Genomic DNA, 72,089 nt, shown 5'->3' with positions numbered 1-72,089 from the left:
CCATGATACAACATTTACCTTCTGAGACTTGGTAAACACTAGTGGGTCATTACTAGTGGGTTACCACGATCTTCACTTTAAAATTAATTATACATCAGGCACTATTCTCATTAATTAAGAAAAAGTTAAATAGGTATTAGTAGTTCTAGGGGAGGTATGAAAAATAGTAGTTATTGATGAGCTAATAGTGAACTACCACATTTAACTGAGCTCTAATAGTTATCAATTTGTTAATCAGAGTTTCTTGTTAGTTAATAGTAGTTAGTGTTAATAATGTGTTACTAATTTGTTCCTGTGTGTTAACATTTAATTATTGTTATGGGCTAGCCAGGCTGGATTTAAACTATTTTGGCTGAAGACCCAAGTTTGGTTTGAAGACATACCAACCACAATGTTCTCTCTTCATTCCTGATTTTTTAAAACACACTCACAGTGTTCGGTGTGGTTGGCTGTCAGAGCAAAAACGAAAACTGCTGCTCTCTGTATGTTTTTTTTATTTTCTTCAGTCGTGTTCATATGTAAATTGCATGAGCTTATTTCCATTAGATGGAAAGATCTGAAAAAGCCCATTCATTTACCCGCCCATAGACGATCCCCTCGAAGAAATCAGAACAGAAGTGGTTGAAAGAGGACAAAAGAGACTGATTAAAATACCAAGTGTAAATGGATATGTCTCCCTCGTCTACTTGTGATCCGATCGACCAAAGCGCATCTTAATACCAGGAGTAAACAGGGCCTCTGGCAGGCAGTTGATTGTCCCCAGCTGTGCCTGCTTAGGAGTGGATGAGCATAAAAGCAGAGGAGAAACTCTAAAGGCGGGCATACACTGTGCGATTTTCGTCCAATTTTCGCTCCGAATTCTGACTTGTGCGACTCTTTTTCGGGTTGGGACGATTTTCAGCTTTGTCGTGCACCGTTTGACGTGCAGTGTTCGTTCAGTGTACAGAGAAATTCGAGAGGCGATAAACCTCTCACAACCGGCAATCGGATGGTCGGATGAATTTCTGGCATGTCAGAAATGGCCGCACCTCGTGACTATATTGCACAGTTTAAGCAGAGCTACGAACGATTGCCCTAAACTCAGTTTTTTTCTCTCACTGCGCCTGCGCGAAAACTGGTGAAAACTTAACAAGTTTATCTTTAATGCAGCAAGAAAGAAAACGAAAAGAGGGAGATCTTTAAGTTCTGTAGGTATCAAATAGCTGCAAATTACTGTTGCTTACCTCTTAGTTTGTTTTGCAAAATGGATAAATATTACCCACGTCTTTTAAGCCACCTGCAGTGTAGGAACACCGTGCCTCTTTTATTAATTTGTTAAACAATGTTCATGTTAAACCAGCTGTTTTTGAAATAAAACTGTTTTTTTTAATTTTTTATTGATGACTGATTATTGCAGTGTTCAGTATTAATATAGACTGTTAATAATTTTAATTATAGGCCTAAAATCGACCTAAATGTTTTTAGATCATTTTCAATTATCCTCACAGCGCGTCGGTTGTCCGGTGATGCGCTATGAAATTATTGCGTGGCCAATGTATTATAGCCTATTCAATAATAAAAGTAGGCATTCCCCAATAATAATAATAAAATAATAATAATAATAATTTAATACATACATTGGAAATGCTAAATCATCATGATATTGATAGCTGGTGCTTGCTTCGACAATTTCTCTGGATAGCCTGCCCTACATGATATCATGGTCTATTGGCACAACCCGGCATGGGGGTTTATCGCACATATTTGACACGTACAGTGTGAGCAGTGAAGTCGCAGCTCGATGTTCGGTCAGTATAGTGCGAGCACATAAATCCTGAACTTTGGCTTTACATCGCATGCGTTCTACTCGTACAGTGTGAGTAGGTTGCTGAAATCGTACAGACAGTTTATGCCCGCTTTAAGTGTCACGGTTCATGGATTCATTGACTCGCCCTCGCTATTTGTGCATGTGTGTATGTTGTGAGTGGGCGCGGCTCATCATCCTATATATTGTTTGTCACCTCATCCTGTCTTTGTCAGATGGTTGTTGAGGCTCCCTCAACTATTCTCTCCGTGTCTTTCCTGCATTCCAGTTCTGCTTCCACACAGCGGTTATCCTTATGTGGCGAAAGACGGGCGAGGGACGTGAGAGAACGGCGCGAGGCCGGTGGTGCGATTGCTAATGAGCAACACCTGTGAAGCACACCGGTCTTGCATCTCTCACGGAGGAGCGGAAGCATAAAGGAGGAGCGACGACGTTGATGATCGAGAGAGGAACAGGCCTGTATTTTAGTTGTGTTGTGTTTTTGTATTTGTATTTTACTTTAGCCAGCAGTCGTCCGAGCTCACCACTCACCTACAACAACTGAGACCTCCCCCTGCGCCACCCCCACCGCCCGTTTCCCGGGATTCCTCCAACATCAACCGTCCGGAGCCGCGCATCCCCACACCATAGAGGTATTCCGGTGAACCTAATCTCTGCAGAACCTTCCTGACAAAGTGTTCTATTTTTTCTCTCTCCAGCCGGTGACGTTCGCCTCTGAGCAGTCGAAGGTGGTACTGGTAATGACTTTGCTCTCCGGGTGTGCGGCTCTGTGGGGAACAGCGGTGTGGGAGAATCAACACACTTGCTGCTCCTCCTTCCACACACTCGGGGAGGAGATGAGGCGGGTGTTTGACTGCGCGGTCGCCAGCCGCGATGCGGCCCATCAACTCGCAGACCTTCGGCAGAACAACAAGACCATCTCTGATTACTCCATCAAATTCCGTATGTTAGCGGCCGAGTGCAGATGGAACGACGAGGCGCAGTGGAAAATGTTCCTGCATCGGTTGGCTGACCGTGTTCAAGGGGAGATTTACACCCTGGATTTACCCAAGAGTCTTGATGAACTGATTTAACTGGCCCTACGTGTGGATGCACTTTTACTGCAGAGGGAGAACCGGTCACACCAGACTCCAGCACTTGAGTTACCTGAGTATACCGGCTCCAGGAGTGTGGACATGGTCAGCCCTCTGAACGATCCTGAACCCATGCAGGTAGGTCGAGCTCGGCTCTCCCGGGAGGAGAGGGAACGCCGAAGAACGAGGGGTCTGTGTTTGTACTTCGGTGAGACCGGCCACTTCGTTGCTACCTGCCCTTTAAAAGACCGAGCCCGGCAGTAGGATGGAGGTTACTGTCGGGCGGGCTTTCTACGACCAGACCTTCATCCAACACTCTCCTCCCATTAAGACTGCAGTTGGGCAGACCAGTTCCACAGTTGCCAAGCACTGGTAGATTCGGGGGCCGAAGGCAACTTGATGGAGTTTGCTTTGGCTCGGACACTTCACATTCCCGTCACTGCGTTGGTACACACCATCTCCGTCAACCCACTCAACGGGCAGGAAATCCCGGGTATCACCCACCTACTGGTCCCATCACTCTCACCACCTCCAGTAACCACACCGAAAAGACTTCTTTCCTCCTCACTAACTCACCCCTGGTTCCCGTTGACTTAGGGCAACCATAGTTGGTGAAACATGGACCCAGGATAGATTGGGGTCAGAACTCTGTCTCCACCTGGAGTGTTCAATGTTATGCCTCGTGTCTCTCGTCTGCCTGTTCATCTGTCTCTTGTTCTGTGTTGCAGGAGGAACCAATGAATCTGTCAAACGTGCCACTGGAGTATCTCGACCTGAAAGAAGTGTTCAGTAAGTCCCGGGCTGCTTCTCTTCCTCCACATCGTCCCTATGACTGTGCCATAGATTTACTGCCAGGTACGTCTCCACCTAAGGGCAAGTTATATTCGCTTTCTGTTCCTGAAAGGGAGGTCATGGAGAAATATATTTCTGATTCTCTGGCAATCGGGATCATTTGCCCTACTTCATCTCCCGCAGGCGCAGGGTTCTTTTTCGTGGGGAAGAAGGATGGCTCCCTGCGACCTTGCATTGACTACCGGGGGCTGAACAACATTACGGTGAAGAATACCTATCCTTTGCCGTTAAAGTCTTCAGCCTTCGAGCGGTTCCAGGGAGCGTCGTTCTTTACGAAACTGGACCTGCGAAACGCTTATCATCTGGTCCGCATAAGAAGGGGGGATGAGTGGAAGACGGTGTTTAATACCCCCAGGGGACACTTTGAGTACTTGGTTATGCCGTTTGGCCTGTCCAACTCCCTGTCCGTTTACCAAACACTCGTGAATGATGCGTTGAGAGACATGGTCGAGCAGTTCATATATGTTTACCTGGATGACATATTGATATTTTCTTTGTCTCTCCAGGAACAAGTTCAACGTGTCAGACAAGTGCTTCAAATTTTCGTCGAGAATGGGCTTTTTGTCAAGGCGGAGAAGTCCGCGTTTCATGCACAGTCAGTTCCGTTTTAGGGGTATATCGACTCGTCCGAGGGAGTGCGCATGGATCCTGAAAAAGATTAAGGCTGTGGTTGATTGGCCTATCCCAGATTCCCGTAAGGCCCTGCAGAGGTTTCGGGGATTTGCCAATTTCTACAGACATTTTATTCATAATTTCAGCCAACTAGCCACTCCTCTGACTGCCTTGACCTCCCCCAGAACGGTGTTCAGTTGGTCTAATGCTGTGGAAGCTGCATTTACCAACCTCAAGAGCCGCTTCGTTTCAGCTCCCATTCTCATAGCCCCTCACGTCAGTTTGTGGTGGAGGACGACTGTGTCAGAGGTGGGGGTAGGCGCAGTTCTCTCCCAGCTGTCTCCTGCGGACGACAAGATGCACCCTTGCGCATATTTTTCTCATCGCTTATCATCTGCCGAACGCAACTACGATATTGGTAACAGAGAGTTGTTGGCGGTCAAGTTAGCATTGGAAGAATGGCGCCACTGGTTAGAGGGTACAGGGGAACCTTTTATCGTTTGGACCGATCATAAGAACCGAGTACATCAGGTCCGCCAAACGACTGAACTCCAGTCAGGCTCGTTGGGCACTTTTTTTTCGGTCGTTTTGATTTTTCGCTCTCGTATCGGCTTGGGTCTAAAAACATCAAGCCCGACGCATTGTCTTGTATTTTTGATCGCTCCGAAAGCCCGTCTACTCCCGAGTGCATTCTACCTGAGAGACTTATTGTCTCTTCACTCACATGGGAGGTCGAGTCGAAGGTCCGCACGGCTTTAGAAAGGGTAACGCCTCCGCCCGATAGCCCACCGGGTCGGTTATTTGTGCCGGAGGGAGTCCGGTCCGACGTTATCAGATGGGGTCATAGTTTTGGTCAAGCAACGATTCTTGTGGCCCGCTATGGCTCGTAACATTCAGGATTTTGTTTTGGCTTGTTCAGTTTGTGCCCATGGTAAGACATCTAATCGGCCCCGAGATGGGTTGCTTCAACCGTTGTCTGCCCCTTTGAGACCCTGGTCCCATGTCGCGCTAGATTTCGTCATGGGTCTCCCACCTTCGCGGGGCAACACAGTTATTCTAACTGTGGTGGACCGGTTCTTGAAGGCGGCACATTTTATTCCCTTACCAAAATTACCCTCAGCTAAGGAGACAGCGGTTACTGTTGTAGATCACGTCTTTTGCATTCATGGCCTCCCGATTGATGTGGTTTCCGACAGAGGGCTCCAAATTTTGGAGAGAGTTTTGTCGGTTACTGGGGGCGAGCGTTAGTTTGTCGTCTGGGTTTCACCCTCAGATCAACGGTCAAGTTGAGCGACCCAACCAAGATTTGGAAAGAGCTTTACGATGTTTGGCATCTCAGAATCCTTCCTCCTGGAATCACCTTATCTCTTGGTTTGAGCAGAGCCGGCTTCAGACTGCGCTCAGCAGGGGGGCATTTATTTTCAATGGATGGGCCCTAGCTATGGGGACTATTTTTTGGATATCAGATATCCTATATTTATTATTGCTACTGCCTTTTTTGTTAGCTATTACCATGAAGTGATGTAACCCATACAATAAACACATAAACCATTACACATTGTTGCAAGACGTGCAACTCTTAAGAAATTTGATATGTTTACTGATGGAAATGCCAATTATCGATACATTTTTGCAAATGTCGACACAGTCTTTTTTCCGTTTAACCGTAGCGCATAAACTCTAGCAGTCACGTGTTGAGTTTATTTTAGAAGTTTATATTACTGTTTTAGTGTTTTGCTGTCAGTATGTTTAGTTCAGTCTTTCTCTGTCCCCTGCTTGTTTGTATCCATGGATACTGGTTTTATTTAAGTTTCTGTTCAGGTGTGTCTCGTTAATTAGTCTCATTATGTTTGCTGTCTATTTAAGCCTTGTATTTCTTTCAGTTCTATGTCGTTTTTAGTTGGTTGTTCTGTTCTTGTTACTGGTATTCCTGTTCTTGAGTGTGGTTTTAACATTTGAGTGTGTTTCTGAATAAAGTCTGCTGCACCTAGATCCTGCTTCCTTTCGAAAAACCTTATTTGTTGGCTGTTGGAGTTTCCAAAGCTGACAAAAATAAAGGGAAAATACACAACATGTTACTTCTGTTTCTGAATAAATAAAATAAATGTCATAATATCACGATTTTATGGTCTGAAGTTGGCTATTTGACAAATGAAAATCACAAACATGATACTTGTTACTTATAAATACAATTTATTAATATGCAATATACATTTAATTCAAACAAATTAGGAATATGAAGTGAATTGAATCCAAAAATCTCTAAAAGGTTAAATATAGGCCTGCCTACACAAATAAAAGCTGCATCGGTCTCTGAAAAAAAAACTAAATTCAGGGACAAAGGGACATCTAACTAGCCGGCCACCCTCCGACTTGAGCACTGGGACTCAGCTCCCTCTTACAGTTTCTAAAAGAGAAGAAATAACATATGGTTTAAGTCTGTTAAAATGCACCACTATCTCCGCCCCCACTCTCCTAACACTACGCGATACAATACATCAGAGATGTGTTCCACAACTTCATAAGGGCCCCGGTGACGCCTTTGTAGTTTTGGGGAAATGCCTTTTTTCTTTGCCTTATTCCATACCCACGCCAATTCCCCCATAGAATAGAACTGCAAATTAGCCTGAAGATCAAATGACCCCTTCTGCTGCCCAGAGGCTTTAGTCTGATGTTTCTTTACTCCCTCTACCACTGTGGATAATGTGTCTGCCAACCCAGTCACATACTCACTGGCGGACACAATCTTCTCATGATGGCCTACGTTTAGCATCACGTCCAGAGGAAGAATGATTTCCTGTCCAAACAAGATCTTGTAAGGTGTAAACCCTGTACTGGCATGGACACTACTTCGATAAGCCGTCAACACGTATGGCAACAGACAGTCCCGGTGGGATTGATTCTAATCAACAAACAAACTCAACATCGACAGTAAAGTACGGTTAAATTGCTCCACCAAACCATTAGATTGTGGATGATATGGGGAGCGTACTCATATCCAACAGTCGGCACAATTCTCTAAACAGGGCAGACTCGAAATTTCGCCCCTGATCAGAATGAATACTGCGGGGAGTGCCAAAGCGACATATCCACTCCTCAACCAGAACACAAGCAGCTGACTGTGCCTCCTGGTTGAGAAGGGGAAATGCCTCATACCAACCGCTGGTCTTGCAACCGCAATTGGCCCCAAACAGAACTATACTTCTTCAGGGCAATATTCTGCTGTATTTCAGCAGCATTATCATCTGGGTCCTGCCTAAGATGAATTAGGAGGGCCAATTCTGGATCATCTCGCTGGGCCTGTGCCAAAATAATCAACCACCACAACAATCGTTTTCTTCTGCACCACCTTGGCTTTCACTTAAGTTGGTAGCCGTGACAAGGCATCTGCATTACCATGCTCTTTTCCAGGGCAATGTACCATTTTTTAGTGAAAACTTTTAAATTGCTCCACCCATCAAGCTTGCTGCTCCTCTGAGCCCTGGAAGTTATGCAACCATCTCAATGAGTTATGGTCTGTGCGCAACACAAACTCTTTACCTAGCAAAAAATGATTAAAGTACTTAGTGAAAGTCACCATCGCTAACAACTTTTTCTTTGTAGTTGCATACTTGCGTTCTTCTTTAGTAAGAGCCTGACTGGCATAAGCTATTACCCGTTCCAACCCAAAATCTTCTCCCCTTCTCAGTCAGCTGATGTAATGGACGTGCTATGTCTGCAAACCCCCTTACAAACCGTCTATAATAGGAGGCCAAACCTAAAAAGCTCCTCACTTCAGTCTGAGACGCAGGGATGGGCCATTCCCTCACTGCTTCCACCTTTACAGGGTCGGCTATAATTCTGTCCGCAGAAATTATATGCCCTAAATGCTTGACACGAGAGGAAAACAAATCACACTTAGAAGGTTTTACCTATAGTTTTGCAGCCTTCAACTTATCTTAAGCATCTACCTCAACCTGCCAGTAACCACTGGCAAGATCAAGGGTGGAAAATAGCTTTGCATTAGTCAAACTATCAAGAGCATCGTCTATTCAGGGAAGGGGATCGGCATCTTTAGCAGTAACATCATTCAGCTTCCGGTAGTCCATGCAAAAGCGCAAACTACCGTCCTTCTTTCTTAATCGGACAACTGGAGCCGCCCATGGACTACATGAGGCCTGTATAATCCCATTTTCTTGCGTTTGCTTAACATTATCATGTACCTCTTGTTGTAAATGCAACGGAACCCGACATGGGGGTATCTTAATTGGCTTTGCATCCCCTGTATTAATCTGATGCAAGGTCAGGTGGGTTCGCCCTCGATCATAATTCCCAGTGCTAAACACTGAGGCATACTGCCCCAACAACTCACGGATCGCCTGCGTTTCAACCAGAGACAACCTTTTGATCTAACCCTAGCTGCTTTAAGAGAGCCTCCACAGACCACTCTATGGGCACCTCCATCTCACTCTGTTGGCTGAAAGCCACTGCATCAGGACCAACTACTTCATCTGTAGACAAGGTCACAATCTTCGTCCCTGCCTAAGGGTGAGAGGATTATCCTTTACATTAATCACTCTAACAGGAATAATCCCTTGACCCACATTACAAACAACTCGAGCCACTAAAAGGTCACAGTGTTTTGATAAAGAGGAGGAGGGTTCCACCATCCCAGCTATCTGTCCTGACCCTTCTACTACCCCAGAAATAATAGCTCCACTACGTGGCTGTACTATGGAGTCTACTTGAACCGTGACAGCCTTTGGCTGACAAGCATCCACTAATAAAATTTTCGGGAATTTCCTACCCATGACTGAACAGCACTTTTCCCTCAAATCAATGATTGCCCCATACTTCAGCAGAAAATCCATTCCCAACATAATATCAGGGGTAGATATGTCCGCTACAAGAGACTCATTTATTAACGCTAGAAATCAAACTGAAAAATAGTTTGCCATCGGCCTAGAATGTACGTAGTAACCCCAATAGATGCAGAACTGTCTCCTGCAAAGTTTTTACAACCCCCTACCACTCCCAAAAATGTCTCCATTTGTTTATTATCTGTAATACTTTCTGACACCACCCGCACTTTAGTATCTGCAACAGGGCAGTTTCGCTCCAAACTTCAAATTAATTCTTATTCAGAAGCCAAATTGACAGCCTCTTCTAAGGTGGATGGTTTTGCACTGCAAAGTTGGACACGCAAATCCCCACTCCCCACATGTTCTATAAAATGGTCACGGGCAAATAGATCACGTTTATTATTATCAGCGGCTGGGTAAACTTTAGTTATCAAACGACGCAAAGCATCGACGCAGTCTCACAATCACACGGCTCCAAACACCTCCCTAACGATGCTTTTAATACTACAGGTCCTTCTCAAAAAATTAGCATATTGTGATAAAGACACAATACATTATTTTCCATAATGTAATGATAAAAATTAAACTTTCATATATTTTAGATTCATTGCACACCAACTGAAATATTTCAGGTCTTTTATTGTTTTAATACTGATGACCAGAAACAGCGGCAGAAGCGCCTGACCTGGGCGACAGAGAAGCAGCACTGGACTTTTGGCATTTCCTTCTCCCCAGTCTTCCTCCAGACTCTGGCACCTTGATTTCCGAATGACATGCAAAAGTTGCTTTCATCCGAAAAAAGTACTTTGGACCACTGAGCAACAGTCCAGTGCTGCTTCTCTGTAACCCAGGTCAGGCGCTTCTGCCGCTGTTTCTGGTTCAAAAGTGGCTTGACCTGGGGAATGCGGCACCTGTTGCCCATTTCCTGCACATGCCTGTGCACGGTGGCTCTGGATGTTTCTACTCCAGACTCAGTCCACTGCTTCCGCAGGTCCTCCGAGTTCTGGAATCGGTCCTTCTCCACAATCTTCCTCAGGGTCCGGTCACCTCTTCTCGTTGTGCAGCGTTTTTTGCCACACTTTTTCCTTCCCACAGACTTCCCACTGAGGTGCCTTGATACAGCACTCTGGGAACAGCCTATTTGTTCAGAAATTTATTTCTGTGTCTTACCCTCTTGCTTGAGGGTGTCAGTGATGGCCTTCTGGACAGCAGTCAGGTCGGCAGTCTTACCCATGATTGCGGTTTTGAGTAATGAAACAGGCTGGGAGTTTTTAAAAGCCTCAGGAATCTTTTGCAGGTGTTTAGAGTTAATTAGTTGATTCAGATTATTAGGTTAATAGCTCGTTTAGAGACCCTTTTCATGATATGCTAATTTTTTGAGATAGGAATTTGGGGTTTTCATGAGCTGTATGCCAAAATCATCAGTATTAAAACAATAAAAGACCTGAAATATTTCAGTTGGTGTGCAATGAATCTAAAATATATGAAAGTTTAATTTTTATCATTACATTATGGAAAATAATTAACTTTATCACAATATGCTAATTTTTTGAGAAGGACCTGTACATAACTGCTTCGAGACTCAGTGGATAATCCACAATAAATGTCTCGAGCCCTACCAGATAACAATAAGGAGAGGAACTTCAACTTCAAGCTGTCATCTCAGCCATTCACCTCAGCGGCCATTTCAAATTTCCCTATCCAATCTGACCCATCACGATTAACTCCTGCAAAAGTTTCAGGCATAAAAACTGGCCGTGTTGTCACCATCCTAGACACAGAACCTTGCCCTGTTAGCTATCTATCAAAAGAAGCTGATGGTGTGTTATCCCCCTCTGAGTCCAACATAATGGCCCCTAATATCCAACCGCTGCCACCAGTGTAATAACTCTTTTTCTGAATAGGCTGCTGCCACCACCTTTAATTATTTTAGTCAGTATGGTCTGGCACCAGAAGACAACACACCACCACAACTTCAATCAAAATATGCAGTTTTATTAGCAGAGGGGACTACAAGGACAGGCTAAACACAACCTGGGAAAGCCGTAGAACAACAGTGACAAACCCCAGAATCATTTACACTGGTACTTCAAACTTTGAAGAGATTCACACCATTCCGTAAATGGAAATGTGAGTGATGTTGTCGCGGTGTGTTGTCACTACAGCGCTCAGTGTTTCCATCCAAGACAATAAGTCCATTTCAAAAGGGCAAAGTCCAGCCGGGCTCTTGCAATTCAATAGCATCAGCATTCAGCACAGTAGCGACCGCACTCCTAACTTCCCATCTCTAAACTCTCTCCCCGCACCCGCTATCTATCTATCTTCATGGCCGGTGGCCCTAACCAACCACGAATGACACCCCGCTCACAAAAAAAGGTGAGTACCGCCGTCTTGTTGTCCACAGTGCAAACCGAACCGAGCCCCTTCCATCGTCTTTTGCGCACCATTTAAACCTTTTTCCACCCCCAGCCTCTCAATACACAACTCCTGCCCTGGTGTTTCTCATTTCTCAATCAGTCTCATTAATTAGTTGCCAATCCCAAGACAATATCCCAAAACATCACACAAATTACACTATGAACGATGTTACATGCATTTTTGTCAGATAAGCTGTCTCATTATGCCATAATTTTTGATTTCATATTTCCTAATTTTGAAATAGGCTAACTATTTGTGAAAATAGTAAGCGGTAAACTGGTGAATTCCAATTGTCTCATTACTCTCTACATTTTACAAATATTTGGAATGAAAGGCCAATTGGATGGAAACAGGCTGGAGACAGCTAATTTTGCAATCTTTTTTTAATGCTTATTCACTTTGTCGATAACCAAAAAAAAAAGAGCAGAAAGTGGATGGAAACTTGGCTTGTGCCCTGCCCTACTTATGGTGTTGATCTGTTTTATATGCTTATGGTTGAATTGGAGTATGTTTGCATTGAGGTAATGAAACTACTTTACTGTGATAGTGACTGCAATGCTTATCTTGTTATACCTTAAAAATACAGGCTTATGGGTTTATTAACAAGTGGTTAAAGCTTACAACTTAAGCCTGTTATTATCTTGATTATGTTTGTTTATTCCTTGTGGAAGCAGTAGGGAGGTGGATGCATTGTGGTGATGTGGCAGCCTCAGGTCACATGCTAGAATTCTTTAAATCCTTTAATATTGTTGCGTCTGCTTAAACCCAGAGTAGGGGTTTGTTGGAGTCGAGTAGGACCAGGGTTTGAAATTAACTTTTTCAGTCACCGGCAAATTTGGCTAGTAAATTAAGTTACAGGCCATTCAGAACTTCTACTAGCAAAAAAAAAAAAAAGAAAAAAAAAAAAAAAAAAAAAAGAAAGAAAGAAGGAATTTACCAGATTACCTATGTCCCAGCTTATTTATATTATATTTATATATATATAAATTTTGTATTTCATACATGAATTTCTTATTCAAACAAAATCCAGCCATCTCCTTCCTTCCTCTTTCATCCTCATCCCTTTCACCAAAAATGTGTTTTAGGTGGACAGATCAATACAGTAAAAAGAACATAAAAAAGGCAGTAAGAGACCTGGATAATGGATAGGGGGCACTGGCCCAACTAAGGTTGAGAAACACTGGTCTAAATAAGTTAAATCTTATCTTCAGAATTAAATAATTTGCATGTGTCAGTAATTTTGGCATAAACATTTCATAATTGTTAAATAATTCATTATTTATATTGAAGAGTTCAACAGAGTCAGATGCTTTGCTTGGTCAGATGATTTACTTTGTGTTATGAGGCCGGCAAAACAAAATGGTACAAACTTCCCACTCACGTTCTTTGTCACCCTGCAGACACTTCACACTTGTTGCCATGAACAATATTGGCATCCCAATAATTCAATTCCACAGGGTTCTTCTATGTGATCCTGTGATGGAAAAAGATGTAATGGCCTCAGTAGTTATCAAAAGGGTATTTGGAGAGCAAGTGCCCATTCACACAGAGCGTGATTTTCACATTTTAATGCAATACTTTTCCATTGTTTTTCCCACATCTCTGCACAGTTTGTATGTCTCCCTCATTTAACAAATCTGATTCAGATCATCAGCTCGTTAGGATAGTGTCACATTGTCATGTGTTTGTGTTTATTCTGGTCTGTTGTGAGCACATGACTGTCTTGTTATTTCTTGTGCCATGTGCACTCCTGTCTATTGTCTAACCCCGCCCATCTTGTTATCTCATTATTGGTTAATTTCCCCCACCTGCCCGCCTTTTTACCTCTTTCGTTTTGTTGGCCTATTTTTATCTCCCTGTGTCTGCAGTCCTGTGCTGATTCGTTGTACATGTTATGTGTTTCGTGTGTACCTTCCCGTTTGTTCTGAGCTTTAGAGTTTGTACCTTACCTGTCTGTCATCCAAATAAATCACTCTGCAACTGAATCCACGTCTCTCGTCTCTCACCCGTGACAGAAATAGCTCTATGAACTGAACTGGGTGTGTCAAATAAAGGAGACACATACAATGTGCAGAGCTGTGCACATCCAGGAGCTGTCCAGGACCAGGATTGAGAACCACTGCGCTAGACAGACATTTATGATCATTGCGCTCGCATCTCAAGTCTTTTGCAGCATCTTGCACACGAGGGCCGTGTTTTTAAGATGGCGTGTCAAGTTAAAAGAAGTGGAACAATCGTAGGACCCGGAGGTAGGGAAAGCACTGCAAGCTTTTGTTTACAGTAGCAGGTAAGCATGGCAACTGTTTTAATGGACGGCGTTGGAGGATTGGGTGAATCAAACATATCTCTGTCCTGAGGTATCAAGGTCAAATGCCATAGCCAGTGAGATTATTTTCTTTTTTCCATGTCAAAAATAGTAACTATCTATTCTGCTGTTTGGCTATTTCTGTTATTGCATCACGTCTCAAAAGCACGTATCGAGACAGGTAAGACAGCCTCACAGGTAAGACATGTCTTTTCCAGAGTTGCTAATTTCCCAACATGACAGTATAGGACACTGGTCTTGTCTGAGAGGAAGCAGTACCAGTTTTCCTCTCTGCGCAATAATCCCAGACCAGCACTGTCAACAACATCAAACTCTGTGTTTGGACTACATAGATCAGTAAGAACACAAGGCCTTTTGTGCCTGATAAAAAGCATTAGCTACACTAGGTTTCAGTAAGTCCAGGCGTGTTTGCAATGTAAGAACGGCATATTAGGGCTTTCTCTTTTTGTGCTGTGTGGGATATTTTGGTACTGTAGCAAGAAGGTATCCATTCTCTGTTGCAATGGTATTGGGGGATTTCAGAGAATGTTTAAATGGCTGCACAAAATGCACCACCAGAAAATTTGTGGGAGGGTGGAATGGGGCAGAGTGCACATTTTTCACACCATTAGCTTTTAAAAAAGAGCCGAACTCATCTGATGTAAATTGTGGACATTTGTTGCTTACCAGGGTTTCAGGTATGCTGTATTGAGTGAATAAGCGTCTCAGTACTTGAGACTCAGTACTAATGGTCTCAGACGATGCCGTGTAATCCATTACGTGGACCTCTGGCCATTTTGAGTGACCATTGACAACCACCAGGAACATCCGCCCCTTAAATGGACCAGCAAATTCGATGTGAATACGCTGCATGTAAAGGAAATAAATTTGAGAGACAGGGATTTTTGGTTTTGCTGGTATAACAAGCAGGTCTTTGATTTCTCTTCATTATGTGAGTAAATACTGGGCCAATTCTATACTGAATCATGTAATTGTGCACTGCAATTAAAAGAGCCCAACTCTGGAGTCTTGCAACTTTGCTAGGGCTGAGGATGGTAGGAAGTAGACAGTGGTTGGTCAATACGATAAAATGGCTTCCGTAAAGGTAAGTATGAACTTTCCTGACTCCAAAAATTATTTCAAACGCTTTACGTTCTAACTGTGCATAGTTTTGCTCAGACTTACTCAAAGTTTGAGACACAAACACTATTGGTCTCTACTGACCATCAGGCATCACATGGGAAAGCACAGCTCATGCCCCATAGGGATGAAGCATCACAAGCTAAACAAACTGGGAGTCTTTGACCACAGTGAGTGAGCACACTACAACAACTGAGCTTTAGCCTCCTGGAAAGCTGTCTCTGGAGACCAGTTCCATTTTATGATGGATGAAGAATTGTTGCCAGGTTCAGAACAAATTTTTCATAGTAATTTACTAGTCCCAAAAAAGATCAAAGCTGGCTAACATTAACAGGAACTGGCAACTGTGCAATAGCATGCAGCTTGTCTCGGGACTTGTGAAGCCCTGCTGCGTCAATCACATGGTGATTCTTGTGGTGAAACTCTTATAAAACTCACTTTTCTCTGGTCTCATATGAAGGCCAAACTTCTAGCCAACTCAGTACCTCCTCCAGGTTTGTCACGTGATGATATTTTTTTCCTGTGACCAGGATATCATTCAGGAAACAATGGATGTACTACCGTACCCTGAATTACTTGCTCCATCACTCTTTGGAATATGGATGATGCCAATATTATTCCAAAGGATAATCTATTATATGAAAACATGCCCTTATGAGTAGTTATTTTGAGGTATTTGAGAGAGTTCTTATTAACTTGAAGTTAAGCGTGTGAGAGATCTAGCTTGCTAAATTGCTGCCCTCTGGCCATCGAAGAAAAAAAAATGCTCAATCCGTGGTAAACGATAATATTCCACACACGATTCTGGATTTATTTTTATTTTGTAGTCTTCGCAAATTCTCACATTGCCACCTTTCTTGACTACTGGCACAGTTAGGGTTGCCCATTCACTGAACCGAACAGGTGAAATAATTCCTTGTTTCAACAGGCGGTCTAACTCCACTTCCACCTTAGGCCTGATTGCATATGGCACAACACATGCTTGGAAGAATTTTGGCTGTTGTCCTGGTTTCAGATTTTAAGGGGATAGTTCACCAAAAAATGAAAATTCTGTCATTAATTACTCAGCCTCGTGTTGTTCCAAACCCCTAAGACTTTTGTTTATTTTTGGGACACAAATGAAGATATTTTTGATGAAATCTGAGAGCTATCTGTCCCTCCCTAGACCGCTACACAACTACCACTTTGAAGCTTCAAAAAATTCATAGAGATCGTAAAACGAATCCATATGAATCTGGTGGTTTAGTCCAAAAATTTCTGAAGAGACACGATCACGTTATATAATAAACAGATTTAATATAGGGGCTGTTTACACCTGGCCACTTCATACATTTCCTGTGATCGGATAGCTATCCGATTGTGAAAAGACCATGTGTAAATGCCCTCCAAAACACATTTGAGATGGATTTAAATCCGATCGCTCAAACCACATCAGGCGGTGGTCTGGGCCGCATTCCAGACGAAACTGGACAAGTGTAAATGCATATGGTTGTTGAAACCAAATATGTAAATTTTACTCCTCCCAACAATGCTAAAAAATAAATGTGTGAGAGCGTGTTATAGGCTATATGTCATGTTATAGCCAGATATGACGGCGCTACTGTAGCACGCATCACCGCAGTTGAGCGATTTATTCATCAAGCCGAAGTGCAAATCAAAGTGAAAGTCAAGACTCAACACAAAATCATCTTCATTAAAATTAAAAAAAATTAAAAAATGAAAGAAACTTGACAGTGCTATTGCCGCTTTCTCCGATTGTGGTCTTTGATTTTGAAATTAGCTGATAATCAATAAATTGCAGTTCATATCTGTTGCAACGTGCACAAAAACGTTGGGTGCCACTGAAGTCCATTATTCGAAGAAAAACTTCCTCAAAAAACTTAATTTCTCTTCCACTGAGGAAAGAAAGACATGGATATCTTGGATGGCATTGGGGTGAGTAAATTATTAGGAAATTTTCATTTTGAGGTGAACTACTCCTTTAAGTCGCAGTCAATTTTTGCCGTGTCAACACAGTATAAGTATCTGAGGTTGTGTCATCGTCACTTCTTTCTGTATTAACATCCACCTTATGAATTCGTCTTTTCTTCATAGTCCTTATTTATCATGAATTTCCCCTTGACTGCTGGATTGAAAGTGAGCCACAGTGTCACAATTGTAGCAGGATAGGCCACATTTCACAGATGTTTAAAAGTAAGAAAACCGGTGACAAAGTATCCAAACCAATGTGGTAAGAAAACTTCCATGGGACATAGGTAAGTCTGCTGTGTATATACCTCCTGTCGTGCTAATTGAGTTGATTAACTGAACGTGCTCCTCCCATACTTTGTCAATAAAACATCAATACTTTTCAGCGTCTGAAAAACAACATTCAGCCTGGAGCGCCCTCCAGTGGCAATCAGGGAAGGTTGAATTATCCCATAAATATGACATATTCATAAATTAATAAGTTAAAGTAACAGTGATCTTTTAAAATATAACATATTGTTTTCATGATTCTAGCAAAGATTATCCTGATATCTATCTGATATATTGCGTTGCTGCTAAATGGGTACCTGTTCTTAATGCATTAAATTAGAGAAGGATATATATATAAACCGTCTAAATTCATCATTTCATATTGAAGGTGAAAAAATTGACTGTCTTACTGGCTCTGTGTTTAACGCTATTGATTTGAAAAGTGACGGGGAAGTTTGCACTTGACTGCTCTATATCAACACTGGATTTGACGTAAAGAGATCACTCTCTTTATAAGAAATGAAGCAGACTGCATATAATTAGTGTTAAGTGTTCAAGGCGTCACTTAAAAGTGTTTATCATAAACACTGAATCTTTCAAATAACCAAGGTCATTTCAATATTGAGCTCATTACTTTCTTTCACTATATTTAAGGGGTTTCCAGGACAAATGTATGGAAATGACTGTGGTACTACTTTGTTGATGGTGAGATGTACAGTATATTTCTTGTTAATTAAAATTGTTTTCCCCTAATACTGACTTGTTTTTCATTTATAGTCTGGGCAATACTTTATATTAATGTGTCTGTTATACATGTTACATGCACAATGTAAGAAATTGACTGTGAAATTCACAGTAATAAACTGGCAGCAAGTGACAAGTAACTTTCTGTACAAAAAAACAAACAAACACAGTAACTAACTGACAGCAAGTGACAAGTAACTTACTGTAAAATAAAAACAGTTATAAACTAGCAGCTATTGACAAGTAATTTAATGTAATATATTCACAGTATTTAACTGGCAACAATTGTCAAGTAACTCACTGTAGAAGTAATAACCATAATTTTGCTGTTTTCATATACAATAGCAACCATGTTACTGTAAAGTAAAACATTAATTTGCAAGTACTGCTTTTTTAACGTTAATAGTGTTTTCCCTGTAAAATAAAACATTAATTTCCAAAAAGTGTATTTTGTTTGTCACCATAGTAGTGATTTAACTTTAAAATAAAATAGTTGTTTCTGATTTTTACTGTAAACTAGAATGTTTACAGTATTTTTAAGTTACAGTGCCAGTAATTCAACGCCTCGGTTACAACTGTAACCTTGGTTCCCTAAAGAGGGAATGAGACGTGGTGATTGACGCTGTGGGAAAGCTTTGTGTGATTGCGTTTGTGAAGCACTTGTGAAATCAGTACAATGTTGTGACAAAATGTCAGAGGCGGGTGAGGTCACTAACCAGGAAACTAAAAAGCTGCCCAAACAATGTAACGCTAGCTTCTAATAGGCTGATACTTTCAAGGGAACTCGCACTGCGTCGATTGACACTGTAGGGACGTATATACCCTCGGCCTCTAAACAATAGATCTAGCCACATTAGAGGGGATCTTAGGAATGTACCCTGGTCTAGGGTGAAGCAACGCCTTTACCATGCCAGGTGCAAAATCCAAGCACGAAGGGGCAAACGACAGAGCTTGCAAATCTCCTGTCCTGTTAAGAGATGTAAATGCTAGGAGGAACAATGTCTTGAGAGTCAGAAACTTGACTGGAACCTCCTCAATAAGCTCAAAGGGAGCCAGGGATAGGCCTTGGAGCACCATGAGCAAATCCCATGCTGTACCCTAGTGCGTACTGCAATCCTCAGCCTCATATTGCCACGGTGGAAACATGTTACCAAGGGGTCTCTCCCTAAAAACATACCACCCAAAGGAATGTGGTAAGCAGTTATGGCCGCCACATAAACCTTTAAAGTGGACAGGGATAAGCCTGCAGCGAATGTGTCTTGCACTGTACCAACAGGGCAGTTAAATGGGTCCAGATGATGACCACTGCACCAAGAAGTGAACACTCTCCACTTCAGGGCATACAGGACATACAGTTTGTGGAGCGAGAAGCATTTCCCATGAACCCCAATCATTCCATGTGCGCGATGTGAACCAGCTCTGAGCTCTGCGCAGCTCTGCAACTGCGTCAGGGCCAATTCCCCTGTCCTCAATCAGGTCTCTGAACACATCCGCCTGGTAGGCCTGCAGCACGCTCATAGTATGCAAACATGCTGCAGCCTGACCAGACGTAGAATATGCTTTGCCCACCAAAGGCGAAGTGGTTTTGACCAGCTTGGTGGGCAGTGTCGGGGCCTTCAGGGACAATTCAAACTGTGGGGAGAGATAGCAGGCTAGCGTTTCTTCCACCTTCACCCCTTCCACAAGCATCACCCCATAATCATGTTCTTTACGGGCAACTATAGAGGAGTAGTGTGATGTCTGTGCACTATGTACTCTATAGGAGACCGGCTCCTTCCACAATCTCGACACCTTTGTGTGTAGATTGGGAAAAAAAACAGAAAGCACTGACGCGGAGGTTGTGCTTGTGAAGGCAGGAAGTGTTCATCTAATTTACTTTTGGGATGAACATCCTGCTTCTCAGCTGGTCAGTCAATGTTTATTCTGGCGACAGCGCGAGACACAACCTCCACCTGTTCCTCATACGCTGAAGAGTAAGGTGGTGAATCCTCAGCCTCTCCTGTGTTGATGCTTTCAACATCCAACTCCTCAGAGCTGGATATATGAAGCAGAGGTGCCTCACACAGTATGGGAACCACAGCACTTGCTTCCTGACACAGGGAAAAGGCACTGGATCTATCAGGTGAGGGCTGAGAAAAGGCTGGGCCCGTGTCGAACCCCTCTGAAAGCTCCATTTGTGATCCCCATGATTAGAACTGTGGGGAATGCAAGCCTTAACGCTTTCCTCAAAGAGCACCAGGCGAGAGTGGAGCATCCGTTGTGGAAGCTGTTCACAGTCTGCACAGCCAGCACCCTCTGGCTCTGACTCTGCACTCTCCACTCCCAAACAAAAAACACAAATATTGTGTGTGTCCCACCCGTGATGTAGCTTGGGAAGGGATGAATCTGAATTTCTGTTTACTCGCCAAAATATAATAATGATGGTAGACAGTACAACACTAAATAAGACACACAATTCACATATACCCCTTCTCCACCAAAGCATGTTGAGAGCCGGTTCGGAGCCAATGCCTGCGCGCGAACCAGTTCTTTGTGTTTCGACAGGCAAAGAACCGGTTCTCGGCCAGGAAAACTGGTTCCAAAGCGGCACCAACTTTTTGCTGGACTGGAACCATTCTTTAACCACGTCATGCTTACGTCGGGGGCTGGGGGCGGGTTTAGATGTGTTCTTAACATCTTTTCTGACCATACTATAGGATCGCAAAGCCAGGAGAAACATTTGCAGAAACACGATGTAGTACGCCGTTGTAATTGTTATGCTTGAAGTTGGCGCAAGCGTTTCTAGTTTTCTAGTACCTTCTTGGTACACGAGTTAGATAATCCCAAAGTAATGTTGTACTTGCAAGCGTTTCTAGCTAAGACGTATGGAGACGTTCACAGTGATGTAACGACGTCGTTCGCTGGTCGCTCTAGTCAGTGGAAAAACAAACAAGTTCTGAGAAGGTTTGCAAGTTGAACCAACTCCGAACCAACTTTGAACCAGCACCAGTTCCGAACCAGTTCTTTTTTGGTGGAAAAGGAGTAATAGAGCGCTTGCTGAAGACACAGAAGCTAGCGTTACACTGTTTGGGCAGGCTTTAAAGTTTCCTGGTTAGTGACGTCACCCGCCTCTGACGTCTTGTCACACCATTGGACTGATTTCACAAGTGCTTCACGACGCAATCACGCAGAGCTTTCCCACTGCGTCATTTGACGGAGCGTCTCTTTCCCTCTTTAGGGAACTTACATAAAACTACATATTTTCTAAAAGAGTTTTAGGGTTCAACAATAACTGCAGAAAGACAGCAAACAATACTATTTATTCTTAATGATGATAGGATATAAACTTTGTGACACGCCTCCAGTGCAAAGAGAGGTTTCAAGCTGCCTCAAAACAAGATCACTAGAGATGGTGGAATATGGTTAACCACAATCTTTAATTTAAACAAAAAACATGAGAAGGAAGTAAATCTTGAACCGAGGTTCTTCCCGGTCTTCCTTCCACATGCGTAAACCAAAACTATGCCACCTTCAAAAGTAAAGATTAGATAGGAAAAAGGCAAGACTTTTACAGAAGAGTTAACAGGGATTACATAGGCTTCACTCTCTTCAGCCAGTCACACTCTGGGCTATCCTCATTTTCAGCACCTCATCCTAGGCAATCTGCAGCCAGAACAAACCAAACTTGAGTGCAACAAGGTTCCTGGTTTTACTGTGATTTCCATAGACTGTCATTGACCACGTTTCGGAGGGTGAGCAGGTGAAAGTACTCCAGGTGGATGATTTATGTTTTCTCCCTGCCGAGACCTACTCCTATGCAGGCTATGGAAGTTTATTAATAAAATGTAACACTTTATGTTGCAGATGAGCATGGAAGAACCGTTACGGTTTCTTATTTAGCTGCTGTAGGGACATTGTTAAACACATGTAATGGTAACATACTAGTGGTTACATTTGTGATTTACTTATGTTTATTCAAACTAAAAACTGTCTAATATCATAGCACCTCAACCCAAAGTGTAATCTGTTAGCTTGGATTTGAAAATTCAGTGCAGCCAAAATCTCTGCCCCTCACTATTTGTGTAGTTATATATATTTCATAGCTACGGAGCCCCGCATATGACATACAGGCAAAAAATAGTAAGCTAAATCGTGTGCACCATTTACTAATTTCTTCCCTCGATTTAGAAATAGTGCACACAATTTACTATTTCGTTCCCTTGATTTGCTATATTGTGCGCACGATTCATAAATCAAGGGAATAAATTTGTAAATCGTCCACACGATTAAGCAAATCGAGTGAACGAAATAGTAAATTGTGCGCACAATTTAGTAAATCAACAGAATTTTTTTTTTCTTGCTTGTCATGTGTGGAGCTCTGTACATGTCAGCTAACAGGCCAAAGGTGCTTCTCAATTCTCATTTGTGCATCCTCGCCTCCTTTCCTCACGTCTCAGCTCTGCCCTCTGTAGGATGCGATGGAAGGCTGCAGGGAAAGGAAATGAGGACGGAGGAATTGAAGGAAAGCTTATTTGTATATTGGAATATTCTTTGCTCACTCGAGCCTCACTTCACTGCATCATCAGCTGTGCTCAAATAATGTGCCCTTCTGTTGTTAAAGTTTGGTTATTTAATAAATTGGTAAATAATAAAGATAAAGCAAGATGCCCTGTATATATGTGTGGTATATCATTTATTTAAACTGCATACATTAAAATTATTGTAACAGATGTGAAGGGGGAGGAGAATTTATCCGTACGTCAGGTTTCTCAACAAGAAAGACTTCTGCATAGGATACACCTATGCATCCTCGCTCATAACACCTCTGGAAGCTTCCTCACTCCTTGTTCCTCGCGGTGTAAATAAAGAATTGAGATGTCCTTCACGATGGCTGAGCTCAATCTGTTTCCGGGTCACAGGATGGATAACGGAGGAGCAAGGAAATGAGGAGGGATATTGAGAAGCACCCTAAGTATAAATATCAGAGCATTGGCTAACTGTAGCTTGTTCCTCTCACGCAGAGCTACTGGTAGCATTAGCAAGCCTCTCTACCACAGTATATAGTAAGCGAAAAACAGTAACAAAAGAAGTATATCCGAATTCACACTACTCATAAAAGAGTATGTACAAAGTACTCAGATGACCCACTTCTTCCGGTGAGATTCTGAAGTGTGCATATGATGGACACTTTACTATCCCATAAGGCCACGGGAGAGGATTTGTGAATGACAGTGAAGAGACGTAACTGACGCTGGTAGGTCACATGATAAGGGCAATATGATGAATGTAGTACGTCCAGATTACATTCATATTACACACACTCATACTTCATTGAACTTTTTTAACCAGTAGTGAAGTAATTGCTTATTCAAAATAAGGTCTACACAAGAGAGAATGTGATTTTGGACGCAGCTCTAGTTTCCTCTGTGCTTGTTTGTTCCCTCAGTTGCACTAACAGTCGTCTGTGGATGAGAGTCTGAAACAAGGACTGGTGGGACGTTGTCCTGCTCCACTCACAGACGCTGAGTGAAAGGAGAATTTTAGAATGACGCGACACTCATTTATATGACACTTTATTCAACAGGAAGAACAGCTCATTCCGTGCGTCACACGTCATTGCACATGCACAGTGCTTTCAGTTTTGGTTTTTCAATCAAAGTGTTTACAAGTGTTTACATGTTCTCTCGATCGGATTAGCAAAGGAATAAACCACCCCTTTCAATCAGATTGAAATTTCATTCGGAAATCGCATCGATTAAGGTGTTTACATGAAGGCTTTTCAGTCTGATTGAGCCATCAATCCGATTACTAACGGATTTTTTGTTTTTTTACATTGCTGATTACTGTGACTATCTAACGCATTCTCATCCTTTGGCGTCATATGGGTGAATATAACACACACTGTTATGGGTAGGTTTAGGTCTGGGGTAGGGTTACGGTTATGACGCCGTGGGATCTGCGTCTCCTATTCACTCTAAAGGATGCCATGTGCGTTGGATTTAGACGAGCGTCACCTGTATGACGCCTTGGGTTCTGCGTCTCATATTGATGCTAAAGGATGCCATGTGCGTAAGATTTCAACGAAAGGTACAAAACGTCACATGTATGACGCCAAAGGATGAGAACGGGCTGGACTATCACAATACGTCTTTCATTACTGCAATTTTTAAATACACAGTATTCTACTGTGAACTTTTATAAAGTAATTTCCTGTGCACAAACAGGTAGTTTCAGGTAGCACAACCAGCAGCATTTATTCGTTACGAGTGAAATAATTAAGAAAAAAGGAAGCAGCCATTTTACAAAGGAGAGAGCTTTTGATTTAAAGCCTAAATATTTTAAAAGAGAGTAATAGAGTGAAAATAGAGAGTTTTAAGTTATTTTCCAATCAAATCCGGGGGAAGAAACATCTTTTCATGCTTTTAATTCGAGGAGCTCCGGTGAGTGTTTTGTTGCTCTGTAAAATGATTGTCATAAAACCAATGTTGAATCAAAGTAATGTTAAAATCATCTGCGTAACATGCTAGTTAATGTGCATTGGTTCATGCAAACTGAGCAATTTTTTGATGGTTTGAAATTAATAATCAACTCTGAATCTTTTTTTAACAGCATATCATCCAGAGAATGTGATTATTTGATGACATGCATGTATGACATACAATTGTTTTATTTTCTGAGTCACACAATAATAATATATATATAAGGCGTTGCTCTGTTTAATGTTAATTAGGTGGGTATGTTCTCCCAGGATTTTCTTTGTAAAATAAGTTATGCAGTTGAAGAAAGAAAAGAGAAAGAGATCTGAAATTTCATGTGATTATATCTGTTGTCAAATCAGATAATGTGAATGAGTGATAAGTAACAAGATTTGTTTTTGTTTTTTTCTGGGGATGCATACTTCTTGAGTTGACCTTGGACTAGTGAACGGTGAGCCAACAGTGTCTAATTGATGTCGCAATGCGTCTTTCTCTGGAGCTAATTCAGTAGCCTTAATCTGTCTTCAATCCCTGGAAACAGATAAGAGAATACAACACCATACACTTCGGATGCCTTAAGTGAAACAGAGTTTAAGAGTAGTAAATCTTTCTTCTGTCATGTGACTAGTTCTACTTCTTCTATTTTGTTATATGTTTTTTTTTCGTAAGGATCAGACTTCATAAAAGGACAAAGAACACAAGGAAAAGACTTGAACTGTGTTTGGGGAAATATCTTTTATTTCTCATACTAACAGACCTGATTGGATATCCTCTTGGTTCTATTGACAGTATGTTTGCAAACTTTCAACTTATTTTCATTTCATGGTAGCAATACAATACTGTACATTTTCTTCTTTTCCAAGTTGTAGTGAAATTCCTTATGGACTTAGACGTTCAGTATAGTGTCATGCTACTGTGCCCATTCAACCTGATCTGTTCATTTAGAACCCCACACTAGAGTGTTAAAACAGATTACATTTTTTTGCAGTGTATTTACTAATAACAATAAATTAGACATAATTACATGCAACTAGCCCTAAACCAAACCCAGAACCATAGTAAGTACATGTAGTTAATCACTATTACTCAGTTCTTAAATGTATATTTACACTGTGGGGACACATCAAAATAAAGTGTTTTTTTAAAGTTACACTTTCAGAATGTAATTTACAGTATAAAGGGAATTCACCTTTATGTTTTGAGCAAATAATATGCTGTAATTTCATTCAAAGAACATTTTTTTTTGGATTAAGCAAACAAAAATGACAAAAATCGATGGATTTCTTTTTTTTTCTTTTATTGTATGGCTAATGAAGATAATCAAATTATACAGGGCTAAAACATTTAGACAGCAAACCTTTACGAAGACATAGTCATTTCCCAGTATACAGTGCAGAATAAATAATTCTTTCCTCTTGACAAAGCTGTCTGTGCCAATGACCATGTATGCACAAGTTCATCCTTTAAAGTTAGTAGTAACTTCAACTTTTGCCAAGCACCGAGAGTTTATTTTAATACAGCATGTGTTGGATTTCTCCAGTACATTGCAAATCAAAAAATAAAACTACGTTCATAATCTGATATGCATATGAAATGCTATAATCTTCCATAAAAAAAATACAAATTCTTAATTCATAACACATTAAAAATATATATTATTAGATGCAACAAAACAATCCAAATGTAGCTATTAATTGACGTGTAAATAATATAAATACACTAAATGAATTATTTTCAATCCATACCTTTTTATTGCAACATTACCATATCTTTGAATTTGTTTATTCCAAAACTGAACAACCCATTTTTAGATTTTCTGAATGACAAAAAGTCCTACAGCTAAATAGGGTGCACAGTTTATAACTGACTTTTTACAATATATATTGAAAACGACAGTGATGAGGGGTGGGAAGCTAATTAATATGGTTTAAAGCTATCCTTGCATAGCACAAAGCTGACTACATAAATATCAAATATGCCTATAATGTGCAAAATGCATAACAACAGGTTGGTACAAATAAAACACTGCATCTTTAGAAGCATCATCATGGATATCATTTTATATATAGTTTCAACATGATATTAAACATCAATTCAAGATAATGAGTTGAAAACTCAATTAACTAAATTAAATGTACCGCATTCACAAAAGTCTGGCTCCATAGGACTCCATGACTGTGCATGTGCATACTGTTTCCACACATATCCCAGAGTAAACTTTCGGTCTTTGCTTTATCTGGCACAAACTCAGCAAATTCCCAGGTACTATCCAAAAGGTTTTTAAATTGGGGTAACATGAAATTTATCTGCATCATCAAGTGCAGATAATGTGTCAGAAATATACTTATTCAGTGACATAGACCAAAAACATCCATTAAAAAATTTTTAAAAAGAAAAAAAGTATATTTTAAACAAAGAAAGTAACAAATTGAAAAAACAGAGGAGCATTGCCAACTAAGGCATACACTAACATACCAAACCAAGAATAGCAATTCAAATTGATTATAAAGGTGTGCCTTTACCACTTCAATCACAAAAAGCCCTTTCTAATCTATATTGCTACATCAAAGTAAAGTATGATTATGTCCAAGTTCCTCATTTAAAGGACTTTTCCCTCTCTCCCTCTCTTTCAATCCAAACATAGAGAGTATACTCCTTTATAAGTTTTTTTAATAGGTGCTTGAGCAACTGACATCCCAGAAACATAAAAACAAATTTGGCATTGTTATAGCATTACAAGACATATTTATATGTAGAACAGTGTATTAATTACATTAATAATATCTAGAAATGTTTTCTTAGTTTGCATTAACAAGCAGGGACAAACATGTATGTAATGGATTATGTTTATATGTTTACTATGACATGTGAAACAAAAGGCAGTGTGGCTGATACTTTCTTCAGTGACGTTTTTAAAAGGTTGCCCATAAAATTAAAACGAATAAGTAGAGCACCTTCTAAGAACGTACCCTTTCAACTTGCAAATATATACAAGGCACTACTCTTGAACCATTCTGACTTGATCACACTAAAGTGATGCTAGCGAGTAACAGCACACAAGTGATAACCCTAGTGCCATAATTGTGCACCGCCCACAATGTCCAAAAACTATCTACCAAAATAAACACTAAAGAGTATTTTAATGTTAATATAAAATTGCATTCTGACATCAACAGAAGTTTACATTTTTTTTTTCTAAGTATCTACTGTAGTCTCTCCTCTTAAACTCTTTATAAACAGTGCAACTGCACACATATACTTTCATTTATGTATTATTATCATGAAAAGGTAAATCCAAAAGTAGTGTCTAGTTGATCTAGGGGGAATACCCAAATTTTCTCAATGATCTGCACAAATCGAAACACAAAGCTCTCTTTCTGGCAAGCACTGAGTTTGTACCTTGTAGTTACATTTAGCAAAGCTCAAAATGAATATTGACAACTCTAACATTTTATATTTACATGAAAACTAATAAATAGTATGCTTTATGATATACACATTAATCTTTTTTAAGTTCTCTTAAATTTTTTATATCCATGAGTTTTTTTTTTCTCCACTGAGACATGTTTTATTGCTGTTAATGGAACCCTAGTAAAATATAAAGTCAAATAACAAAAGATTCAAACACAGGCTAAAGAAAACAGAGAAACACATAACTGTTTAAATAAAGCTGTTGATTGGGTATAGAAAAGCTTCACCCATGCAAACTTATTCCATGTACATTGCTAATGTAATGCAAAAACATAGTATTTAAATGTTGAAATAAACATCTAAAGAATAGTTCACCCTTTTTTTCTGGAACACAGAAGTAGAAGATTTTTTTAAAATGTATTTATTATTTTGCACGTACACCTACACAGTCACCACATAAAAACAACATGAAAGCACCATAAAAATATTCTATACAAAATCTATACTGTAAATCTTCTAAAGCCATATGGTAGTTTCACGTGAAGAATGGGACTTTAGAAGACTTGGAATGAAGTGTATGGTATATTTTTACTTTTATGGTGCTTGTTATTGGTGTTTTTGTCCTGTTCAGGTCTCGACAGACATAATCACTAAACTGCCATTGTAACAAAAATAACAAAGTGTCTCATTTTGTGTTCTACAAGATCATACATTGGAACAACATGAAGAAGAGTATATAATGACAGAAAATGTATTTATGGGTGAACTATTCCTTAAGGAAATTAGTTTTAAACTATTATTCTGTTACACTATTTCGATGGTCCATTTTAAACACTCTACTAACAATAAGTAACTTTGCAATCATATAGGAAGATACAGTATGTTACATATGTTGACACAAACTTGAAAGTGGGAACTTGACTAACATTGAAACAAATTTGAGACAAATTGTTTCTTTTCACTTTTTTTGTAATTGTTTAGAAACATAAGGAGAAAAAAAGACAGAGGAGATAGACTTAATGTGGTTGCACGGCACCCTGTAATTTGGGTTTTTTATTCAAGTAAGTTGCCCAATACACTAAGTTAAAGGTTCCAAAGAGCAACGGGAAGGCTATTCTGGCAATCCTATCGATCTTGCTCACACTGTTGAAGGTCTTTTTTGCCTCAGGAGCTTTGGGTTTTGGCTCTTCCTTGGGCTCAGTTGGGGGAGGGGGGGCACTTTTAGCAATAGTTGCCAAACCAGGGTCTCTGGCAATGTTCGGAGCAAAAGCTGTTGCTGTTGCAGCAGTGTAGGTGTTGTTCTTTTTCAGCAATGACTCCTTCTTCTTCTTTTGCTGTAAAGGAGGTCAACAGGAAGTATGTCATCAGCTGTTACTACCACTGGGTATTGCTGTAAACCTAACTATAAAGTATTTAAGATACTTCTTCATATACGTATTATTTGTCTACTACACCCAGTTTTTAAAGAAGTTAACCAAAAAAAAATGAAAATTCTGTCATCAAAAGAATTAACGGCTCAGCTCAAAAAGTAAAAACAACATCAAAACACCCTACAATCAATTATTGTGCAGTATATTCCGAGTTAGTGATTTTATGTGAAGAACAGACATCTTTCTCATAATTATGAGGAAGTTTCTCAGTATTATGAGGTACCAAGTTAGAAGTATTAGAAAGTTTCAGAAAGTTTCAGAAATAATCATATTTTTCTACTCAACTGTGGCAGAAATAGGCTTCACTCTCGGTTAGTCACTTCGATGTGGTGTAAATGTGATGACACTAGGGGTCACACTTGGGAGCCCCAAACACCTCTGATACTTCAGAAAAGGCCAAAGAGAATTGGCGAGTGAAATTTGCGTGTGCCACTCCCCTGGACATACGGGTATAAAGGAGGCAGTGCACATCCACTCTTTCACATTTGTTCTTCAAAGCTGAGTGGATGTCAGCAGACTAACTTTCCATTCACCCAAAATTTACGCGACATTGCAGCGGTCTCTCCATTCCACGCATGGATAAATGTAGCAAGTTTCCCCTGGGCGCTTCAGCAAAAGAGCCGTTTCAGAACTCTAAAAGAGCAAAAGCTCCAGATGAGGGTGATGTTTCGATAGCAGAATTTGAGTGTGGGCTTTCACCTTATGATGCTGAAGACTCGGCCATCATGGAAGCCATGCTTGCCCAGGCCAACCCGAGCATTGTACTAGAGTGGAATCCTTTGCCCTCTCCTGAGTGCTTGCGGATGGATGATTGGTATCTGGGCTCGGAACGCAACTCACAGTGCCTTTCTTCCTGGAGGGTGCATGATGAGCATAGGGATGTCCATCATGGTGGAACGCTATCTCTGGTTTAACCTTGCTGAGATGAGGGACACCAACAAAATTTGCTTTGAACTAGGGGGAAAATTAAAGTACCCATTTGGAGACTAAATAATTGGAAAATTGTCATTTTTTGGCCTGCGTTCTATTGCACCTCCTATGGGTACAATGGCAACCTATTTGGATGGGCCTTTGTCCACATACCTACTATATTGCCTTCCTCTATGCCCCTATCTGGCAGGGTGGCCTCTTCAGCGACACAGTCGAGGACTTTGCCCAGCAGTTCTCTGCAGTCAAGAAACAGACAACTCTAGCACCACATACAAAACAAGAGGGATGGCAACCCAGGGATGGCAGAGACTGTTATTTTCCAGGTAGCAGTGTGCAGCAGTTTCCTCCTTTCCTGGGTTACACAGTTCGCGGCATGAGCATGCCTGACGCGAGTACCCCACCTCCTCACGTTCAACCGTCTCAGGCCAATTGCAGTGGGATACACAAAGCAAGGTAGGTGCCTATATGCACCCACAGTCACAGATTTGGGACGCTATGAGAAAGACACTCCTGTCATGCCTGCAAAAATTGCAGTCCTCTTAGTGAAGGAAGCGGTGGGTTGAGACCAATCCTAGACCTGCGTGTTCTAAATCGGGCCCTACACAGGCTCCTGTTCAAGATGTAGATGCAGAAATGCATTTTGACATGTGCTTGCCGACAGAATTGGTTCACAGTGATAGACCTGAAGTTTCCTCTACTTCCAGATTGTTTCTTTGGTTTGCTTTTGAGGGTGAGGCATATCAGTGCAAGGTACTCCCTTTCAGGCTGTCGCTGTCACCTTGCATCTTTACGAAAGTTGCAGAGGCTGTCCTTGCCCCATCTCGATAATTGGCTAATCCTAATGCACTCTCGAGATTTATTGTGTGCACACAGGGACCCGGTGCTCAGACACCTCAGCCGTTTGGGGCTTCAGGTCAACCAGGAAAAGAGTAAGCTCATTTCAGTGCAGAACATCTCTTTTCTCAGAATGGAGTTGAACATGACAGCTCATCTTACGAACAGATGTGCCCAGTCAGTGCTAAACTGTCTGAAGACGTTCATGGGGAGAACAGTGGTTCCACTGAAGCAATTTCAGAGACTCCTGGGGCATATGGCATCGTCCGGGGCAGTAACGCCACTTGGGTTGATGCATATGAGATAATTTCAGACTCGAGTCCCGAGATGGTGCTGCGTCACACAATGCATGATCATTACACAAATCTGTCACCGTACATTCAGCCCTGGGAAAGACCTTGCATTTCTACATTCCTTTAGAATCCAGGCACGTTGATGTCACAACAGATGCCTCCAAGTCAGGCTGGGGTGCTGAATGAAATGGGTAAATGGATTGCCTTGAGTTGCTGGCAGTATTGCTGGCAGAGGTTTCGGCCTTTGATCCAAGGCAAGCATGTGTTGGTCTGGATGGACAGCACAGCGACTGTAGCATATTTAAACTGTCAGGGCAGTTTTTTCGCATGTCACTCATGTCGCGTGGTGCAACTCGTCTGCCATCTCCTCCGGAGTCAGTGGTGTCTGTTCGCTAACTGGTGTGCTTCACGAAGGGAAGACCCTCAAAGATGTGCAATCTGGTCAGTGTTTTCCTTATTGAAGGAGAGGCTGGAGGGTCGGGTGTCCCCTTCCACCTTGAAAGTTTATGTGGCCACTATAGCAGAGGATCATGATGCAGTAGATGGTAGGTCGTTAGGGAAACACGGCTTGATAATCAGGTTCCTTAGAGGAACCAGGAGGTTGAACCCTCCCAGGCAATGGCTTTTTCCCTCATAAGATCTCTTTGTAGTCTAGCTGGATTCCCTCTCACTGAAGACGCCACTCCTGAGCGCACTTACCTCCATCACGGGGGTTGGGAACCTGCAGGCATTCTCTGTCAGCGAAACGTGCCTTGAGTTCGGGGCGGCATACTCTCATATCGTGAGACTCTTCCTGGGCTTTGTGCCCAAATTTCCCACAACCCCTTTTAGAGACCAAGTGGTGAACTAGAAACTAGGGAGACCAGCCATATCGTTGCTGTGTCCAGTACACGCCCTGCACATTCATCTGGACCACACACAGAGCTTCATTAGCTCTGAGCAGCTCTTTGTTATGGGGGATAGCTGTCACCAAACAGAGGTTGGCCCACTGGATCTTGGATGCTATAGCCTTGGAATATCAAGCACAAGGTGTGCCATGCCCCTTTGCTGTACAAGCACACTCTACTAGGAGAGTTGCATCGTCCTGGGAATTAGCCAAAGGCACCTCTCTAACAGACATCTGCAGAGCCATGGGCATGGCGACACCTAATATCTTTGCAAGATTTTACAATCTCCAGGTTGAGCCAGTTTCTTCCTGCGTGTTGTCAGGTACGAGCAGGTAAAACTGCGGGCAACAGCCCGGGTGTACCACTTGCACTTTTATTGTCAATGTGAGTTTCCTATACCACCAAAGCCTTGATGTATTTTACCTTTCAGCCCGTGAGGCAGTCGAATTTAGCTGAGGAATTCTGAATATCTTTCTGAAGATTTTTCCTTGAAAACCAAACAAAACCAAACAAATAGAGAAAGGTCAAAAGGATATCCAGCTGAAGCAACCTATTCCCATTGTAACTACTCTCCTTTCGATCCCCAAGTGGTACAACGGACTAAATAACTTATGTGGGTGCTGGGTAGGGTACATTGTCGCAAGTGCACCTGTTACCGACACACAGTTGTTTGCCGACATCTGCATCACCAGGACCTCATTGTGAAGTTTTCCATATGGACCCCTAGTGTTATCGAAACCATTTCAAAGTGACTGACAGATAGGGAATGTCTCAGTTACTGTTGTAACATCCGTTCCCTGGGCAGGTATAAAATGCTTCTTTTATACCCGTATGTCTGGGGGAGTGGTGCATGAAAATTCCACTCGCCCTTACTCACTAGCCTTTTCTGAAATATCAGAGGTGTTTGGGGCTCCCAAGTGTGACATCACGTCTCATTCCCAGACGTTCTGAAGTTTGATCATGACCACTCAAGTTTTGTTCCCTTTCAGTCGGTCACGTTCTACTTGAGTCTCCGTTCCCTCCTTCGGGGAATGAGGGTTACATATGTAACCGAGACATTTTTCTTTTCAAGCTTGAATCTAAATGCCATCTGACTAATGATTGCAGGGCCTAAAAATTATCTCATGACAATGCTGATTAGCTGAGTGCACAACAAGAACATGAACATGTACAGTCCTAGACCATTCACTATCAATTATCTGAGCCTCGGAATAATTGATTCCATCACATTACACATTAGTGAATTCCCGTAAATAGATGGTTAGATGACATTTAGATTGATTCCATCCCATTAAACATTAGTGAATGCCCGTAAATGGAGAAAGACTTTTCGCAGCCAAAAGGTATAGTTATGAAATCTATTCGCAAACTGAACTAACTGGACCATGCAAAACAGCTAAACTGGACAATTCAAAACAGCAAAACTTTTAGCCTTTGGATGCAACACATGTAAAAGTGTTTTAATAAGCACAAGCAAAAATTAGATTTTTCTTTTCAAAGGGCCAGATTTACTAAACAGGCCAAATTAGCGTGAGACTAATCTCATAAAAGTGCGAATGCACGTGAAAAGTTCTGCGGGTGATCTACTGACAGTTAGAAAATTAAAAAACACAGACACAGCCAGCTCATTTCCATTATGAGCAAAACAATATATCAAGAGCAGCAAAAAATTAGTGTAGGGTCGCAAACAAGTGGAGCCGATGATGATCAGGTGTGTGTGATCTACTAACAACTCGGGCGCAGCAAATTAAAAATAATGTGGCTTGGCAAACAATATGTTCAGATAACGTCTTCCTCTGGCATTGCAAATAAATGAACACAAGTTGAGAAAATTTTCTCCCTTTTCCCACCTACTCTCTGTTTTCTGCGGTGCCTGCACTTGTTACAGCAGCAACTATTACAGCCATGCCAATATCAAAATGGGTTAAAAAAGACATGCTTTTTGGGGGGCATTAAATAATGCTACAAATACCAGTAAATTGACTACTGCAATCCTTTATAAATCATGTTGCATGACTTATTTAAATACTCTCCTCCAATTTTTGCGATTTTTTCACTGCATGTCTTTAGTAAATTCTGACAGAAGTTTGTTAACGCCAAAAGATGGTTTGTGCTGGCATTAGCTGTTAGTACATCTGGCCCATAGAATATAATTATAAATGAACAATAACAGTACATTTTTTAAAAAAAAATCACCAAACACTTTCAGTGTATGGAAAACAGCAGCTTTAAAATATCATATAAAACACAGTAATATGAGTGAGAAAATTATGACAGAATTTTCATTTTTCTTTCAATAAACTAATCCTTTAATGACATTTATCTCTATTACTGTAATTTTTTTTTTCCTTTTATTTGAACACTGAAAGGCTTTACCTTTTCTGGCACCACACTTTTCCCATCCCAAGCGTAACCCCTCTTTGTGAAGTAGTTGACCGTGGCAAACTCTATGAGAGCCGAGAAGACAAAGGCATAACAAACAGCAATGAACCAGTCCATGGCTGTGGCATAGGCCACCTTGGGGAGAGAGTTTCTCGCGCTGATACTTAGGGTAGTCATGGTAAGGACAGTGGTCACTCCTGCAAAGAAAAAGAACATATGGAAAGCGCCTGCATTAAGCAAGTATATGTCAGGTTTTTATCAGTCTGCCAGAAAACAAAATTGTGTTTAAATCCTATCAGATTGATTGCTGGATTTGTTTTCTAGGTTAGTAGCTTCTTTAGAGATTTAGAATTTAGTTTGAAGCACAAAGTAGTAACAAAGTCAATATCTACTTGGAGAATTCTCTTGAACCCTTATTTAACTAACAAAAGTTAAATAATATATATATATAATAATATATATAATATATATATATATAATAATTACAGAGGCAAAATAAAAGTGAAAATATTATTTAAACTTTTAAACGGTTTAGAAACAGTCCACAATTAGCAGGTGAATTGGTAATAGGTAAAGGTATCGTGAACAGAAAAGACCATCCACCAAAAGCACAGATTTTGCAAGCATAGATGAGTGATGGCTCATTCCTTTGTGCCAAATTTCATGCGAAAACTGTCAAACAATTAAAAAAATTAATGCAATCTCAATGCAAGATTGTAAAGTATTTAGGTCTTTCACCATCTAGATCTACCATACATAATATTGTGAAAAAAATGCATGGAATCCAGAGGAATCACAGGCTGCCTAAGGCAGGGCAGGGAACCTCTGTTGAATGTGCGTCACCTTTGAGCCCTCAGATGGCATTGCATAAGGAACCGTGCTACTGTGTTTAAAATAGCCACATGGGCTCGGGAGTACTTTGGAAAACCATTGTCACTTAACACAGTCTGCCACTGCAATAAGAAATGCAACTTGAATGTTTGTTACGAAAGGAGAAAGCTATACATCAATTCTATGTAGAGATGCTGCAGAGTTCTCTGGGCCTTTACTCATGTGTGCTGTGGTCAGATGAGTTCACATTTCAGCTTGTTTTTGGGGGAAAAAATGGACATTGAGTTCTAAGACCCAAAGATGAAAAGGACCATCCAGACTTTCATCAGCAACTGATGCAAAAACCTATGCCATGGTATGGGGGTGCATTAGTAGCACTGCGAGTTTTGAACTGGGCCCTTCACTGGCTCCCGTTCAAGATTCTTAGGCAGAAATGCATTTTTAAATGCATCTGTCCCTGAGATTGATTTGCAGCGATCAACGCTGCAAGGGCAAGATCCCAATTCCACTGTTCCCTCGTTACATACTTAACCGAGACATTTGAGCTGCTAGATTTTTTTTTAGGAAATGTCCGTTTCATGTAATTTGTCTTTGTGTGGTTTAAGAGAAGCTCAAGTTATTACAATGTGTGTATGGTGGGTGGGAGTTGTATTAATAGTTCTGACAGCTTGTAGCCATAATTAATAAGCAACATTATTAACACTACCCCAACCACCTAACTATAGTATATTGAACCTGCTGATCAATAAAGGTGTCCTCGAAAGACTAGAAAAGGAAGCCCTGCATGATTTGAGCGTCGCAACAATATGAGCATCGTAAAAATATGAGCGTCAGTGTCAACCTGTCCCATCAACGAGGGGACAGTGGAACATCACATCCTATTTCAACTATAGGCCAAGTGAATACAAGTTTAACACTTTATTCCAACTATTAAAAACATATTAAACAATTTTCCAGTTTTTGATATTTTAAGAATTTCTTAATTAAAATGAATGTGTCTCAGAACTGATATGTGATTCGCAAAAGGAAAAAGAAAAGGATTGGAATAGGGCCCATTCTTACTCTCCACATTAAAGTTCCAGTTACCAGCTTGGTTTCTTTTGTAATTCTGTCTGGCTCACCCAGACAATGGTGGGTGAAGTTAGTGTAAATAGTTTTTGTCAACAAAATTAAGCGTAGCGTCAGTTCTGGCAGGTCACGTTAGTCAACTCGCATCATCTGATTCTCAGCTGATCCACGTCTACCTATAGGAATACGATGCCTATCACTGTATAAATATATAAGCTCTTCAGTATTATCAGCAGCTGTAGCGTTTCTCAGGAGCCAATTCCCTCCTCCCTCCCCAGCTCCTCCTCTCGTCAGTCAGGATTTGGCATTCTGATTCCCCCTGACTAAAATTATCTAATTATGTTGTAGATTAAAATGAATTAATGATATCTGCAATACATTCCTGTTGGTTCTGTTCTGTTTACCCTAAGGGGGGGTTATTGCTGCTCTTATCCATGCTAGGCTGCATGGATGTGCAGGGAGTTCTTGCCCAGAACAGAACCATACCACCAATCCTAACTGTATGCTAAATGTCAATCGTATTTCACGATAGTGATTCTATACAGAAATAGGCTATTTTTTTTAATAGGTCTAAAAACTGAGTGTCACATCTTTGACCCATTAGTCATTTTTTTCAATCAAATGTGCATTTTTAGAATACAAGTTCATAAAATTGACAACACGAATATAGCTTTTCAAGGCTGCTGTAAAGCTACCCAGCAACAAGCAAGGCACAGACCGCTCTCAGATACAACTTTTTGTTTGTCTGAGATGTAAACGCTTGGGAATTTAGAGTGCCCAGTCAGGAAACTTCATGCAAGGGTAGCCCAACAAGCTGACAGAAGAGCAAAATCTTTCCTTTCTGATATGTGTTTTATAATACATTACACAGACACTCAGAATTCTCCTGGCACAGTTTAAAACTTTGAATCACTGCTAAATTAAGGATTTATGATTTTGCAGTTTTCAGGCTTCTCCTAAAATAACTAACAACCATTGCATGCAACCTTTTAATAAAATATTTACAACTATTGAGAACAAAACTTAAGAATTTGACTAAAACATGTTATTAAAAATAAAGTACTTTTCAAGACCAAATAAGAAATAGAAAGATGTTTGATTTTTTAATGCAAAATTATAGCAAGAACCCTAAACCCTAATCCATTCTAAAACCTGCCTATCTGGTGAGCTGCCAACCTAGACAGCATTTTAGGCCACCATAGTCATGTTGTCTACTCTAAGTCCGTTTCAAAAAGTATCTGGCACAATTATTGGGAACGTAATAATTTTCATATAATTCATATAATTAAATAATTTTGCGATTGCTACAGATACAGTTGCAAAGGTACTTCGCTGTACACCTCTGTATGTCTCATGAGAAACATGTTTCTGTGGTGTACGCAGCTGATGCCCAGGTAGAGATTATTCCAAATCAACAATATATGAGATTCCATTTCCTGCAGAATGCTGAGTTAGAAAGTAGCTACGTAGACAGTAAAACAGCTCACTAGATTTGAAGATTTTGGAAAAGAGCTTTTGAAGAGTTGGAGACTGCTGTAGATTCATGCTAACATTGAATGGTTAACTTAAATAACAATTTGGACACTCACCAAACACAGTTCTGGCAGGGACAGATTCCCTGTTTAGCCAGAAGGACACCTGGGACAGGATCACGGTCATGATACATGGCAAATATGTCTGGATGACAAAGTAACCAATCTTCCTTTTGAGATGAAAATGTGTTTTCATGACAACATACTCTCCTGAAAGTGCAGAGAAAGAGATTGAAGTGAGAAAGTTTTGAAAGAATGACTATAAACATTAATTAGTGGGTATATTAGAACACTCAATTTAACATGTTATTTTACCATGGGTTATTATAATGAAATGAACATGAAATTAATGCAATTAATCATGCCCCCTGATCCATACATAAATCGTTATAAGGGATTTCCGTATCCTCTGAAAAAATCAAGCTTGAAGAGCTACTTTCATGTTTGAGTCTTCAAGTTTAATCAAATTGCACCATTGGTTCTCAATCAGGGGGGCGTGGTTCACTAGGGGAGCTCAGCAAACTTCCAAGAAGACTTAAAACTATTTAAATTTGATTTTAAAATCATTTTAAAACTGACAAACTCTAAGATGGAAATCTGTGGACTATAGCCCAGTGATAGACTTATGTTTAACTATATAAAAAAGAATGAGGGAAAAACAGTCAATTTACCTCAAAAGTAATTCTATGACTATTCAATGATTTACTCATCTTCTATAACAATACATTTTAAATATCTTTTACGGAATTTTCTCTGCAATTATTGATATGCATGATTAACAGAAGCCGTATGTTTTTTTTTTTTATGTGTGTCTGAAATCCTCCATTGTGTTGTATGTCTGTGAAATCAGTCAGGATTGGTCAGTCAGGACTCGCACCAGTTCTGCTTGGTTCAACTGCAGCGTGGCAACTCCGGTAATGGGGATCGCAGGTTCAGTTGTCAGAGACAGAGTTTGAGACACTCTCCGCTGACTCGGAGAAGGACACTTTTCATCTCAAAGTTTGCTCTGCGAATTCTTCAGACCAAAACGTGGAACTCATGCTTTCTGCATCTGATCCTGAGGGACTGTATGTGGATAAACAGGCGAGTGCTTCAACAAAGCAGATTTCTCAGTTTGACACATTTGAAAAGCTGCTTGAGGTTGTTACTTGTGCAGTGGCCAAATTCAGTCTGGATTGGCCCAATGGGAGAAAATGGATGTAAACTGGATGACCACTTCCTCATATCAACGCGAGTACAGCCTCCTCACCGCCATATCACATTCTTTCCCGATCTTCACACTGAGGAGTCAAGATTGTGGAAGGATCCATCCTCCGCTCATGTTCATACACAAGTGTCATCAACCTCCTCGCCCCATCTTCACTCACAAGCGATTCATTCTTCTGGTCAGTCCGGCTGTTCCCTGCCAGTCCACTGCTTGAGGGCACCGTTACGTAACACCGAATTCTAGACCAATTCTATTGAAAAAAAAAGATGACTCTGTCAGACTTTGTGACAGTGTGGCGACTTCTGCCTGAGGTCTTGAGGATTAATTTGTGACTGTAGATTTAAAGGACGCATATTTTCACATCAAGATCATGCCAGAACACAGGACGTTTCTCAGGTTTGCTTTCGGAGGCAAAGCTTACCAATATCGAGAACTTCCTTTCGGCCTAGATCTGTCCCCACACATGTTCACCAAGGGAATGGATCCTGCTCTTGCTCCGCTGCGACTCCAGGGCATCCGTGTGCTCAATTATAGTGACAACTGCTAGATATTAGCACAGTCGGAAGAGCTAGCAACACGACCTCGAGATCTTGTGCTTGCTCATATGAAGCGTTTGGGGCTCAGGCTGAACCTCAAGAAGAGGGTTCAACCATGATGCAGGCACATCTGTCACCTGCACATGTAAATTCAATCCTAACTGTGAGTGACTATCAAACTAGGCCAATAGGTCTCTCACAGGCTAAGGTGCGGTTCTCGATGGCCGACCAGCCCTTGGCCTTTGAGAGGGCCCTGATACCTCGTGGCACATAAACTGCCTTGAGATGAGGTCGGTGTTTCTAGCTTAGAAACACTTCCTCCCACAGTTGAAGGGACACTGCATGTTAGTCTGCACCTACAACACCTCGTGTTCTCTTATATAAATCACCAGGCCAGGCTGTGTTCAGGCCCCATTTTCAGGCAGGTGCAGCAGATCCTGCTCTGGACAGAGAACAAGTTACTATCTTTGAGAGTAGTTTATATTCTGGGGGTTATATGCCCTGAAATGAAACTGCTTGTATCTTGGTCTAAGCAAAATTATATGGATCCACTTAACTGCCCTGTTGGTGCAGGACTGGAGTTCCTTCAAGAGGATCTCGCAGCAGGGATGGCTCCTGCTAACTTAAAGGTGTATGTAGCAGCCATTTCCGCTAGCCACACATCTCTGAACGGATCTTCTCTGGTGAGGCACCCCATAGTTTCTCAGTTCATGCATGGTGCCAGATGGATGCAGCCAATCTGTTGGTCACGAGTTTCATCCTGGTACCTAAAATTGGTCTTTGGAGCCTTAACAGAGGCCCCGTTTGAGGCCTTGGAATCAGTTCCAGACATTACTCCAGAGAGTAGGAGACCTGCAGGCCGTTTCAGTAGCCTCCTCCAGCTAAGACTTTGCTTCAGGTGATGTCAGAGCTAAACCCTAGACCGGACTATATCCCAAAAGTTCCTTCTATGGCTGGTTAGCCAGCTATCTTGCAGGCTGTCTTCCCTCCACTGCGTGAGACACAATAGTAAGAAAGTCTGCATCTGTTATGTCTAGTCTGTGCTTTAAGGATCTACAACGTACAGTATGTCCACCACTCAGGCTCATGGCATTGATCCTCTTTGCTTCTAGTTCCCTTTCAAGGGAACTCGAGCTGCGTTTGAGACGCGGTGGGAACGCTCTGCGTGATTACGTCATGAAGCACGTGTAAAATCAGTCCAATGGAAGCCCGCTACGACATAGGTGACGTCATAGACCAGGAAACTATAAAGCAACCCTGAAATCAGACCGCGATAGCTTCTGCACCTTCAGCAAGCGCTCTCTGTATATCTGTCCTTGTCTATTTATTGTTGTCTGTCAAGCCCCTTATATATATATATATATATATATATATATATATGTGACCCGTCACAGAAACCAGGGACACAAGTCGGCAGCACAACTTTCGAGCAAAATGAGAAAGAAGAGTTTTTTTTTTCAAAATTGGTGATTTTCAATTTTTTGGAGAATCTGTTAATTGAAATCACGAAGAAGCCTCTCCATGTTTGAGATAGCAGTATTGGTATATTTAAAAGCTTACATTTTGCGGTTGAAATCGGCTTGTTTTCGGAGATTCTAGCATGCAGTAGGGGCGTGGCGTGTCATTGTCTGTTTGTATTTCCATACTGAATAACCCGGCGCTTTTGCCCCCGCCCTCCAAGTCAACCACATGGCTACTTATTATGCTGTGCTCTGGCCAGCTCTCTCTGATATCAAAATTCAATGAAGATGGATGCCGCAAAGATTGTCGCAGACGAGATGAACCGTCTGGCAGTTACACCGAAAATGTTTTCGCCGCACTTCGTGGGCTCGGGAAACTGAACCGGAGGTATGGGCGCAGCGCGCTCGCCCTCAGTGCTTCAATACGGCGGCTCGGCTCGCTGACAGCGGTGGCTGGCTGTTTCATATGTGACGGAGAATCGAAATAGAGGATGCAGTTAAGACCTTTGCTGCTGCGATGAAGGCCTGCCGTGCGTGTTTCTGAAATGTAAGTTAAGCTTCATTTGCTCTTTAGTCGTTATTTAAGATGCTGAACCTGCTGATGATATAATGTGCTTGCGGACATTTCATTTGTGTGTGTATACGCACATAAGAAAGTGGTGTAAAGAGATTTGCAACAGTAATTTGAGGAGGTGAAATGTGATTATTTGGAAAATTGCAGAAATGACTGCTTAAAGAAAAATGCCAGCAGGCATTTGCCTCCTACATAAACTTTAATATTGTTGACATTTTGGGCACACGAGCGTTGCGTACTATTTGCGCTATAGATATGTAGGCCTATGGCTTATTGGTCTTTGTTTGTTGTTGTTGGTTTTGCGTTATATGTATATGGCATATTGGTCTTTGTGTGTTGTTGCTGGTTTTGCGTTATACTGTATGTATATGGCATATTGGCCTTTGTGTGTTGTTGCTGGTTTTGCGTTATATGCAGGCTATATGGCATATTGGTCTTTGTGTGTTGTTGCTGGTTTTGCGTTATATGTATATGGCATATTGGTCTTTATGTGTTGTTGCTGGTTTCGCGTTATATGCAGGCTATATGGCATTATTGGTCTTTGTGTGTTGTTGCTGGTACGTTGCAAATAGAGGGGCAGCACAATTGTTTTTCGCCTAGTGCGGCAGAAGTGCACTCATTCGAAGTGTAAAAAAAGCTGTAAAGCACATGGAGGAGCTTTACAGGGGGTATGGCTTATCTAAATGAGATGTAAATGAGCCCTATTGTCACCCCCAGCAGCAGAGACAGGTGAGAACTGCACAATCTTTAGCTCGTTTTCTCCTCTTTGAGCTTTTTTAAGTGCCTACTTTAAAATGGCCACAACTTCTCCAAATATTATCAGATTTCCACATGTTACACATCGTTGGAAAGCTTGGATATTACACTCTCAGAATCTATGAATAACTCAAAATGCCCCAGAACCGACTTGTGTCCCTAGTTTCCGTGACTGGTCACATATATATATATATCACTATGGCAAGCAAGCAAAGTTATAAACCTTGTGTTGTGCCCTGCCCTCGTTATATCACTGGTGGGGACACACATCCTATGTGTATTGCTTGTTTGGGAGTGGAGCATGCCCAGTCAGTCCTCGAGGGGGCTGACTGTGAGCATTGCTTGAGTTTGTCTATGAAAACTCTCCGCTCTCGCCGAGCGTTCTTTGAGGAGGACGGTTCGGTTCGCGCTCCCCGAGGTGCGGGTCCCGCTGCTGCCGAGGCACAGCGTCGAATTTCATCTTGGGGTTCGCAGATGGATCTAGTAGCGGGGTTTGAGACGGGCCCCGCCCTTTCTCAGCCCTTACCTACTGGATTCGGTGTCTTTGCCCAGGAAGGAGCCCGCTCTGCGGCTTCTCCTTCCCGGGCTGAGGCACCAATATTACGGCTATCCAGTTCTGAGGATCTGGATGTCGGTAGTATGGGGGATATTGAGTGTTCGCCAGCTCATACCCCTGCTGATGAGGAGCTTATGGAGGTTTTATCTCGTGCTGTTACTAAATTAAATATTGAGTGGCCAGCCGATGATTTCGATGTTGAATCTAGAAAGAGTCTTTTAGATGAACGTTATTTACCATCTAGATCACGACCTCCTCGTCGGGAACTCCCGTTTTTTCCCGATCTCCACGCCGAGGTTTCGAGATCGTGGATTAAACCGGCGTCTTTCAGAGTGCATAACCCACAAACTAAGAATTATAGTAAAGTTCAAGGGATTGATCATTATGGTTATTTGACTATGCCTCGTGCTGAAGACACACTAGCGAGCTATCTCTCCCCTGAGTCTTCTTCTTCTCTGAAAGCCCCGAAGTTACCCACCAAACCATTAAAAAATACATCTTTGTTGGTGGGTAAAGCGTATTCGGCAGCAGGTCAGGCCGCAGCATGTTTGCACACTATGTCGATTCTCCAAGCGTACCAGGCTGACCTGCTGAAGGACATAGACGATAGTGAGGAAGTTAGTGCTGACGCAATTCGAGAATTGCGTCGCACGACAGGTTTATCTCTCCGAGCCAACAAGGAGACGGCCAAGTCTGTTGGCCGCTCTATGGCAGCCTTGGTGGCCACGGAACGCCATTTATGGTTAAATTTATCAGAAATAAAAGATAAAGATAGATCTGTTCTTCTGGACGCACCGCTGTCACCTACAAGTCTGTTCGGCGATGCTATAAATTGTGTCGTCGATAGGTTTCAAGAAAATAAGAAACAAGCGGCTGCGTTTCAGAGGTTTCTTCCTCGCCGGTCTATTGTCCCCGAGGCTGCTCGTAGTATAAAGTCTGAGCAGCCTCATCCGTCTACGAGCTCCGCTCACAGAGTTCAACAAAAACAGAGCGTCGCCGCTCGGGCACCTCCTCAATCTACGGTTCCTGAGTGGCGCTCGCAGCCCAGACCTGTTAGGGGTAAACAAGATCTGAGGACTGTTATCTCTAGGAGAGCTTGGGCTAAGAAGAAGTCCTGACGCCAAGGCTATCAGGCTTTTGAGGGTGGTCCCCTCCAGGGAGGAACGGTTCCGAGGAACCGTCCCTCCTTGGCACCCTCCGGGGGGCGACTCTCCGAGGAGAGCCGCAGCGCTGCCCCTTCGGTTGTTCCCTGCCGGTTCGCCGCTTCAGGGCACCGAGGTGTCAGCGTCCCCGTGCAATCCTCTGAGGAGGGTTGTAGAACGGTCAGTTCGGTTGTTCCCTGCCGGTTCGCCGCTTCAGGGCGCCGAAACGATTGTTCAATCAAATCCAGAGGCCAGTCTCGAGAGACTGGTTCCCTTATCGGAATTTCTGGCAGCGTGGAAACTTCTGCCAAATATTTCTCTATGGGTCCTGCACATAATAGAAAAGGGTTACAGAATTCAGTTCGGTTCTCGTCCGCCCAGATTTCAAGGAGTCCTCCCCACGGTGGTGGACTCACAGCAGGCTCTGGTAATGGAGCAAGAAGTACTGACACTTCTTCGAAAGGGAGCTATAGAAAGGGTTTCTCCTCCCAGCAGAGAGTCAGGGTTTTACAGCCGTTACTTCATTGTTCCAAAGAAGGATGGAGGGCTGCGTCCTATTCTAGACCTGCGCCAGTTAAACAGCAGGGTTCAGAAACTCAAGTTCAGAATGCTTACACTCAAACAGATTGTATCACAAGTTCAGTCCGAGGACTGGTTTGTCACAATAGACTTGAAGGACGCGTACTTCCATGTATCTATCCATCCTCATCACAGGAGGTTCCTGAGGTTCGCTTTCGGGGGCGAAGCATACCAATATCGGGTTCTTCCATTTGGCCTAGGTTTATCTCCCCGCACTTTTACAAAATGCGTGGATGCAGCTCTGGCTCCGTTGAGACTCCAGGGCATCCGCGTATTAAATTACATCGACGATTGGTTGATTTTAGCTCAGTCAGAGCAGGTGGCGGTTCAGCATCGAGATGCTGTTCTGTCCCACATAAAGAGTTTGGGGTTGCGGCTAAACACCAAAAAGAGTGTGCTCCTCCCTGCTCAGAGGACCACTTTTCTAGGTGTAATTTGGGATTCGACCACAATGCAGGCACGCCTGTCTCCTGCTCGTATTTCTGCGATTCTCACAGCCGCAAAGAATGCCAGTCACTCACTGTGGTCAGTCACTCACTGTGAAACAGTTTCAGAGACTGTTGGGTCTCATGGCAGCTGCGTCCAACGTTAATACTTTTGGCCTTCTGTACATGAGACCCCTGCAGTGGTGGCTCAGGACCAAGGGGTTTTCTCCGAGGGGAAATCCGTTCCACAAGATCAAGGTCACGCGGCTATGCCTTCGTGCCTTGGCCTTGTGGAAGAAACCTTGGTTCCTCGCCCAGGGCCCAGTGTTGGGGGCTCCTTGTCGACGCGTCACGCTTTCGACGGATGCTCCCCTCACGGGATGGGGGGCGGTCATGAGTGGCCGCTCGGCGCAAGGTCTGTGGCAGGACCATCAATGTTCCTGGCACATAAATCGTTTAGAGTTGATGGCGGTATTTCGAGCACTCAAATATTTCCTGCCAGACCTGAGAGGCCATCACGTGTTGGTCCGCACAGACAACACTTCGGTGGTCTCCTATATCAACCATCAGGGGGGTCTGAGGTCACGTCACCTTTGCAAATTGGCCCATCAGATCCTCCTATGGGCCCAGGGGAAGTTACTGTCGCTCAAGGCGGTATATATTCCGGGGCGTCAGAATGTGGGAGCAGATATTCTGTCGAGACAGGGGCTGAGGCCCGGGGAGTGGAGACTTCACCCAGAAGTGGTGGAGTTCCTGTGGGAAAAGTTCGGTCGTGCTCAGGTAGACCTTTTCGCATCATAAGATTCAACCCATTGTCCCATGTGGTTCTCTCTAACGCACCCAGCTCCTCTCGGTCTGGATGCTATGGTGCAGGTGTGGCCGAGGCTGCACCTGTACGCCTTTCCCCCGATATCTTTGCTTCCGGGGGTTCTGGAGAGGGTTCGCCGAGAAGGGGCTCGTCTGCTACTAGTAGCCCCTTATTGGCCGACCCGAGTTTGGTTCTCGGACTTGGTGTCTCTTCTGGACGGCTCCCCCTTGGAGATCCCAATCAGGGTGGACCTCCTGTCTCAGGCCGGGGGCACGATATTTCACCCTCGGCCGGAGTTGTGGAAACTGTGGGCCTGGCCTCTGAGGGGGCCAGGCTCAGGGAGACCGGTCTTTCGACCGATGTTGTAGAAACCATTCTTCAATCCAGAGCTCCTTCCACGAGAAGGCTGTATGCGCTAAAATGGAAACTTTTCACCACGTGGTGTGTAGAACGTCAGTTAGATCCTGTTAACTGCCCTGTTGGTTCAGTTCTTGATTTTCTGCAAGACCGTTTCTCGGCCAGGTTATCTCCTTCCACCCTAAAGGTTTACGTGGCGGCTATATCTGCCTACCACACCCCTCTGGGGGGTACTTCTATTGGGAGAAACCCTCTAATTACTCGCTTTCTCCGTGGTACATTGAGGTTGAGACCTGCACTGCACTCTAGAGCACCGGCTTGGGACTTGGCCATTGTACTCGAGGGTCTGGCTTTAGCTCCCTTTGAGCCCATCGAGGAGGTTTCTGAAAAGTTCCTCACTCTAAAGACTTTATTTCTCCTTGCTATCTCATCTATCAAGAGAATTGGTGATTTACATCCTTTGTCGGTTGCTCCTTCATGTCTGGAATTTGCACCTGGTATGGTGAAGGCATTTCTCTACCCCAGGCCGGGTTATATTCCTAAGGTCCCACTGAATGTTGGATGCCCAATAGTGCTGCAGGCCTTTTATCCTCCACCCTTTAATACCCCTGACCAGGAACAGCTTAACCTGTTATGTCCAGTCCGGGCTTTAGATGCCTACGTTCACAGAGCTGCCCTGTGGCGTAAATCTGAGCAACTATTTGTTTATTTTGGGTCACTCAAGAGAGGATGCCCTGCATCTAAGCAGGTTATGAGTAAATGGATAGTCGAGGCTATTTCATTGGCTTATGAAGCGGCCGGACAGCCTTCACCTATGGCTGTGCGGGCCCATTCTACTCAGAGTATGGCGGCCTCTATGGCCTTAATTTCGGGAGTTTCCCTTCTTGACGTATGTAATGCGGCAGGATGGTCCTCTCCGCATACATTTGTCAGGTTTTATGACCTTGACCTCTCCACTCCTGGGGCGAGGTTGCTTGCTTCTTAGTGTGCGCAGGACCTCACACAGAACGGGCATTTGTCATTATGGCGTAGCAGGTATAGGGTTCCCACCGCGTCTCAAACGCAGCTCGAGTTCCCTTGAAAGGGAACGTCTCAGGTTACGTATGTAACCCTGGTTCCCTGATAGGGAACGAGACGCTGCGTTTGCCTGCCATACTTCCTGCATGCCCTGATCGACTTGCTTCAGGTTTTTCAGAAGCTATCGCGGTCTGATTTCAGGGTTGCTTTATAGTTTCCTGGTCTATGACGTCACCTATGTCGTAGCGGGCTTCCATTGGACTGATTTTACACGTGCTTCACGAGGTAATCACGCAGAGCGTTCCCACCGCGTCTCAAACGCAGCGTCTCGTTCCCTATCAGGGAACCAGGGTTACATACGTAACCTGAGACGTTTCTTTCGGTGGTCACAATGGAGGAAATACGGTCACCAAGCAGTGCATCTTGCATTGGATTACTGATGCTATCACCCTCTCCTACAAGGCAAGTGGTATGGCTTCACCTGTAGAGGTCAGGGGTCACTTCACTAGGAGTATGGCCTCTTACAAGGTCTTTGCTGAGGGTGCATCACTTCACGATGTATGTGCTGCAGCAAGTTGGTCCTCTCGGGACATATTCATCAGGTTTTACAGTTTGAATTCAAACCCCAGGTTCTCAGAAGCTGAACAGAACTGAACATAAACTGAAAACCAAGCTAAATATTACAATGTGTTTATATTTATGGTAGATTATTCATTGTTCATTCAATTCTACACTTTTTTGTTTCATGTTTTGTCATGGATTGTCCATATTCTTGTGTATAGAAAACAATGTTGCTTTATGCACTTTTTGTTTGATGCTGCTATTTTGCACCTGAATTTCACTCATGGGAACAAATAACCAATTATTACTTATATGTTGGCAAGAAATCTATCTGCTATGTGTTTTCATCTGGAAGCTGTGATATTTAGAGCATTTACTCATGTGTAAAACTGTTTACAGTTCATATAAGAACAACATTCAGATGTTTATGATTTAGAATGTATATGAATTCTGATCAATTGGCCAATAAAAAAGAGAACAGAATAAATCTACAAGAAAAATTATGGGGATGATACTTTGAAGTAACCTCGCAAAAATAAAACCACAGAATGGAAAAGTAATATTATTTAACTTAATTTAAGGGTTTAAAAACGCACCAGTGCTGGATTGCACCACACCCGAGTCGACAGTCTGTCCCATCAAGTCATACTGGTTGAGGCGTGAGCCGTCATCAGCCACAACCACAGATTGCGCTGCCCCTCGTGTCCATACATACACCACTTCAGCCCTTGTGTATGCATCTGGTGCAAACAAACAAAACACAAAATAAAATGTTTAAAGTGAAGAAGTCACTTGTCAGCTGTCAGTGCTTCCTAGAGTCATATACTGCAGTGGATTCTCAAGCACAGCAGAGACGCAGCAGACACTGAAATATTTAGAGCCTTGTGGCTTCGAGTCTCGAGCTTGTTTTTTATCCATGTTTCTTTTCCTCCTGATTCTTTCTCTGGCATAGACACATCTGTTCTTTCTTTTCAATGATTAGTTAGGTCAGGGTAGAGCTGGCTAGATCTGTCCTGCTGATTGTGTGAACCCAGTTATGTGAGCTGCTTTGTCAGAGATGATCTCTACACTCTATGGACCTATGAGAAAGACACTGTTTGCTCACAGGTACTCAGTTTAGAGTGTAGGATATTAACTTTCTACGGAACAAAAATGTAAAACAGCACAGCACTTACAACTGCCAAATTTGAGAGGGCAAGCATGGGCATCCATTGGGAAGTCCTCTAAGTGCATCGGACATTCAGCTCTGACTGTAAGCCTGAGACACAAGAGAGAAGGTGGGATACAATATTTAGACCCCTTGACAGTTAATTACAATTTTACCCAGTTACAACATACTCTTTCAAAATGATAGAAATACAGTTGGTATTATTTGTATGTATCTGTTATTAAGCCGTGTAATTAGGTGCATTGATATGGAATTCACCTGATATGCAGTCACTGCTCATCCATTCCGAATTTAAAGATGTACACATCGATACATTTAACTTTTTGTGTTTAATATATTTAATTCACTAGATTATCCAAAAATTGGCATTACCACAATGTTATTTAATATATACACATTTTGTTGTTATTATAATATATATTTAATATGTACTTTTAAATAAAAATAAATATTTATATCCATCCATCTTATTCATACCCAAACAGCTTATCCTCTGTAGGGTCAAGCTATAGACAGGGAAACACCCTGGACAGTCAGGCCACACACCCTATAGATATAAATTACTACTGCTTGGTTCTTAAGTGCAATCACTTGAGATAAAACACCAACATTAAAAGGAAATAGCATGAAAAGGTCATCAAATGCACCTTCTGTTCTTGCTAAGCAGATGAAAAACAAGTAGCAGCTTCACCTCATGGTGTAAAGCAGAGTTCCTTCCTCTGTGATCCGTAGAAGTTTGTTAGGCATGGTCATATTATGGGCGACTGACTTCTTGCCATTGTGGAAAAATGTGTCGGGGGTCCAGATTTTACTAGCCATGAGATTGTTGAGACGAAGCACTGCCATGGGACCTTTGAATTTCAGCCTCTCATCCTTCCAGCTCTGCCTGAAGAACACATCTATGGTGTACTCCTGCAAGACCACATATTTTCAGTTTCATTTTGATACTATTTTCAAATTTATCTTAAATCAATGTGTAGTTTTAGTTTCAATAAATAATTTGTTAGAAAAAGTATTTTGTTTAAAAAAATGTATATTGTCATACAATTATAGTTCATAGTCACCATGTGCTGTTAAGCTTGGAATGTGACAAAACAAGCTTCTTCATTTATCCTCAAATACTTTTTAGTATCTAATTGATACTTGTAAAATAGCTGTTGTGCAGTAATGTCGGTAAAACTGCAGGCACAGGAGGAGCCATGAGCTTTCTGAGGCATTGATGGCTATAATTAGCGTCATGAATCACTCTAACAACTACTGATTGCCATAGCTGCGGGGACCCCCCCTCCCCCCTCCCCCCTCCCCCCCCCCCCCATTTGATCATGACATGATCATCCATTATGACACTGATTAGTGTTAAGTTACTCAAAAAAAGTATTAATTAATTGCTAGTAATTACATCTTCAACACTGTATTTAGATTACTGTACTAATTACTCGGTCTAAAAAGTATTGCGTTAATAATTTACTTTCTAAATAACATATCAACTTCGACCAGTTGAACAAGGATATACATGAAATTGTTCTTTTAATTCTTTCAAATAAATAATATAAAATTGCATAAATTATTCTTGAACTGACCAAAGTATTTAAAGCGTGAAGGTTTCATTAATAATAACATACATTTTTAACATTAGACGTTAAAATTCTGATGTTAAATCCACTATTGCTTTTAGAATTGTTTTAAAGCCGATACAGTATTTAATGCAATTACATCAGAAGTAACTGTAATTAAATTATAGGAAATTAAGATTAATCCCTTACTTTACTTTTTCAAGGGAAAAGTAATTATATTATAGTAATTAATTACTTAGGAATGCATTACACCTAACACTGATACTGGTACAGCCGCTTGTTCTAGGCAAACTTACATAACTGGATGAATGAAGAAGAAGAGAAAAACGTTCTTTGTCCGTTCTTGTCCGTATTAGTGGTTGTTCTGTTTGCCGTGTTTTTGTATTCTGAGAATCTGAGAAGTGTTATTTTGAGTTTTATTTTATTTATTTATTTTCATTCAAAATCAACTGCTTGCGATTAGATTCAGCCTCTACTAATCCTTGCTGCAACCCTAGAGTGACACATAATCATATTAAGCTGTTAACCCGTGGGAGGATGCCGGTATCCTGAAGCGTTCTTTGTTTACATTAGGTCAAAGTTACTGTAAGTTTAAAAGCAAAATAATATAATTATTGACAAACAATACATTATTAAAAAAGTCTAAGACTCAAGCTTCTGATAAAAAATCATACAGTGACAGTAATTTGTTAATTTGTGGCAGGCGTTATGAAAATGAAAAACTAAATCAATATATTTAATAGGAAATATGAGCCTCAGCTACACCCATTGAGAACATAACTCCTGTACTGTTGTCTCTCAGGGCTTTTAGTTCAAAAGCGTGCACATTTAGATAAGTATTGATGGATTCTCAAATGTTAACTTCAAATATAGAGAGAAGTAATATTTTTTCCATTTTTACCAAAAATGAGGCGATTTGAGCGCTAAACACCGATGTAATGTCTGTTTAATTCATACTGAAATCTGGAGGGCACCCTCGTACAGAAAGTCCACAAGTCAGACTCATAGGGCCAGATTTACTTGACAAGGAAAATTAGCATACGGGCGCAATTCCATAAAAGCGCCAATGGGAGTGTAAAGTTCTGAATGGGATCTAATGACGACTCGCAAATTAAAAACACTGACGCAGCCGGATCATTTCCATTATGTCCAACACAATCTACCAAGGGCTGCGCAAATTAGCGTCTGGTTTAAGACATGCTTTTTTTGGGCTGTAAATAATTGCGGAAATTCCAGTAAACTTGCACAAACCTTAGTAAATCACCTTGCGTGATTCATTGAAATACTTTCCTCCCATAAATTTTGCGTCTGAAAGGGAAACTCATACAAAGGCATATGCAATAAGGACAGTCGCAAGAATAACCGTTCTCGCCTTTTTAGTGCAAATTTTTGTGAGTTTACTGTATCTTTAGTAAATTCTGACAATAGTTTTTTAACAATAGTTTTTTAATGCCAAAAGAGGGTTTGCACTGGTGCAAGCTGTTAGTAAATCTGGCCAATACATTTATCAATCTTATGACGTTCCCAAAAATCCCTAATATGGACAAAGGCATCCAGACATCGATGCCACTGAATAGCATGCAGATTTGACTGATTAAATATGAAGACAATAACATTGTGTGACATTGTGACAATATATGATTTATCTGAGAAAAAATTATATTTATAATGCACTGCTAATTGACATAGCCTTTATAATAGTGCAGAATACTATAAAATAATATATTTTATGCCTCATTTTGGGTTAAGAAGCCACATGGGATTACAGAAGGTTATTTCAAACACTCGAATGATGTTATAAAGTAGTTCCCCTTCAGGGACTACCGCTGCGTGAAATCGCAGTGGGAACGCCCTCAGCGTGACGCGTCTGAAGCATGAATGAAATCAGTCAATGGAGAGAATGAGCGTACGGCGAGTGACGTCATCGACCAGGAAGCTATAAATATCCCCTGAGTACACAACACGCCAGCTTTTAGTTACTTCAGCAGCTCTGTGTGTGTCTGAATCTGTCGATTGTGTTTGTCTGTTTTGTCAGGAGTTTTCACTATATATATTTTATATAAAAAAACCAATATGAGCGAGCAGTATAAGAAGTGTGTTCCCCCCTGTACTCGGCACATCACGGGTGGGGATTCACACGAGCTAAGTGTGGCTTGTTTGGGAGTGCAGCAATGCCCAGTCGGCTCTCGAGGGAGTCGATTGTCAGCATTGCGAGCGTTTTCCCTTGAGAACTCTGCGCTCGCGGCGATCGCTCTTCGAGGAGAGTGATTTGCTGCGAGCTCCCCGAGGCTCGGGTCCCGCTTCTGTTGAGGCAGAGCGGCGGCGCTTGTCTTGGGGCTCGCAGATGGATCTCGCTGGCGACGTTGAGACGGGCTCCGCCCTATCTCAGCTATCTCCGACGAGATCTAGTGCCTCTCACCCGGCTCTGGAAGCAGGCGCTGCGGCGGTTACTTCTGCCCAGGTGGAGGCACATGATGATGTTGAATTGAGATTTTCCAGTTCTGAGGAGCTGGATGTCGAAAGTTTATTATCAGAGAAAACTAGTTTATCACATTATACTGCAAATGAAGAAGGTTTGATGGATGTATTATCTCGGGCTGTTGAAAAGCTAAAAAATAATAATAATAAAATAACAGTATCGAGTGGCCAGCTGATAGACAGGTTTCTAGAATTAAAAGCAATCTAGATGATAGATTTCTGTCTGCACGACCTCAACCTTCTAGCCGGTGCTTACCGTTCTTCCCAGATCTTCATGCTGAGTTTTCAAAGACCTGGGTTAGACCGGTTTCAAGCAGAATTTACACAAATCAGTCCAATGCTTATGGTAACATTGTTGGTGCTAAATCTGCTGGTTATGTGACGATACTGTAGGCGGAGGAGACGCTTGCGAGCTATCTCTCTCCTGCTTCATCGTCTTCACTTAAAGCACCGGCTCTTCCACCAAAAAATAAATAAATAAATAAATATATATACCTCTGTGCTGGTGGGGAAGGCTTACTCGGTGGCTCGACAGGCGGCTGCATGTTTGCATACGATGACTTTTATGCAGGCTTTTCAGGCCAACCTGCTCAAAGGAAATCTGAGGGGGGTCCCCGCCGAGAGAGACTTGCGTTCACCTCCCTTAAGGGTGCCCTGTCTCTCCCGGCGCCCTCAGGGGCCCGTCCTACTAACCCTGCCGAAACAGGGCGTAGAAGGGTCTGGCGAGTGCTTTCCCGAGGGACGCTCGCCGCCTCTAAGGAGGGTTCTAGTGTGTTCAGACCAGTCGTTCCCTGCCGGTGCGCCGTTAGAGGGCACTGTGTCTGTCACGCAGAATGTTCAACCAGAGCAAAGTCTTTCGTCGAGTTCGTCTTCAAAAAGAGCACAGCAGAAGCGGAGTGTCACGTCTCGTGCCCCCCTGCAGAGAAACTGGAGGGACGAGGCGGGGTGCTCTCCGGCGCGGCCTTCTCGGGGCAGGACTGATCTGAGGACAGTCATTGTCGCCAGAAAGGCCGCGTAGAAAAAGTCCTGACTGGCTGAACGTCAGGACTCTGAGGGTGGTCCCCATCGGGAAAAACTTGAGTTCACCGCACAAAAACACGGTGCCCTGTCTTTCTCGATGCCCTCAGGGGTCTGTTCTACTAACCCTGCCTATACAGGGCGTAGAGAGACTCGGCGAGCGATTTCCCGAGGGACGCTCGCCCCCTCCAAGGAGGGTTGTGGAGTGCTCAGACCAGCTGTTTCCTGCCAGTATGTTACAGGGCGCTGTGTCTGTCACTCGGGATGTTCATCCGGAGGCCAGCCTCGAGAGGCTGGTTCCCTTAGTAGAGTTCCTGGCGGAATGGGTCCCCCACCCAGCAGGGAGTTAGGATACTACTTCATCGAAAAAAAAAAAAACCTGACGTGCTGAACGTCAGGGTTCTGAGGGTGGTCCCTATCGTGAAAGACCTGAGTTCACTGCACAAGAACACGGTGCCCTGTCTTTTCCGATGCCCTCAGTGGTCTGCTCTACTAACCCTGCCTTCACAGGGCGTAGAGAGACTCGGCGAGCGATTTCCCGAGGGACGCTCGCCCCCTCCGAGGAGGGTTGTGGAGTGCCCAGACCAGCTGTTCCCTGCCAGTACGTTACAGGGCGCTGTGTCTGTCACTGGGGATGTTCAAATCAGATCCGAGGACTTGTTTGTCATGATAGATCTAAAGGACGTTTACTTCCATGTATCTATCCTCCCTCAACACAGGAAGTTCCTGAGGTTCGCTTTCGGGGGCGAAGCGTACCAATATCGGGTTCTTCCGTTCGGCCTAGCACTGTCACCCCGAACATTCACGAAGTGTACGGATGCTGCTATAGCCCCGCTGAGGTTATAGGGCATCCGCTTTCTGTACTATATAGACGATTGCTTGATTCTAGCTCAATCGGAACAACAGGCGGTTCGGCACCGAGATGTCGTTCTTGCTCATATCAAGTGACTGGGGCTGAGGCTCAACGCCAAAAAGAGTGTTCTTTCTCCATTACAGAGAACCACTTTTCTAGGTGTAGTGTGGGATTCAACGACGATGCAGGCACGATTGTCACCTGCTCGTATTGCTTTGATTCTCGCTGCAGTAGATCAGGTCAAGCTAGGCCAGTCATCCACTGTAAAACAGTTCCAGAGACTGCTAGGTCTCATGGCAGCTGCGTCCAACGTGATACCTCTTGGCCTCTTGCACATGAGACTGTTACAGTGGTGGCTCAGGACCAAGGGATTCTCCCCGAGGGGAAATCCGCTTCGCATGATCGTGAGTTTGCGACGGTGTCATCACGCCCTGATCATGTGGAAAGATCCTTGGTTTCTGTCCCAAGGCCCTGTGTTAGGAGCTCCTTGTCGTCGCGTTATGCTAATGACAGATGCCTCTCTCACGGGTGGGCTCAGGGTCTGTGGGAGGACCATCATCGTCTGTGGCACTTAAACTGCCTAGAGATGTTGGCGGTGTTTCAGGCTCTGAAACACTTCCTCCCAGACCTAAGGGGCCACCATGTTCTTGTCCAGACAGACAACACATCGGTGGTTTCTTATATCAACCGTCAGGGGGGTTTGCGTTCTCGCCCGCTTTACAAACTGGCACGTCAGATCCTTCTATGGTCCCAGGGGAAAATTCTTTCTCTGAGAGCTTTTATCTCCCGGGGTATTTAAATCAGGGGGCAGACATCCTGTTAAGACAGGGGCCGAGGCCCGGGGAATGGAGTCTTCACCCCGAGGTGGTGGAACTCCTATGGAAACATTTCGGTCTTGCCGAGGTAGACCTATTTGCTTCTCGAGAAACATCACACTGCCCGCTGTGGTTCTCTCTCAGCCATCCAGCCCCGCTGGGGTTGGATGCGATGGTACATCCGTGGCCGAGGTCACGCTTGTACGCTTTTCCCCCGATCGCTCTGCTCCCAGGAGTTCTGGAGAGGGTTCGCCGGGACGGGCTCAGTCTCCTGCTAATAGCCCCGTTCTGGTCGGCCCGGGTATGGTTTGCGGACCTAGTGTCTCTCCTCAACGGCTCTCCCCTAGAGATACCGATCAGGAGAGATCTGCTCTCTCAGGCGAGTGGGTCGATCTTTCACCCCCGTCTAGAGCTATGGAGGCTGTGGGCTTGGCCTCTGAGGGGGCCCAGCTCATAGATTCTGGTCTCTCGGCTGAGGTCGTTGAGACCATCCTCCGATCCAGAGCTCCCTCCACGAGGAAGTTATATGCCGCGAGGTGGAAACTTTTCACCTCTTGGTGTGGAGAGCGCCAGCAGGACCCAGTTAACTGCCCGGTTGGTACAGTCCTGGATTTCCTGCAGGACCGTCTCTCCACAGGGTTATCCCACTCCACACTGAAGGTGTATGTGGCGGCCTTAGCTGCTTACCACAACCCTTCAAGTGGAGGTTCCCTCGGGAAACACCCGCTTATGTCTCGCTTCCTTCGTGTCACCTTGAGGCTGAGGCCTGCAGTTCGCACAAGGGTACCAGCTTGGGATCTGGCCGTCATCTTAGAAGGTCTCTCCCTTGCTCCTTTCGAGCCCATCGAGGAAGTTTCGGAAAAGTTTCTTACTCTAAAGACTATCCTTCTTCTCGCTTTCTCATCTCTAAAAAGAATTGGAGATATTCAAGCACTTTCGGTGGCTCCCTCGTGCCTGGAATTTGCTCCTGGTTGGTTAAGGCCTTTCTCTTTCCGAGACCAGGTTATGTTCCTAAGGTTCCAACTGTTTCAGTTAGACCTATAGTTCTGCAGGTTTTCTGTCCTCCGCCTTTTCTGACGTCAGACCAGGAGAAAATTAATTTGCTGTGCCCAGTTTGGGTTTTGATGCTTACGTCCACAGAGCTGCCCTGTGGAGGAGATCGGAACAAATGTTCGTCTGTTTGGGTCACCTAAGAAAGGATGTCCTGCATCTAGAAAAAGGATGAGCAAGTGGGTGGTCGAGGCCATCCCACTTGCTTATGGTTCGGCCCATCAGCCTTCACTTTGGCTGTAAGGGCTCATTCCACCCGGAGTATGGCTGCTTCTACAGCTCTTCTTTCAGGAGCTTCTCTTCAGGACGTTTGTGATGCGGCAGGCTGGTCCTCACCGCACACTTTCGTTAGATTTTATTCCCTCGATCTTAGCTCCACTCCCGGGGCTCAGGTTCTCTCGTCGGTTTGTGTCTCCTAATGACACACGACGGGGATTTGGTCGTATGGGGATGTGGGTATTGCGTTCCCACTGCGATTTCACGCAGCGGTAGTCCCTGAAGGGGAACGTCCCGGGTTACGTATGTAACCCTAGTTCCCCGAAGGGACGGACGCTGCGTGTCCTGCCATACTCTCGGCATCCCCTTGGGTCGCTGCTTCAGTAACTTTTAAGCTGGCGTGTTGTGTACTCAGGGGATATTTATAGCTTCCTGGTCGATGACGTCACTTGCCGTACGCTCATTCTCTCCATTGACTGATTTCATTCATGCTTCAGACGCGTCACGCTGAGGGCGTTCCCACTGCGATTTCACGCAGCGTCCGTCCCTTCGGGGAACTAGGGTTACATACGTAACCCGGGACGGTTTGGAGCAAAAAACAAACAAACATGTTTTTAATGTCATAAATTGTTTTATTTTTATGCTGTGCTAAGTTATCATGCTTGCTAGCCCATGCACCACTTCCGGGAGCAATTATGTTTTATGACTATTTTTGAAAAGTAAAGATCAATGGAATGTTTCTTTTTTATCTCTTTTTTTATAAGGACATTTAATACAAGTCAAAGAAGGTGAAATGACAAGTTTTATAAAAGAAATTAGGTATTAAAACAGTGTGAATAGAAAGTCGTCAGTAAGTCTAAAAAGACAAAATAATAACATTTAGAGCCATATCACAGCTGGAGGGTTAAATGTGTGCAGGGGAGGCTGAAACTAAATGGGGCAGTTTGCACCACAAAACAACAAACAGGTTAGAGTATATACAGTAGCCGCAAATATCATTTAACCATGTAAATGATTCCTCTGAACAATGGCAACACAAAAAAATTTATGACATTTAAAGAAAGAAAGAAAAAAGAGGTTTTACCATGTCATGGTCCGATACTGGTCCAATACTCGTCACGAAAATGTCAGTCTTGACTTCAGTTACACGCTCTGTTGAAGCAAGAAATTAGGAGTTAGAGTGTCAATCAGAATTGTTAATTAGTTTAAACAACCCTTTAATCCAGAGGTTCAACCTGCCTGTCTTTGATCTAATAAAGGTTCAGCACACTCAAACTGCATGAGTTCTACAGTATCTCGCTCTGGCAACACGCTTCCAATAATTCCTGGGATATTTTGATCCAGTTTCCTTTTCTTATCTTTTCTTTTCACAAAAGAACTTAAATTTAAAATCATATCAAGTAAAAACCTCACTATAACGTTCTGCATAAATAGTTCGGTGTTGTTTATGCAGAAATGAACCTTACTATCTTGCCTCCAAGAAAAACAGTGTCTATCTATCATGTAATAATGACTGATGTTGATGGAAGTTGTTAGTCCATCAGGTATTGGGAGTAAGGCCAAACAAAAACATTGAAAATTAAAAAACATATGCCACATGTGTGAAGAGATTCTTGCCAACTTAATTAATTAGTCAGATCTGATCAAAGCTAATCCATGACATTCTTGACAAGAAACGTTTCTGCATTCAATATCTAATTGTTTTTACATCTAAACTGATCATACTTGTATCATAGCTAAAATTTGCCATTAATTAAGTGCTTTAAACATATCTTTATTAGACATTAATAGTAAGTGATATATATATATATATATATATATATATATATATATATATATATATATATAAATATTAGTTTATAATTAATGGTTTATAAGCTGTAGTTAGATAATGCTTTGTTAACAATTTATTAACCTTAAAGTCCCCCTAAACTCAATAATTGTTTCCCTTAAAACTAATCTTTGATCACAAAAATGAAATTTAAAAGTTATTTCCTTGGAAAAAAAATTCTACATGTGTTAAAATAGTTTGAATGTAACTCTACACCCTTGCCTCATTTAGTATACGCGGTTCTATGAATATGCAAATGAGCCCCGCCTCCATTGAGAAGGAGAGGCAAACGATGCGAGAGAACAGGAGCAAATGCATCTATCGGCAGATAGTATTAAACGCTTCCCTGCATCAGGGAAAGATCACATCTCCAACAGGAGAATAAGAACTGTTCCAATTCCCTAATCCAACACCACTGCAATAGTCGGATGCAATACAAAGCTTACAAAGCTCAACCTCAACCACAACGCTTCGACATCTCATTATGCGTTCTGACAGAGAAGTTAAAGACAGCTCATTTACCTGATCTACCTATCTGAATAACACCTCCCCTTTTAAAAAGTGCAAAATATTTTAGCTCTTTAGTGGGGGGTGTATTTCTCCAATGCCGCTTTAACTTTAAATTTAAGAAATTTAACTTTCGCCCTCCCTGAACTTCTGCACCGTCTCAAGGGAGGATCTCCAGGACTTTATCTGGACACATCCCCTTGCCTTAATTGATGTCCTTCAATAAGTCCTGCAATGCAGTTTGGCGGGGCTTAGATGGCAAGGTGCGAGCCTTCCATGAGGATGCCACGCCAGGAGAGAGATAGCTCGCAATTGTCTTGACACCTCATCGTGGAGATCAGGAAGAAAAAGAAGGTTCATGGGAGGAAAGCGTTATGTCCTGGGAGGAATTGCTCATCTAATCTGCCTGGAGCACATTCCTCCTTTTCTCTGGGCTCACGGGCACACTTAAAACATCCATCTCAACTCCGTCACGTCTAACCAAAGTCCCTTTCGAGAAAAGTCTGTTCACTTGGCGGCCATATTTGCAATACCTACGGGCTGCAATTTCAGGCATTCAAGACTTGAATCCTGACATCTCAAAAACTGCTTGCCGAACTCACAACTAAATAACATATTTCAAATCAGCAACAAAATCTGACATGAACTGTCCCATAAATGTTGTTTCTTATGCTTGAAAAAATCTTAATTTTTAGGCAAGACCAGCCAATGAGATTGTGCAGTCCTAAGTGTGAGTCTTCTAACGGCAGCTGTAGTGACGCAATGGCTTTGCCAATCAGAAATTGTCTCTTTTACTTAGAAGGCAGGACGTATTCTACCATATTGCGCATTGCAATTTCTCCAATTCATAAGTAATAGAATTGAAATGTCCTTCTAGTCTTTGGTCTAACTCATTGCGCAGTGGATAAGACACATGCCTTTGGTGTGAGAGACCCGGGTTCGAATCCACTGTGAGACACCAATGTGTCCCTGAGCAAGACACTTAACCCCTAGTTGCTCCAATCGCAACTTAACCCCTAGTTGCTGGCGTGCGACCTCTGAAATATAGCAATTGTAAGTCGCTTTGGATAAAAGCGTCAGCTAAATGAATAAATGTAAATGTAAAATGTAAATGTCTCTGGCAGATCGGAAGAAGCAGACAAACGAGCTTCCAGATCAGGCATGAGAGTGGCTAAGTTAGTGGGTGAAGTTTGAGAAAGGGATAGACCCATCTTTAACTCCTCCGCCAGTTCCAATTCCAAAACCCATGACCTAAGTCACTGCGCCGCCTCAGCACGGGAACCACGGGGTGCAGACACCTGGCTCTTATCCCCCTTAAAGAAAGCCAGGTGGAAGTAGAGCTTCATCATGTAAAACAGTCACAGTGAACACAGCCAGACCTCTTTGAGAGCTGACCGTGCATATGCTCCACTCCAAGACATGACACACATCTCATGTGTATCCTCTACTTGTAATGAAACGAGGTCAGGGCATGATACATTTTCTAACCCACTTTTTCTTTTCATGCTGCATGATACTTTTCAAACACAGAGAGAAACACGGGTTCAGATTTCACATGTACACACTCATACAAAGTGGCTTCCTGAAGACAAAAAAGCTGATGACATTTTCTTCTGGCACCCTCTTATAGCCTGTTGGTGTGCCTGTGATGTCACCCAACTGCCGTAGTCAATCAAAATGGGCATGTATTCACACGTGTTTTAGAAACCGGTACATGTGGAGTGTTCCCACATATCATAAACACCATGACGCAGCGTCGAAGTTCCACTTCGGAACATTGTGGTTATCATCTAAGATAAATTAAACTATTCCTATTTTATTTCGGTTTTCTGTTTCCGAAATTGCAAAACAGTTATATAGAATCTACATCTATAAAAAAATCTTTTGATAATCTGTTAATGGATTAATAATAGTATTATAATAGTATTAAACTGAACAAGAAGACATGCAAATGAAACATTTGATAGTAATGGCATAATGAAAGGCAGTTACTGTGAATGAAAGATTTACATAGATGAAACACTTATATGTAGTAAAAATTATACTTTTTATAGATTTAGACATTATAGAAAATGTTGAAATGCTTGGTGAAAAAAACAAATAATGAATTCTATCGAATAATGGGAGAAATATTCGGCAGCCACAGAGAGTCCTCATGTTTGCTGGATAACAGCTGAGACAGGGGATAGCACAAAATGATACATTAACCTCTAACATCACTACGCAATAACGAGTGTGTGAAGTGTTAACTGAATAAAATGAGCACTGCACGATCACAGATAATAGCCATGAGTAATATAAACTAAAATACTACATCATACACATTTTCTACTACCTGATATGTCTATTTAAATGTTTTAAACCTTGTTCAATAAGACACATGATATGTTTCTTTGTCTCACTCACTTCCGGTAATGGCCAGCATTTATGTACTCTTTAAGCCATTAATCTGTAAAGATTTGCATTTAAATTACAATTTTCTTTTATTTAACATTTATTATTATTGTTTTAACTAGAAGACATTTATATATTTATTTATCGTGATCGGGAAAACTAAACAGAACAGAACCAACATGAATGTATTGCAGATATCATTAATTCAATATTTTAAAGTACAACATTATTCAAGAATTTATTTTGATTCAAGGGGAATCAGAATGTCAAACCCTGACTGACGAGAGGTGGGGGAGTGTGTTGGGTAATCTGCTCCTGAAACTGATAATACTGAAGAGCTTATATATGTATACAGTGATAGGCGTCATATTCTTATAGGTAGACCTGTATCAGCTGAGAGTCACTGATGCGAGCTTGCTTAACTTGACCTGCAAGAACTGATGCTACGCCAATTTTTTTTTAAATATATATATATTTTTTTTATGAGTTATACAAGGCATATTTGTTAATTGATAACTATGAAGGGAACAGAAATTCAAACAGTCTTATCAAGTAATTTAACAAAATCCGGTTAAAGCTCTGCCTACGTCTAGGTTTTATCCGGATACAGATACAAATAATGGGTTCACTGCACACCCCTAGTATAAAGGAAATATGTGCCACTTTAAAAAGTCTCTTACCATGATTTAATTGTGATGGAAAAATGCATTTGGCAAGTAAATAAAATTGAGCTACTGGCCAGTGAAATTTTTAGGTGTTTTTGGTGCAATAAAAAACTTAGAAAAGCGTCCATGGTTTAATCCAAATAAAATAATAACAGCGTGACCCTCTGTCATGGGTAGCATGTACCTAAATCCAAAGATTAGATGTGTGACGCAGAATGATGATGAAACAAGAAACTTTAATAAACACGGAGAACGATATCACACTACACATCTAACACCAACTTTAACGTGGAACAGAGATACAAGAAAACAGAAGACTTAAATACACATAGATAATTAAAGAAACAGATAACAGGTGTGTAACTAATCAAACCATGGAACAAACTAGAAACAAGAACTCAAGCAAACAGGAACAGGGAGAACCATGAAAAAAAAAAAAAAACGGAACATGACAATGAAACTATTAAACTAAACAAGTCAAGATCATGACACCCTCGCTGACTTGAGTGCATCAAATCAGAGAGATACAAATAGCCTGGACATAAATGGTGAATAGTATGTGTTTGTGGAAACTTTTTCCTCTGGACTACATTTACCACCAGAAGTTTATCTGGAAAGCCATTTTCTTTTTACCGTTAAAACCAAAGAACTCCCATAAGGCTGAAAACTGGGACACATGTGTATAAAGCATTAGTGAAACTTCTGTACCTACCTCCTAGACCAGGCCTAAGACGGTTGTCATAGCCATCGAGGAGGCTGTCCAGAATCCTGGTGAAAACTGTGGTGTTGTCTTTCTGCTCATCTGCATTCGGATTGGAGCTGACAATGCAAAACAGCAGATGTTTAATTCAAAACCCAACAAAAGCAATAATCAAAGGCAAAGGGTGGCGGTCTGTTGTGTAAAATCAGACACCCTCCTCGGGGTAATTCTCAAACATCCAGTCTGTTTAAAGAGAATTTGCAATGTATTAGCCTGAAGACAAAAAACAAGTCTCATTCCATCTTAGGAGAAAAGGGGTATATTCAGAGGAACAATGCATTATTAATTAGCTAAAATACTGTTTTATATGCAAATATCCATGTGGATATTCTGAGTTCTGGCATCATGAAGCCAAATGTTAAAAAGACACACTTATGACTGCAAAAATAATGAACTCAGTTAACATCTTTGCACATAAGTATTTCAGACAAATGATTATAAGAAAAATGCAGTGTATTCATATAGTGTAAAATGGTATTTTATGATTAAGAGCTTGTAAGGATGGTGACCAATTTGTCATCCCCTAAAAACTATCACCGGTGGCCGTTCATACGTAATTGCTTGCTTTTTTGGTAATCATTGACATTCTTTTCCTGCTAAAAGGTACTGGGCGACAAGTGCGGCAGCAGATTCAATCACACTGTTTGATGTTTTAAAAATTAGCTTGCATGGAAACAGATTTCAAGGAGAGGATGAGGTCATCACGATTAGTTAGCAAGGACCACGGACCACGGTGTTTTGACATGGCGAAGATAGAGGGAGAGAGCTCGACAGAAAGAAAGAAACAGAGTCCCCAAAAAAGGGAGACATCACACGCATTGTAATGCAGGTTATCCTTGTATCCCTTTTTTCATATCTGTTATTGTACGTAATTTCACTAGGAATATTCTATTTAACCTACATAGACAAATGACAACTACCGATTCAAAGCAGTTAAATAAAATTAGCTGAGAAGAAGAGTGCACACGTCGTGTACTTATTTTAATGTTCTCATCTCAAGCAGTCTCCCTGCAGAATTTCCGTTGTCACAAAGAACGCATGTTATGAGGTCTATGAGGTTTAAAAGTCTGAACTTTGAAAGTCTGAACAGTGTCACTTTGAAAATCTGGGATTTTAACTGTTTTCAACGAAACGTTATGATTGGCAATGACTGGTCAATACTGACCATTTTAATTTCTATTTCATTGCTTCAATTACAGCAAACATTTTAAAATCATGCTGGTTTATACAAACTTGCAGACTCGAGCAGTATTCTCTCAATATTTTGGTATTACATTCTGATTATTTTCTCCTGTGTTCATTTATTCGGTCACATTTTATTTGAAGGTGACACAGTTACATTGTACTTACTCACATAAGTGCTGAGTAATATTAATTAACTACATGTACTTACCATACAGTTAGGGTTATGGTTTGGTTTAGGGTTAGTTACTTGTAATAATGCATAATTTACTGTTATTACTATAATAAGAACATGTAATAACATGTAACCATGTCACCTAAAATAATGTGTTAACCTTAATCTATTATAAAAATGCAAAATAGAGATTTTTTTTTTTCACAAGTGGTCTCACAACTTTGGAGCTCATTGAATTCAACAACAGACTGCCACAAAAACAACGAGAATAATAAAATGAGAATACTTCCACCCTTCCCCCATCGGCGCAGAGAGACATACACGCACATGCACACAGACTCTGTGAGCGACACTGAAAAGGGGTCATGAGAGGAAAACGTAGTCTCATATATTACGCATACAACACTCACAGCATGCTGGTAATGTCAGCCTGACCTAAAATTACATATTTTGTTTTTTCTGTTAATAATAATAATAATAATAATAATAATAATAATAATAATAATAATAATAATAATAATAATATTAACAATTATATTAGAATGCACAAAATTCAGAGTCAGAGAAAAATCGCAGCAGACTACTATGTGTGTGTGTGTGTGTGTATATATATATATATATATATATATATATATATCTTCAAGTACCTATATATATATATATATATATATATATATATATATATATATATATATAGGTACATTTGGTGGTAATTGTTTGAATGAAAAAAACATGCAGTGATGAATAACACAATATAAAATCCATGTGCTTATGAGCAGAAAACAGATCTCCATTAAACATTGTACAGCAACCCCATCTACAGGTCATATAGACAGCAACAGTGCTCTCTGCTCTCACACACAGCTTACAAATAAGACATTGTATGCCTATGGCATTTTTAAAGTATTGCTCTTAAATATTAATGGGAATGAATACAATACTGTGACTGTCACCTGCATAAACGTATAACATATATCTAAAGCAAGCAAAATGTGGCATGACATTTGTGTTGCAATGATTATTTTGCAATCATGATTACTGATCTGTGCAAAATGTGGAATTACATGCATCATTAAAACACTGTTTTTGTTGTCGTTGTTTTTTCTAAACGGCAGCATCATTCTCTGCTAATAGCACAGAAAAATCCAAGCTGCATTGATAAAAAAAACGTAACAGTCATCAGTTAAAATCACACTTCAAATTTTAAATTTAAAAAAAAAACTCAAATCAGATCCAACAGGACGTATACTCTCTGAAGCCACATCCTCCCAGAGGGGGAAAAAAGTTTGATTACAAACCTCTGCATTTATCCTCAATATTTAAAGAAACTTTAAAACAAATCTATTCTACTTTATGTTTTTGTCTTGTTCCAATTAAATAAACTAATTCAGTGATATTGCTTATGGATGATGGACTCACACATAATCTTGTTTTCTTACTTCACAATGTATGTAAGAAAAAAAATCACTTATAAATGAATAACACACCATGAGCCACGCAGTAAACAGTAAAAGCAAGTAACAGTAGAATGAATATATTAATGAAAGCTTCATTAGCATAACATCGTCTTTGAAGTCGGAGGTTCTGATCATTGGTCCAAGTTAACATCATAGGTTTAGATCAAAGACCTAGATTTAGATCAAAGTCATTACATATAAAAAAAAACATTACTGTAACTACAGCGAAGAGAGTGATCAGCAAAAGTAGAGAATACCTTTTTCCAGCCAGAACACTGGTCACCAGTAAACAGGCCCAAATCCAAAGCCAAGCTGCTCCCCTTCCACCCCACATCATTCTCCAAAGGATGAATCCTCACTAAAGAAGAGAAAATACAAAGTTACGGTAATAATCTGCTTCATGAAAAAAATAGCTTTGTGATTATATGGAGTGCATCAATTTTCATTTGGAACATGATTCAAAATCTGATTAAACTTGAAGATTAAACAAAAAAAATTTTCTTTAGCGTAACTCACAGTTAACAATCAAAGTATGTCTATGGACAGCAATTTTGTTATGTGATTTGTTGATTCACAATAAGGTAATTTGAGATGCTGCATATAACATTATCTGGTAACACTTTACAATAAGGTTTCATTAGTTAACATTAGTTTACTAACATGTACTAACAATGAACAAAACATTTGTCTAAGTATTTATTAATCTTTGTTAATTTTAGTGAATAAAAATACAGTTGTTCATTGTTTGCTCATGTTAACAAATACAACCTTTGATTTTAATAATGTATTAGTAAATGTTGAAATTAACATTACTTTAGATTAATAAATGCTGTAGAAGTATTATTCATTCTTAATACATGTTAACCCAACGTAGTAACTAATGTTAACTAATGAAACCTTAAGTCTACCAATTATCTAAAAGCAAATCCTTTAATTGCACAATACACTTTATGGTAGTTTAACAAGTACTGAAAAAAATGTTCATATTTCCTCGTTTGAACCATCAAGATCTAATGTAAAGCCTGAGCATATTCATAAATACTGCGCGTTCATGTGAATTGGTGCTTCGTGGTGGTCCAAGCCCCCGTTACAGTTTATGTATAGTGTAGATTAATACTACAGCAAGTATATGCATTATCAGGATTATGATTAAATAAATATCAAAGTTGTGGATGGCAAAATACGACAGTCATTCCGCATATGACAAAGCCACAAGCCATCTTGCAAATACTAAATGTTTAATCGCACTTACACCTTTTAGACTATTATTTTGTGCTCATACACAAATAAGTCTGTGCATCATATGAACAGAGTTCTATACATAGGCTATACAATATAGGCAAGAGCAGTGTGCTTTCATTCCGACGGTCGGCGCTACGCATTAACGCAAATCATTACACACACGATCGGTGCTCTAATCCTACATAAACATCATTCAAAATGATTTACAGCTTAATGCAAAAACCGTGATCACACGCCGAGGCACTTCCATGATGCACACATTAAAATTGTACGTGATATATCTGGGCAAAATTACCTGACTTCACATGGATTCTAATGCGTACACAGTCCATAACATTCACACTTTTAGTGTTCTGTCGCGAGAGTGCATCGTCAAAAGCATGTCTTTCAAGGTATCTCAGAATTAGTATTGGGCGTGCGCCACGGGGTTCTTCCTAAACGTGTAGTAATTCAATTGGAGTAATTAAGCAAACAGTGCACTACTATAGCCAAGTTCGCAGCAAACATGCACACCACAAGCATCATACATATAAAAGTAGCTCATAATCAATTTTAGATTTCCAGGAACATGGCACTACCTTTTAATGCCGTCGTGATCCCCCAACCACTGGTTTTTACAATTTCCAAGACACAACCATCAAGTCATATAGGCTACACTTACGTCAAATAGATTGCACCTTATCTTCAAACTTTTGCAAACGTCTTTTATGTCTGGATGCGAGGAGATGATGCTCTGAGATGCGAGCTGTTCTGAATTTGAGCTCGAGGCTGCTGCTACTGCTGCTGATGATGATGATGCTGCTGAGCGCGCGCAGCTCTCGCGCACTCTTCATCGAAACTCTTCCCGGTTTACAGCAAATTAGTCATCTACCAGACCCAAATCCACAACAATAACGCTTTACTATAACAGAGCAGCAACTGAGCTATGTCCCTGAAATGAGATCACTTGAGTACATGGCGATTGTGTTACAGAATGGAAGGTACCAATCTCACATCGAAAGACAATTCCGTCCTATTTTTATATGCAGCACAATTTCACTTGCACTGCTGTCGACTTAATCGCTTTCAGTGGTTGGGGATCAAATCCTCTTACATTTTACCCGGATTTCGCCTCTTTCTCGCTCTCTTTCATTGCGTTGGAACAATAAGACAAAGCGCATCATCTCCATCACAATTAGCATGCTATTAATTATTACACCAACGATATTGAGCACTGCCACGTAAAAGGCATGTCAGACATGCATGCAAAAATATGCATGCCAAACCGCAGTGCATGCATAGCCTATGCATACACCCAAAATAAAGTGGAATGCATGCATTTCTCACCGAAAAATCCCGATGACTCGAATCTCTCCCAAAAAATTCACCTCGAAGCAATCTCTACAAACCCTCTTCTCACTGACTCATCCACCGCCTGGAATATTGCACTGATATTTTTAAACAAGCGCTTAAGGAAGATCCGCAGTCCTTACAGCGCATCTGCAGAGGAGCTTTTTCGATAATTTGCGTAGTGAGCACACAAACTAAAAGCCGGAGGGTGTTTTAAACGTGACATTAACGAGGAAAATAGCGCATCTTATTAGAGGCCACGTCGCGAGCTTCCATTTCAGTCTGCAGAGTGTTAGAGAGCGATGATGGTACGGATTGAAACATTAAGAAAGCATTCATACAAACTCCACAGCGTCTTGACGTTCATGTACATGTGAATGTTCATGCATGCGCGAGACAGGATTTAGCTCAATAAACGATGAGTAGTAGCTCGCGCTCGCTGTCATTAGCAGACTATAGTTCAACTTTACCCTGATGCAATGAGAGCAACAGCTGCAACGCAAACAATTCTAGTTTTAAAGTTTTAAACAGAATGTCAGTTTATAATGTCTTGTATCTTAAAGTCACCGTGTTTCCATCCTGGGAATACCTGAGCATGGAAGTCGGATCTCGCGTCTCACGTTTCGCACGTGACTGTGCAGACGGTGTCATGTGCATCAGGAAAGTTTTTATTTGCTGAGCGAGCGTACCCTTCATCTAAAAAGTAACTCATAAATGATTCACATTTAGAGAGTGGCATTACTTCTAATGCATGATCCGTATGACTTTGCGCGTTTCGCTTCAGCACCACGGACAGTAACGAGACAACAGACAGCTTTAAATAGCTCTCCAGATGAGGTTTCTTACAGCAAGCACGTGCACTTGGATGGTGTTTTACAGCTGAGGTTTACTTGATGAAACCTCTGAATCACTGATTAAGCATGATATTGGATATAGGCTAAGTCATCATGTTGTTTCCAAATAAATAGAAAAATGAAAATGTCAATCATTTTATTAATACTACAGACCATGGTTGCATGTAATGTTGTTGTCAAGACCAAACCGAGACCAAATCCAGACCAAGACCAGTGTGTGTTCAGATAAGACAAGACCTAAACCAAGGCAGGGCGAGAGACGCAAGACCGAGTCAAGACCAAGACCAGACCAGCACTCCTCAAATTCATCTGAAAAATCCACATTTACTGCCTGATAAATGTTTTATATTTTGTCAATAAAAACAATTAGTATAAAAAGACACTATAGAGCTGTTAATCAAATTAAATCATGCAGATGTCGCATAGAAGTAGCATTTGAATTGGTAAACTTACTGCATAAATAATGCTGAGATTGTTTTAAACATATTTTCTTGTTTGTTTTTGAACCTAGTAAAAAATCAATATCACATTTGCAACCATGCTCATATTGGTGAAAACAGCTCTCTTGCTCTTGTGATATTGTTTAATTGTACCATATGTTATACAGTAATATACAAAACAAGATCTTGTACAAGTTGAATTTTGTGGGCATTTGTATTAATTTTGGTGACATTTTTGCACAAACCAAATTAGAAATAAGTTATTGATTGCATCTGAAGAAGGAAGTTTTATATCCAATCTCCATGAATGATGTTTACAAATCAATCAGATAATGCACGGGAAATTTAATGATATCCATGCAGTTGTAGTCTTGAGTGGTCTTGAAATAAAATCCCAAATCCTCCTAGTACAAATGCGGTTCGAGACCGAGACAAGACTAAGATCTTCAAAAAAATGTTTGAGAGACCAAGACCGGTCTTCAGTACACTCAAGAACACTAGTTGCATGCGCATCCTTTTCCGTGCAAGGCCAGTATTTTGGTTAAAAATGCTCCACAGACATGGTATTCACTATAAGTAAAATATATTCTATTAACATATTGATTAAAATATAGTCATTACATGTAGTGTATAATATGAGACCCCCCTGCCAGTGTATCTTTCTGAATCACCTAGACTAATCTGTATTTTGTTATCTTTAATTGTAATCTCATCCCAGATGTTTCTGTTTATATACAGTATAGAATCTTTTATAGATGTTAAAAACTTACTAATTTAGGGATATAACCTGTACTCATAGACAGTTCTAAAAGGGTGCGCATTAACAGCTAAGGGTCGTGGATGATAGGTGCATGCACATTTGTTGTAATGTGTTACCATTTGTCACCGTGAGCAACGCCATCTCATGTGCTGTTCATGTTTTGTAATTTCAGGTAAGAAATCATTTCAAAGACATGCACAAACTGTTGTTACAGCGGTGATTCGCTCAATATAGTGTTAATCAGATCAACCCGTAATTATACAGTATGTGAGAAGGTGTCTGTGATATTGATGCACTCTGTCTTTAAGACGAAAACAGAAATGTGCTTGGTTGTTAATGTATATATTGTGAAGTTTATAGTGTCAGTTAGACATGAATGGATCAAAGGAAATATTAAAGTTAATCGAGGTGATAGATGCATGCGCATTTGTTGTAATGTGTTACCATGTGCCTGTGTGAGCAACGCCATCTGATGTGCTGTTCGTATTTTGTAATTTCAGTTTCAGTGTGAGACAGTAAAGAACCTTGATTCCTGGAGTTAGTGTTATTCCTCGAGTGTGTTACACAAAAATAGGTGCATTGTTAGCATTTTCAGACAAATGTTATTTTTCTTTATATAGTAATTTTAGACAGTAATTGAATCATCTCAATTCTCATTCATGTCTTTAACATTTTTTCAATACTTCGACTTTTTGCAACTATCCGTCCATAATATTACCCAGAATTACATGTTTAGATATAAATTAATGTTCAGCTACAGTGGATATTAAGAAAAAAGGTTCTGACCTGGGCCTAATGTCATTAATCATTCCTAAGTGCATTCTTGAGTTCTCATTTTACATTCATTGTACAATCTTTGACTGGCCGGTAAACTCACTAGCTACGTTTACATGGACACCTTTTGACTCAATCAGATCGATTAAGGTGTTTACATTAAGGTTTTTTAGTCCGATTGAGCCGTCAATCTGATTATAAGGGTCCATGTAAACGCAGCTACTGTTGAAGCTGATTTTGTGAATATATTTCTAATTAATGTATCTCAAATACAAAGCAATGTGCCACCTAAATGCTATTTTAACGTCACAGTTGTGCATATTGTACATATGATCAAAATCAATATATTGCTACATATTTTAACACATCCTTCCTACCACCAGAAACCTTTGTCCTTAAAGACCTTGAAGAATGAAGAAAACAAACAAGGCTGGGACATCCTTCAAGCGCAGTATGCCAACAAAATATGCCAACTGTCTCCATTTTTGGA

At 41.5% G+C, this 72,089-nt stretch overlaps 1 protein-coding gene across 5 annotated transcripts; it reads right to left on the bottom strand.

Annotated features, from left to right (window-relative positions):
- Positions 1–25,762: 25,762 nt before the first annotated feature.
- gabra1 (gamma-aminobutyric acid type A receptor subunit alpha1) lies at positions 25,763–69,492 on the bottom strand. Of its 5 annotated transcripts, none has more exons than XM_077224835.1 (10): positions 69,361–69,492; positions 66,458–66,558; positions 63,339–63,445; positions 58,314–58,381; positions 49,918–50,138; positions 49,234–49,316; positions 48,655–48,798; positions 38,138–38,290; positions 34,644–34,846; positions 25,763–29,227 (listed from the first exon to the last, which is right to left on the bottom strand). In XM_077224835.1, exons 2-10 carry the CDS (start codon positions 66,535–66,537, stop codon positions 28,910–28,912), a joined length of 1,377 nt encoding a protein of 458 aa, XP_077080950.1. In that variant the 5' UTR covers positions 66,538–66,558; positions 69,361–69,492; the 3' UTR covers positions 25,763–28,909. The 5 variants fall into 5 exon arrangements, with proteins under 5 accessions (XP_077080950.1, XP_077080948.1, XP_077080949.1 ...); XM_077224833.1 differs by having other exon boundaries at positions 68,769–69,361; XM_077224834.1 differs by lacking the exon at positions 69,361–69,492 and adding an exon at positions 68,021–68,654.
- Positions 69,493–72,089: the final 2,597 nt, after the last annotated feature.

This window comes from Siphateles boraxobius, unplaced genomic scaffold, assembly GCF_051911475.1.
Source record: "Siphateles boraxobius isolate OS27281-9 unplaced genomic scaffold, OSU_SipBor_1 92, whole genome shotgun sequence".
Classification (NCBI taxonomy): Eukaryota; Metazoa; Chordata; class Actinopteri; order Cypriniformes; family Leuciscidae; genus Siphateles; species Siphateles boraxobius.
This window is presented reverse-complemented; position numbering and strand designations above follow the sequence as displayed.

What these genes read in the sequence shown, in the direction of transcription:
- gabra1 (XM_077224835.1), bottom strand. Translation starts at nt 66,537, where the DNA reads ATGATGTGGGGTGGAAGGGGAGCAGCTTGGCTTTGGATTTGGGCCTGT. An exon ending in TCTTAGGCCTGGTCTAGGAG is followed by an intron (nt 58,382 to 63,338) that starts GTAGGTACAGAA and finishes TTGCTTCAACAG; the next exon opens with AGCGTGTAACTGAAGTCAAG. An exon ending in AAAGTGTGGTGCCAGAAAAG is followed by an intron (nt 29,228 to 34,643) that starts GTAAAGCCTTTC and finishes CCTCCTTTACAG; the next exon opens with CAAAAGAAGAAGAAGGAGTC.